Source organism: Monodon monoceros, unplaced genomic scaffold (assembly GCF_005190385.1).
Source record: "Monodon monoceros isolate NGI ecotype Baffin Bay Population unplaced genomic scaffold, NGI_Narwhal_1 Super_Scaffold_2, whole genome shotgun sequence".
NCBI classification, from domain to species: Eukaryota; Metazoa; Chordata; class Mammalia; order Artiodactyla; family Monodontidae; genus Monodon; species Monodon monoceros.
Window position 1 is genome coordinate 10289519 of NW_021703776.1, and position 72089 is coordinate 10361607.

General features: G+C 40.0%; 3 protein-coding genes across 5 annotated transcripts in view; 2 read left to right on the forward strand and 1 right to left on the reverse strand.

The window, feature by feature from the left end:
* Positions 1–30263: 30263 nt before the first annotated feature.
* Positions 30264–34526, reverse strand: MRPL32 (mitochondrial ribosomal protein L32). The gene is made up of 3 exons (XM_029232918.1): positions 34387–34526; positions 33134–33315; positions 30264–30716 (listed from the first exon to the last, which is right to left on the reverse strand). Exons 1-3 carry the CDS (start codon positions 34514–34516, stop codon positions 30462–30464), a joined length of 567 nt encoding a protein of 188 aa, XP_029088751.1. The 5' UTR covers positions 34517–34526; the 3' UTR covers positions 30264–30461.
* A 212-nt stretch (positions 34527–34738) lies between these two features.
* On the forward strand, positions 34739–45634 carry PSMA2 (proteasome subunit alpha 2). The gene is made up of 8 exons (XM_029234464.1): positions 34739–34796; positions 38406–38482; positions 39519–39651; positions 41081–41203; positions 41921–42002; positions 43506–43579; positions 44678–44735; positions 44823–45634. Exons 1-8 carry the CDS (start codon positions 34756–34758, stop codon positions 44937–44939), a joined length of 705 nt encoding a protein of 234 aa, XP_029090297.1. The 5' UTR covers positions 34739–34755; the 3' UTR covers positions 44940–45634.
* A 4384-nt stretch (positions 45635–50018) lies between these two features.
* Positions 50019–72089, forward strand: part of CUNH7orf25 (chromosome unknown C7orf25 homolog) — a 110752-nt gene continuing 88681 nt past the window's right edge. For 2 of the 3 annotated variants that reach the window (XR_003795103.1, XR_003795102.1), the window contains exons 1-2: positions 50019–50164; positions 64005–64078. Coding sequence is in view for 1 of the 3 variants with exons in the window: in XM_029232992.1 (XP_029088825.1) it covers positions 51109–52374 (1266 nt within the window). In the remaining 2 variants the exon portion in view is untranslated. Of the gene's footprint in view, positions 50165–51087; positions 52755–64004; positions 64079–72089 lie in introns of those variants that run through there. The other variant, XM_029232992.1, reaches the window with a different exon arrangement.

The following is a 72089-nucleotide window of genomic DNA, read 5'->3' on the forward strand; positions in this document are numbered from 1 at the left end:
TCTCAGGAAGAACTGCTAAAAGAATCGTAAGAGGGCATATCTTCCACACTGCCAAAATAATGAAATAACTTTTTAATCCAATAAAAGTTAAGAAAAGAGAGACAAGAGAATATGGAATAAGTAAGAAAAATAGACATTATAAGGGTTATATATAGAATTATATTCAAATGTAATATAATATACAAATGTAATATTTGTATGTTATACTCAATATAAAAGAATAATAGCTCAAATAAAAGACAAAGCTTATAAGTATGATTTTAAAAAGTCTATATGCAATTTAGGGGAGACATCTAAAACACAAGGATACAGAGAAATTGAAAATAGGAAAAATATTTCATGTAAACATAAACCAAAGTAGAATGAAATAGCAATATTAATATCAAAGTAGATTTCAAGGCAAAATCATATTGATATTACTAGATAGGAGGAGAGGCACTTCAAAATAATAAAATATCTAATTACATAGCATTACATGTATGTATCTAATAACATAGCATTACAATACATACAAGAAAAAGTGGGAGAATTACAAGGATAAATAGACAATTAGTGGTAAATGATAAAACAAATAGGGAAAATACCAGTAAAAATTTAGATTTGAATATATAATCAGCACATCAGATCTAAAGAACATCTATAGAGTACTGCATCCAACAACTGCAGAATGAGCATCATTTTCAAGGGCAAATGGACCACTTACAGATATTGATCATATATTGAGTCATAAAGCGACAAGCCTCTACAAATTACAAAAGATTAAAAGCATACAGTACCTTCTCTGACCACAAAGCAATTAAACTAGAAATAAAACATAAAATATAGTTAGGAAAACATCATGTGTTTAGAAATTAAGAAAAAGTTTATAAATAAAGGTAAAGAAAGAAATGCAGTAAGGAATTAAAATAAAGTTGAGATTAAAGAGAAAAGAATAATAAAAATCAGAAAATATTTCAAGATAAATGTTAATTAAATAGTCCATATCAAAACCTGTGAGAAAAAAGCTGTGCATAAAAGGAAGATTTTAACTCTAAATGCTAGAAAATAATAAGTAACTACATCAATAAATCAGAAAACAGCAAAACACACAAAAGAAAGTGGAAAAAGTGAGTAATAAAGAGCAAAAATTAACAAAATAGAAAATAAATATACAAATAATTCAACAAACCAAAAGTTGTTTTTCAAGTTGATGTTTTCTTTTTTTTTTTTTTTTTTTGCAGTACACGGGCCTCTCACTGTTGTGGCCTCTCCCGTTGCGGAGCACAGGCTCCAGATACGCAGACTCAGAGGCCATGGCTCACGGGCCTAGCCACTCCGCTGCACGTGGGATCTTCCCGGACCAGGGCACGAACCCGTGTCCCCTGCATCAGCAGGCAGACTCTCAACCACTGCGCCACCAGGGAAGCCCTCAAGTTGATTTTTATTGAAGAATATTACGCACACAGAAAAGTTCACATGTTATAAGTATACAGCTCAATGAACTTTCACAAAGTGAACATTCTCGTAATCAACACCCAAAGTCAAGAGAGTACTACCAGCATCTTTGATGCCTACCATACTACTCTCTCAAGAGAAACTACTAGCCTGACCTCTGACACCATAGATTAATTTAACCTGTTTTTTATTTATATTAATGGACAACAATTCATTTCTTTAAAATAAGTAAAATTGATATATCCCTGGAGGAGGCTTATTAAATTAAAAAAGAGAACAAGTACAAAAACAGCCAATGTCAAGGATGGGAAAGGCAAACATCATTATAAATCCCACAAAATAAATGTAATAAATGAATATTATTAAAATCTTAAATGTAATGGGAAATTATTTTTTAAGTTCCATCTTAAAAAAAACAGAAATGAGAAGAAATAGAAATCTGAATAATTCTGTAACTAATAATGAAATTAAAGATGTAACTTAAACCTTTCATGACAAATCACAAGGGCCATATGTATTCAAAGGGAATTCTTCAAACATTTATGGTTGGAATAATTCCAATCTTATGTAAACTCTTTCAGAATATAAGGAAAGAGGAAATAGTCTCCAATTCATTTTATAAAGCAAACATACCTATGTTACCAAAACTTGACCAGGATATTATGAGAAAGGAAAATTATAAACTAATATCACTCGTGTTCATCAGTGCAAAAACCCTAAATACAATATTAGCAAGCCAAAGTCAGTGAAATATAAAACATCAAAATTAACTTTATTTTTTCCAAGAATACCAAGATAGCTGAACATTAGAAAAAAGTCAATGTAATTTGCCACATTAACAAAATTGTGTAATAATCTCAATAAATAGGTATGGTAGACTGATTTATTGATCTCAATTCTGTACTCAGTTACTGTCAATGCCACATTGTGCAGTTGGCCTTCTGATTTACTTTGACCAATATGATATTAGTAGATGTGATACAAGAAAAGACTTAAAATGTGCTTGAACAGTTGGAATTGCCCTCCTGCATTTCTGCCGTCATCATGCTAAGAATATGCCCCCAAGAAGCCTGCTGTTTCCAGAATGAGAAACCTGAGGAACAGACTCGAGCCCAACTCATGGTCAGTTCTGAGACCAACCAAACCCAGCAAAGCCCAGTCTAGATCAGTTGTTCAGTTGTCACAAGTCACTGAGTTTTGCTGTGGTTTGCTAAACAGCATTATTATGACATTGGCTGCCTGATATTATACATGAAAAGGATTTGGTAAAATCCAACATTTTGTTATAATACAAACTCTTAGCACACTAAAAGTAAAAGAGAACTTCCTTAGTTTGATAAAGAATATCTACAAACTCGTAGAGCTAATATCATACTTAATGATATGGTTGAATATGTAGAAAATTCAGAATCATCTGTAGATAAATTATTAGAATCAATAATGGGTTTATACAGGTGGCCAATAAACACATGAAAAACTGCTCAACATCACTGATTATTAGAGAAATGCAAACCAAAACTACAATGAGGTATCACTTCACACCAGTCAGTATGGCCATCAGCAAAAAATCTACAAACAATAAATGCTGGAGAGGGTGTGGAGAAAAGGGAACCCTCTTACCCTGTTGGTGGGAATGTAAATGAATACAGCCACTATGGAGAACAGTATGGAGGTTTCTTAAAAAAGTAAAAAGAGAACTACCATATGACCCATATGACCCAGAAATCCCACTCCTGGGCATATACCCAGAGAAAACCATAATTCAAAAAGATACCTGCACCCCAATGTTCATTGCAGCACTATTCACAATAGCCAGAACCCGGAAGCAACCTAAATGTCCATCAGCAGAAGAATGGATAAAGATGTGGTACATATATATATACAATGGAATATTTCTCAGCCATAAAAAGGAACGAAGTTGTGCAATTTGCAGAGACGTGGATGGACCTAGAGACTGTCATACAGAGTGAAGTCAGAAAGAGAAAAACAAATAGCATATAATATCACTTATATGTGGAATCTAGAAAAATGATACAAATGAACTTATTTGCAAAGCAGAGACACAGACATAAAGAATGGACATATGGGTACCAGGGATGGGGGTGGGGGATGAATTGGGAGACTGGGATTGACAAATATACACTATTATGTATAAAATAGATAACTAATGAGAACCTACTGTACAGCACAGGGAACTCTACTCAGTGCTCTGTGGTGACCTAAATGAGAAGGAAGTACAAAAAAGAGGGGAGATATATATATATATGATTCACTTTGCTGTACAGCAGAAACTAACACAACATTGTAAAGCAACTACACTCTAATAAAAATTAATTTAAAAAAATAATGGATTTAGAAAGACTGCTGGACACAGGCCAACATACAAAAACTAATTGTAGGGCTTCCCTGGTGGCGCAGTGGTTGGGAGTCCGTCTGCCGATGCAGGGGACGCGGGTTCATGCCCCGGTCTGGGAGGATCCCACATGCTGCGGAGCGGCTGGGCCCGTGAGCCATGGCCGCTGAGCCTGCGCGTCCAGAGCCTGTGCTCCGCAACGGGAGAGGCCACAACAGTGAGAGGCCCGCATACCGCAAAAAAAAAAAACAAAACCAAACAACAACAACAAAAAACTAATTGTATTTCCTTATACTAGCAGCCCAGGTAGAAAATATATATAATAGCAAAACCATATACTAGCAACATTTTACAGAAAAATTAAGTTTTAATAAGATATTATATACAACAACATCAAAATAAAGTAATTATTAGGAATTAATTTTTTTAATAGTTTTGAAGAATTCTAAGCAAAAATTTAATAATACTGTGTTGAGAAAGAATTATAAAACTTAATTTATAATAGAGATATAGATTGTGTTCATGAGATGGAAGATTCACTATTGCAAATATCTCACCCAAATTGAGAGATTCAATGCAAACCCAATAAAAACACCAAAGTATTACTTCTGTGTGTGTGTGCATAGGTGAAACTTGACGAGCAGATTTCAAAACTGCTATGAAGGTGCAAGAAGAATTTGGGAATACTTGTTCTATTGAATATGAAGACATAATAAAGGTGTGGTGATTGAGATAGAGTGGAATTGCTGCATGGAAAGACAAACAGACAAATGCAACAGAATCAAAAGCCCAGAAACAGAAGCATGTATGCATGAACACTTGATTTATACTGTAATGAAAACTGTACTACAGAGCAGAAAACAAGGACAGATTTCAATGAATAGCTCTGGGATAATAGGATATCCTCATTTAAAAAAACTTGACCTTGCCCTCACACAATCTATAGTATCAATTTCTAGTGAATTTTAACTGAAACATGAACAAAAAGTAGTGAATCACAACATCATCTGTCATCAAGAATACATACATTAAAACCACAATAAATTACTATCTCACACTCCTAGAACGGTTAAATTTGGAAGCTGACAAGTCTAAGAGTTGGTGAGGAGCAACTGGAACTCTCACACTGTTGGGTGGAGTGGGAATTGGGAGAACATATTGGCAAACACTTTGATTTTCTTTACTAAAGTGAGGATGTGCTGACTCTATGACCCAGAAATCCCATTCCTAGGTATATGTCTAACATAAATATCTATCAATGGTAAAAAGGATTCATGCATTCTAGCATATTTATAGAATGCTGTAAAGACTAAAAATGAACTTACAAGCAGCATGGATGAATTTCTCAGACATAATGCTGAGCAAAAGACTATAAATAACATATATAGTATAATTCCAGTTACATAATGTTAAAAAAAGAAAGGCAAAACTTAGCTGTAGTTTTTAAGAATGCATGATGTGATGACTATTACTCTAAAGAAAGCAAGGAAATGGCCATTCCCAAGGTCACGACAGTGGTTACATTTAGGGAGTAAAAAGAGATTATATCTGGGGAGGAGTATGTATGAGCGTACTGGGGCAGCTGACAGTGTTCTATTTCTTACTTAGACTGGTAGGTATAGGGGGCTTATTTTATAATAATTCATTAAGGTGAACATTTATTATTTATACACTGATTCTCACGTGTTGCTTTACAATTCTTAATAAAGTTTAAAAAAAGGAAAAAAATCACAGAATAAAAACATGTCTTAGAAAATCAAAATATGATTTCAAAAAAAAAAAAAACTCTAGAATATAAAGTCCAGTATATTTCTTAGAAAGACAAAGAAATAGAAAACAGAAAATAAATAAGATAGAGGATCAACCTTGAAGGTGTGCGTTGAATGGTTACTAGATCTGAAAATAGAAAAGAGAGAAAGTGGTTGGGAACATATTCACAAAGAGACAATGAAATAGTTTTCCAGAATGGGAGGACATAGTTTTTTAGATAACAAGGGCCCCTTCAAAATAGCCCACACTAAGGCATATTACTGTGAAATTTCAGAACACAAGAGGTGAAGGGAAGATTACAAGTTTCCTGGAAACAAACAAACAAGATAAGCTTACGTAAAGGATCAGGGATCAGAATTCTGTTGTGCTTAACGACAGGGCTGGAAGCCTTCCAGTCTCTGGAACATCATTACCAACTTGTAGTTCTACCCCAACCATGTTGTCAATCAACTGCGAGGGTGGAACACAGAATTTTAGACCTGTGAAGTCTCAGTTTGCTTCCTTGTATTCTTTCTCAGAAACTGAACTAATGCTTCCTAAAATGAGTTAGTACAAAGTGATACGTCATCTGATGCAAAAGAGAGAGGATTCAAGGTGATAGAGCGAGAGCAATTTCAGGAAGAGGTTGAAGAGGAGAGCCAGGCTGCCATCAGTGCTGAGAGAGAAAAAGACAGATCTGACAGGAGGTGAACAAAGGGTCCTGGGAGTGTGTCGGAAAAGAAACCAGGAGCTGGTAGATTTCCTAACTGGTGACTGGTGAATGTATTGAAGAATTCTAGAGCTTTTAAAGCTTCGGGGCTTTGGCAAGATTTAACAATAGTATACAGAAAATTAAGCAGATGAAAAAACAAGGTAATGATTAAATCCAGGAAAACAAAACATGTATAAGAAAAGAAATGTAACAGTGAAAGAAAAATAATTAGTATAGATTCAACCAAATATTTTATGAAACTATTGAAAGATGGAAGGAGAGGGAGAGAGTGTGGGGTAGTGGGGAAGGGTTCGAGGGCTAGAAGGTCTAAATTGTAATATTCAATCATTAGGCAGTCGATCAATAAGGACTAAACTTGTAAAGTCAAGGAGTAGGATAGGCATGTTATTTAAACATAAAAGCTCTAGTATAAGACTTCCAAAAGAAAGCATAATAGAAAATCTTTGCAACTTTGAGCTAGGCAAAGAATTCTTGAACAGGACATATTTTTATATTATATGCATTACAGCACAAGCTATAAAAAATTGATAAATTTGACTACAATAAAATTGGCTAAATCTATACTGTCTTGATTACTGTAGCTTCATAATAATTCATGACGTCAAGGAATCTAAGTCCTCCAGTTTTGTTCTTTTTCAAGAATGCTTTGGATATTCTAGGTCCTTTACATTTCCAGAGTCATTTTATTTTATTTTATTTTTATTGACATATAGTTGACTTATAATATTGTGGTATACAGCAAAATGATTCTGTTATATATATATATATATATATAAATGTCATATTCTTTTCCACTGTGGTTTATTACAGGATATTGCATATAGTTCCCTGTGCTATACTGTGTGACATGGTTGTTTATCTGTTTTATATACAGTAGTTTGTACCTGCTAACCCCAAACTGCTAATTTATCCCTCCCTGCCTTTCCCCTTTGGTAACCATGTTTGTTTTCTATGTCTGTGAGCCTGTTTCTGTTTTGCAAATATGTTCATTTGTATCATTTTGAAAGATTCCACATGTAAGTGATATCATATGATATTTGTCTTACTCTTTTCCAAAGTCACTTTAGAATTAGCTTGTTAATCTCTACCAAAACAGCCTGCTGAGATTTTGACAATTTATTATACTAAAACTATATCAAAGTTCTTGACAATTAGTCAGAAAGCCCCCAAACCTCCATGTCTGAGTTCCGCTGTTAACTGAGTATTATATTTGTGAATTGGGGGTGTGGCTTAGTGGTCAGGATGTCAGTGCCATAGCTACATGGCTCAGGTCCAAATCCTGGCTCTGCCAGTTACTAGCTGTATGACACGCACATGGTACTGAATGCTCTACGTCTCTACTGCCTAATGTGTAGAAACCCTGTAATAATTGCACCTAGTCCATGAGGCAGTAGCAAGGTAGATGAGTTAATATGTAGAAAACTTAGGTCAGTGACTGGTATGTATCAAGTACTATGTAAATCTTTGCTCTTACAATTATATACTGTATATATATTTTCCTTACCTCATCCCAAAATGTATTTAAGGTGGCTTACAGTGGTACATAAAACATCAACATAGTTAAATTAAAAATCAGAACAAAAGCAAAGAAAAATAACTTGCACTAACTGATTCTGGATTTTTCCATATTTTCCAAGAGTTCTCATTAAAGTTTTTTTTCTCTCTCTCATGGGCATTATTTTTATGAGGAATTTTACATTTCTAATTTAGATACATGGATGTAAGAGAAAGTAGATCCAAAAGGAGCAAAACTGTGAGCAAAGCCTCAAGGGGACCTGTGGAAAAACAAAACCAGCAGAGCGTCCGGAGCAAACACGCACTGGGAGTAACAGGAAGGGAGAGGAGTTCCCACAGAGTCACTTTACAAACAGCGTGGAGCTCACGCTGAGGAATCCCATCGAGGGTAACAGGCTTTTGAGAAAGGAGTTTACATTATTTGACTGATGTTTCAAAATATTAATCTGAACTTGGTCCTTATTAATTTCATAATCAGATGTGTAAGAGTCATCGTGGTGAGATCCAAGTAAACTTTTAGTAAAGGGAAACAGAAATATAAAATAAAATGATGGTAAGGAAATCAAGCTCTTCTCTTCATAGGGTCGACCATGCATAGCACACTGGTGATCACTCGTTTTCAGAAATCTAGGTCTAAAATACATATGGCCTTTAGGTAACTTATACTGAGCATCAAAGGGAAATATTTTAAGGCCTCAGAGCTCCAGACTTTCTTATGTTTTTCGTATCATTTTCCATAGCGCAAAGACATTTAATAGAAAGAGGGAGAGCCAGTGTTCCTGAGAAATGACTTTCCTTTTTCACCCTTCTTTGCAGCCAAGGTTGAAGTAGGCTGGGAGACATTTACCCTGCAGGTTCCGGTGGCCTGGGACTCTCACTTGTCCAAGCTACTTCTAGGCAGCTGGTTAAGTTCACAACTTTGCTGTAATATCATACCCAGGACTGAAACAGAAAACCCCTGAAGGCAATGGACATTTACTACCCTGAGGGGTGATCTGCTCTTTCTCTAGTTTCCTGGGATAAACAGGGAGGTGATGGAAGATGAGCCCTCAGCACAGAGCGGTGATACTCCCTCTTTTTTTTCCTCAATTTTCCTTTCTATAAAACTTTTCCAGTAAGTCATAGAGTAATAGAAGGTTCAGGGGCTTGATTAAAGTAGAAAAAAACACATTCCAGATCACTAACATGAAACCAACAGTATTTTAAATGTAGGAAATATAAAATAGAACAGAAGGGAAAATGGCATAGGGTCCAGTTACAGTATCTATATTGCCAAACCTACAGAATAGGGGAAATCTAAATATAAAACTAAATAGATGTATTTGTTTATTTAAAGATAGAGGGAGGTCAAAGATAAATAAATAAGGTTGGCTAGGACACTATATCCCGCATTACAGGTGAATTTTAATTTGGACAGTAATAGTTGTATAAGCAGAGGACCATATGATCCAAACATTCCATAAACAATATTTCCTTGTTCCACAATGTCATTCTTTCTTTTGGGAGGAGAATAAATTTTTCTTCTGGAAACAGCCAATATGTCTGTTTTTAATAAAAATCAGTTGAATGCCTGAGCTGCATTCTGTGCTTCCTGAGTCAGAATCTCAAGGTGGAAGGAAGCATCCCTACATTCTTTTCATGCCAAAGGTGATTCACAGGGTTCTTTTCCAGCACTCTTCCACGTTTGGCTGAGAATTACCCAATGACCGTATTCGTTGCTCAGGCTCTAAAAGCCAGTTCTGTTTTTAGCCAATACTTTTCCTCCCTTCTAAATTACAAAAGAATCAGCTTTTCTCTCTCAAATTTCACCTGGATATTTTTCAAGAGCAAACGAATTCTGAAGCAGGAGAGGAAACCGAAAACGACAAGGTTCAGTGAACGGGTTTTATCAGCCTAGTTAACATTAAAGTAAATTCAAGGTAAGATTCAAGGGGAGAATAAAAACATTTCTTGTCATGCTAAAGTACTGTAAGCATTCATTTCATTATACATTCATTTTGCATCTTTTGGTGACATTTTTTAAAAAAAATAAAGGAATAAAGAAAAGGGAAGCTGTGTTAGTCATATATCAAATCTCGACTCAGTCTGCTGTACAATGAAAGGTTGAACGTGGGCGAAAGTGCCTTGAGGTTGGAAACCTATTACTAATTCAGGAGCAAATGCATTAGGAGGTGGTTCAGAGAAGTGGTCCCATCAGATACTATCAAAGAGCTGCACATGGAGACAGCCTCTTCATAATTCATAGGGCAATTCCACTTTCTTTCGGTGGAGGGGAGGTTTCTTACCAACAGAAATGTGTCCTTGTGAGTAAATTGTTAGGAATATCAATTATGTGCCTGAGTATTTAATTCTACAGATATTCTTAGTTGAGTCGTGAAAGCATGTAGCTGATCAAAATCGAATTTCAGCATCTTACAGTGTCATTCTTCGATAGCTCCAGTCTTGTTAAATGTGGGTTAATACAAAGTAAAGTTTATTAGGAATAATTTCTTTAATGTCCAGAATAGCTCTAAGGCTCCCCTTCTCCCAAATCACTGAAGTATCAATGCTCTAGCTGCCCCCTGCCCCTCAAAATACTCCTGACTTTGATGCAAGAAAAGTAACACTTACTTTTTATTCAGCGTTTAATGTTCTCTTCTTCTTGACTTACAATGAAAATGATTCCCAGCAAACACTACTGATGAAAGCAAGTGAATTCATTTACAATCAGTTGTCTATGTATTTTAAGATGTTAAAAAGGGACTTCCCTGGTGCGCAGTGCTTAAGACTCCGCCCTCCCAATGCAGGGGATCTGGGTTCAATCCCTGGTCAGGGAGCTAGATCCCACATGCATGCCACAACTAAGGAGCCCACGTGCCACAACTAAGGAGCCCTCAAGCTGCAACTAAGGGGCCCACCTGTTGCAACTAAGACCCAGCGCAACCAAATAAGTAAATAAATATTTTAAAAAGATGTTAAAAAGAGAAAAACTTGGTGGGGGGGTTAGATTGGGATTCCTTGCCTATATATATCTCTCTTAATGACTCTGTGTTTTTTAAAAAAATTATTTCCCATCTACTACTAAGAGTTACTGAGTTTTAAGTGTTCATTTGCTGGAATTCAGTCCAGTGCTGACAGCATTTAAGGGCATAGTCTCATATAACATTAGCTCATTTCACAACTAGACAGGGCAAAAAAAGTAAAAAGTTTAAATGGAAAACAATGAAAAGTCTACATCATCTCTGAGATTTACAAAAACCCTAAATATTAGATCTTTACCAATTATGACAGAAAGGGACTGATTCCTTTTCTCAATGTAAGAATAATCCTAGGAAGCCCAAAGGAGCTTTGAAAAGAAGATACTTAGGGAAAAGTACTCAGTCTTCCAAAAATTTATCGTGGGGAATATTTTACTGGAACATACCCAAATACCTTTGCCTTTTTATTTCCAAGAGTGTATATTTTAGAATTCTAAAAATAAAATTTTTGAAAAAGACATCAAAATCAATGAATGTAATATACAGTCACTGGAAAAATGAGGTCTCTAAGATTTATTTATACTGAGTACTGAAAAGTAGGCATGAGTACCGAAAAGTAGAGGGGAGTTCGGGCCATGGCTTTTTTTCTGGGGGTGCCCAGTGGTGTGACCTAGAAATGGCCAGAGCAAAGGGGATTTAGGGGAGAGAGAATTTCCCAAGTGGATGGAAACTAGCAGTGTCTCCCTTTCTACCATAAATGATAAAGGAGTCAAGATTCTGGTGTTATGCAAGAGGGTAGATGTGGCATCCAGGAAGAAACACCAGTTTTAGGAAGAGATTCTCAATGGTAGACATTGAGTGTGGTTTGCTGTCCAAGTCTAAAAAGCAGTGGGAAAAGCTGACCCAGATCAGGAGGGTGATTGGTCTGAACATGGGGCCGCAAAGGTAGAGCAGACCTTAGGTTAGGATGCTTTGGTGAGAGGACCAGAGATTCCAGAACTAGATTTGGGATATATTCGATATTAGGGGGAAGGAGGGTGGTAGGCCCTAGTGCCAGAGACAGGCTTCTCCATGGCTTTTAATTTAATGCACATTTAATTCTCAGTATAGAGATTTATTTAGAAAGTTGGGTTATTTTCTTGATATTGGGTAGGGAGAATTTCTAAGGGTTCATGTTAATCACTAAATTACTTTAGGCTTAAAAATAGCACGATGTTTCATACAGACTCCCACTGAGTGAGCACAGTGTAGTAACATTGTTCAGCCAGGCATGTTTTTTTAAACTGAAATACAGTTGATTTACAATGTTATATAAGTTTCAAGTGTAAGACATAGTGATTCACAATTTTGAGAGGTTATACTCCATTTATAGTTATTATAAAATATTGGCTATATTCCCTGTACTGTAGCTTATTTATCTTATACCTAGTAGTTTGTATCTCTTAATCCCCTACCCTTATCTTGCCCTTCCCCCCTTCCCTCTCCCTAATGGTAACCACTAGTTTGTTCTCTATTTCTGTGAGTCTGTTTCTTTTTTGTTATATTCACTAGTTTGTTTTACTTTTTAGATTCCACATTAAGTGATATGATAAAGTACTTGTCTTTCTCTGTCTGACTTATTTCACCAAGCATAATACCCTCCAAGTCCATCCACGCTGTTGCAGATGGCAAACTTTCATCTTTTTTTATCAGCCAGGTAGTTGTTTTCTCTCTTTTTATTTTATTTTTCCCCTTTACTTGCTACCACATCTAATACTGACCAGCAATTTCTTTGCAAGGCAAGGTTATTCTCTATTTCTTCATCTTCCGCACAGGTCTTGAGAAATGGAATTAACTTTTTAAATTGAAGCAGTCGAAAGATTGCTGACTTGATACAGTTTTGCATGTGTGAGTTGTAACAATATTGGTTCCTCCAAAAGACATTTTCTGCATCTGACTGAAGACAAGCTCTTGCCTCAGTTAATATTACCAGATTCTAACAGAATGCTTTCTTAAAATCTGAAGCACTCAAAAGACAATGATGATTTCAAATCACATCTTTAAGATTTAGTTATCACTCAAATCCCTAGTAAGGTGTTTACATTTTAGGCCTTATGCCCATATGGCCACAGCAGCCAATACAAAGGCAAATTTATGATATGGGGATGGAAGCCTAGCTTTCGTTCTATTGTACCTAGTACTTCTAGTTGCCTCTAACTACTGGAAGAGATTATTCTCTCTGAAGGGAAGGTGGTAGCAAGGCCACGTGGCCAGAGTGAGGTTGGGTCTCTCAGATTGTGGGTTGGGAGCAGGAAACTGTCACCTGGGAGAAAGGGAGAAATCAAGGAATAGAGTAGTTGGAGAATCCAGAGTTCATAAAGGAAATGTGAGGATCAAATGCTTGGGGGAGTAAAGGTGGAGCTGCATCAAGATGAAAGCGAAACTTGGAGTTTGGGAGGCAAGAGGATGTGAATAAGAGACCAGCCATAGGGGCCCCGAGTTGCTTTCTGGAAAACTACTTTCGGGAAGGCTTCTTTGATTTCTCTAGCTGGTGTCTCCTCCTTTAACTCCCTATTAGTATCTTTTTATGGTACAACTAGTAATGTGCGTTATGATCTTTTGAGGGTATATTCACCGTGCCAAGTCCACTGCACCCTTCATCCTGTGTCTTAGTAAAGGTAATAAGGAGATAAGAAAACAGGCATTTATGGAGCACCTGCTATGCAGTAGGTACATTTATGCATTATTTAATTAAACAGTTTATGTAATTGACAGACGAGGAAACCGAGGCTCATGATCGCTGAACTAACAAGCAAGGAAAGAGCCAGGACTGATTTCACGCCCTACCCCGTGGTCTGCTTCTCACAGCATCATCAGCCTGCTGGCCATGAAGGAGAGAGGGACCCCTGTTCCTGCTCCTGAAGCAGGAGGAGACCCACAAGCCACAGCTAGCTCCTGTTTGCTCCAAAGTGGACGCTCCAGCTTGTGCATTATTCAAGCCCTGGCTTCTTAATTTGCCTGTTCTCCTCTTACTTCATCTTTACTATGACCTCCACCCAGGGAAGCAAAGGCAGGACAAGGAAGGAGAACTCTGGTGTGGATTTTACTCTTCATTGGAAGCTCCGGAGAAATTTTGCAGATAGAAATCATTTGCTTAAGTTAGTTTTACGGAGTGACTTTCTGACTTCAGAGAAGCTTAAAATTTCCTTTTTTTTTTTTTTTTTTGCCACACAGCAGCCTGCGAGATCCTATTTCCCTGCCCAGGGATCGAACCTCTGCCCCCTGCAGTGGAAGTGCGGAGACCTAACCACTGGACCACCAGGGAAGTCCCAAATTTCCTATTTTGAAGACGTCGAAGGGATCATCTGTATTACGCGTTTGCCTCCTATTTCTCATGACAGATAAAAGTGACTTTATGCACACTCCGGAGATCTCTGGAGATAAAGGCCTATTGTTATCTATTGTAGAGAATATCTTTACTATTATTTTTTAAAATATCTCTATCATTTTAATAACAAAGGGGGAAAAGCTAAGTCTCCAGAATGCCTTCCCTTTTGACTGTAGAACCTCAGAAGGTAGATATTTAGCAAGGAATCTGCTAAGCTGGAGACTAATTCCCTCCAACTTTGGTTTAATTTCTGACCCCTCCAAAAGTAAAGTTGTTAGGAATGTTCATTCCTGTCTAGGAGCCGGATGTGAACCCCAGATAGTTGTGATTTTTTATTTTAATTTTTTAAAAAAAATATTTATGCTGCTCTGGGTCTCAGTTGCTGCATGCAGGATCTTTAGTTGCAGCATGCAGACTTCTTAGTTGCGGCATGCATGTGGGATCTAGCTCCCTGAGCAGGGATCAAACCCGGACCCCCTGCATTGGGAGCACAGGGTCTTACCCACTGGACCACCAGGGAAGTCCCAGATAGCTGTGTTTTAAGCACAAAGGTCCCGTGCACAAGATTTGCAGCATCATTGAGAACCCTTCTGAACACCTCTTTCTAAAAGATACTTTCTCTTTGTGGCTTCCATCATTATGATCTGATCCCAGGCTCCATCTCCTCTGTAACCTCTCAGACAAGTAAAAACTGCAGTTGTCTTTGAATGACAGGAAACAAAATGAAAAGTAATGAGGAGTTTCTGCCAGAGAGGTTTTGTTTTGATGCTTTCTCCCATCTTCCTTTACCTCCCCTGTGGGGAAAATTAGGGCGATGCATTCATCAGCTTTTATTATCTTGATTTATAACCTTAGGTCACAGTTGGGAGGTAAAACATAAAGGCATAGATTTAAATATTGCCAGTTGTGCCCTCTCCATTTTGTTCTGATCTCTCTTTTGCTAGAAATGAAATTCCTCATGCCCTGTAATTATGTATAGATCCGCCAGTGCAGAGAATGTGTCATTGCTCCCTTGTCTTTACTTAACACTACCCTTTTCTGCATTAACTCCAACCCACACGCTATACATTTGTGTCCTTTCATGTCTGGTTTGCACCCACTCAATTAGATGTACAACGTGCCTCCCCTAGTTTAATGAGTTGATTATGACAAGACTTGAGACGAACGACATTCAGTAGCTTCAACTGATCAGCCAGAAATTTTCATTGTCTGACATCGATCAGGGAAGTAAAAGAATAGCTAGTAAGCTGACCTATTGTGAGTCTTCATTCTCTTGCATCATTTCACATTCATTATGGTTCACAGTGCAAAACGATGACATTCAGTCATTCATTCAAACAAGGTTCATTAAGTTGCCTTCTATGTATCAGATACCAGTCGAGGTCCACGGGCAACAACAGGGAGGTGACAGGCAAAATCCTGGCTCTCAAGAGGCTAGCCAGCTAGGGGCAGGAAGGATCTCAGACCAATAAACAGTCTGTTTTTAATACATCCAGGGGGATGACAGTAGGCAAAGGGCTTGTGAGCCATGGAAGGGAACTGAGGTCCCAGGAGTCTGGAAGACCTCTCTTAGAGGTCTTAGGGAAGACCTCTGGGTAGCCTTCCAAGCAGAAGGAGCAGTGCACATCACGAAGCCCAGGACGGAGCAGGTTTGGCATGTGTGAGGAACAAAAAGGACACAAAATCTGGGGCACAGGGAGCAAAGGGAAAGTGGTTGAGAGAGTAGGTGGCTGATGGACAGACTTAGGTATGGCCTTGTGGGTCAAAATTAGCAGCTTAGGACTTCCCTGGTGGCGCAGTGGTTAAGAATCCACCTGCCAGTGCAGGGGACACAGGTTCGAGCCCTGGTCCAGGAAGATCCCACATGCTGCAGAGCAACTAAGCCCACGCGCCACAACTACTGAGCCTGTGCTCTAGAGCCCACGAGCCACAACTACTGAGCTCACAAGCCACAACTACTGAAGCCCATGCGCCTAGAGCCCGTGCTCCACAACAAGAGAAGCCACCGCAATGAGAAGCCCGTGCACCGCAATGAAGAGTAGCCCTTGCTTGCCACAGCTAGAGAAAGCCCGCATGCAGCAACTGACTCAAAGCAGCCATAAATAGATACATAAATTTATTTTTTTAAAAATAGCAGCTTACATTTCATTCTGATAAGGTGTGGATACCACAGGAGGGTTTTGAGCAGAGGGGGCATAATCTGACCTTTGTTTCAAAAGAGTCACTCCAACTGAGAATGGACTATAGGGGTAACAGTAGAAACCAGGAAGCCAGTTATGAGTTAATCACAGTAAGCCAGTGAAGGACCAGGATAGGAGTGGTGGAGGGGAGACAGGCAAGGTTAGGTTCATGCTGTACTTTGAAGGTGAAGCCAACAGGCTTTGCTGAAAGACTGGGCATGTGGTAGGAGAGAAAGGATAACTCCAAGAGCGGGGGACGTACTAGATGAATAATGCTAGTGTTTACTGAAAGAGGGAAGCCTGAAGGAAGAGAAGATCAGACAGAAGGAGAAAGAAATCAAGGATTCTCTTTCGGACATACTAGCTTAGAGAAGGTTGTTGGATCTGTAGGTGGAGATGAAGTTCACAGTTGAGGTTAGGTTGCAAATGTGAGCCCAGCCTCTTTTGACATCTATATATCAAGATAACCTTAGGTTTGAGTCTTTGTTTATGTCTGAAGTTTAGTTCCTTTTTTTCTCTTCCCTTATCCTCACATCCTTTTATTTCCCCTCAGGAGTACACCTTCTGATTTCCCCTGTCCCCAGCCCACAAACCAAGTATTCCCAGGGTGCTGCGTGTGAACTCAAGCACTTCTTCAGAAGAAAAGCAAATTCCTCCCCTCTAAAGTGTGTCTTGATTACTCTCTCATATGCCACTTACACAGTATGACCGAGAGCCTTCACATTTTGAGAAATGTGAAAGATTCTTTTGGGGAAAGTAGTTGCCTGTAGAATAAAGGCTGAACTTGTCAGGCTGGCATTTAAGTTTCTGAATAATCTCACCCTGTCTCACCTCTTCAAGGCTCCATGTGTTCAAATTCAAATCTCAGATCTGACCTCTGAACTTCAAGAGTTGGTCTAACCTTCAATCGGCGGGTACAGGCTGTTACTCCCAGACACTCAGGGAGAACAGGTGGTCACAGCATAAAAGGAAGATCCACATGAACAGAAGTTCAGTCCCAGAGGGAAAGACCCTTAATTCTGAGGACAGGAATGGCCCTGGAAAGGTGATCTCCTGTGTAGGGAGGAGCGATTCCACCACTGCTCAGCGCTTCCATGCTCTTTTGTGAACATCTAGTATCTTGTTCCTGCAAAGAGGGGTGCCCTAAATTGCAGAAGTAGTATTTGGATCATTGGAAACAGGGCTCCTATCACAATCATCACTAATTAATAAATTGTTGTCCTTCTTATAGACAGATTAGTCTCATTTGCTGCACAGAACTATGGTTGAGCATGGTCCCTGCTGCCTGTCTACCTGGACTTGGAACCTACCCATCCTGGGTCTGTGATGTGGAAGAAGTGACTTGACTTTTCTGTAACTCAGTTTCTTTTTTTTTAACTTGTTCTTTATTTTACTTATTTATTTTTAAAATATTTAATTTATGCATTTGGTTGTGTTGGGTCTTAGTTGTGGCATGTGGGCTCCTTAGTTGTGGCTCGCAGGCTCCTTAGTTGTGGCACGCAGACTCCTTAGTTGCAGCATGCAAACTCTTAGTGGTGGCATGCATGTGGGATTTAGCTCCCAGGCCAGGAATCAAACCCAGGCCCCCTGCATTGGGAACGAGGAGTCTTAACCACTGCGCCACCAGGGAAGCCTCTGTAACTGCATTTCCACATCTGCAAATCTACTTCAGAGGGTTAGGGTGAAGAGTAAGTGACTTCATACACATAAGGTGCTCAGAACCATGCTAAGCATGGAGTCACTGCTTAGTGAATGAGAGGTATTGTCATTACCATCCGTCCACCAGGACTGAGAATCTGATCATCTATGGGTTACGAAGAAAATGCAGTTGAAGGAATTGAGAAATGTTGACTTAGAAACTGGCTCGGCCATGGTGGCGTCCTTGAGTGGTTCTGCCAGTGAAGGGCCACCTCTCCACGGCCCTCTCCTCTCAGACCCAATCCTGGCCCCCATCCAGGCAGACCCACTGTCTTTCTTTGTTTCTCCCTGAAAAATACTTCTTCACTGGGGTAAAGTTAGCTATTGCTGAGTAAAAATTACTCCAAAACTTAGTGGCTTAAAACAATAAATATTGGGCTTCCCTGGTGGCGCAGTGGTTGAGAGTCCGCCTGCCGATGCAGGGGACACGGGTTCGTACCCCGGTCTGGGAAGATCCCACATGCCGCAGAGCGGCTAGGCCCGTGAGCCATGGCCGCTGAGCCTGCGCGTCCGGAGCCTGTGCTCCGCAACAGGAGAGGACACAACAGTGAGAGGCCCGCGTACCGCAAAAGGAAAAAAAAAAAAAAAAAAACCCAAAAAAACCCAATAAACATTGACTATCTTGCAGGATCCAGAACCCGGCTCAGGCACACAGCTGTTGGTAGGAGGCCTCAACTCCTTACCACAGAGACCCCTCTGCAGGGCCACCTCATGCAGTGGCAGCTGGCTTCCCCCAGGGTGGGTGATTCAGGACAGCAAGAGGGAGCCATGATGCCTTTTATGACTAGTTTCAGAAGTCACCTACTGTCACGTCTGCACATTCCATTTGCTAGAAGTAAATCTCTAAGTCCCACTCATGCCCGTGCAGTGAGGAACTGAGCTCCACCCTCTGAGGGGAAGATGGGCAAAGAATTGTAGACATCTTGTAAAACCGCAACAATCGGTGACTGAGACTCAGAGCTAGTGAGTTATAACATTTAGGACAATATAGACTCCCTCCTCTTTAAACCTCTAACTGGTTTATAAGACCTTGGGCCATCTACCCAGATATTCACTAAAAACTCTGAGAACCCCAATGCAGTGCTTTGTGGTCATAAAACTGAGCAGGGCACTGCAGGGTCCTCCTGGGTATGAAAGCCTTTCTGTGTCCCCCGTTTCTTGTCTGCAGGAAAAAGGCTTCAGCCTCCTAGACCATCCCTGATTTCCAAAGGGCAGATTCAAACAGTAATTAGGGAAGTGAGGGAATGTAGAAACAAGAGTGGATTTTGTTTGTTTGTTTGTTTGTTTCAAACCACTGAGATTTCAGTGCTGTTTTAATATAGGCAGACTCTAGCCTATCCCAATAGATACAATTGTTAAGCAGAAAAGGCAAGTGCTAAGAAAACTTTATTTCTTCTGTGTCCTTACATGAAAGAAGGGGGAGAAATAGGATAGATATAGGTATTTGCTTACATTTTCAGAAAAACAGTGAAAGAATAAAACAAGAACAAAATTTTAAAAAATTATTGATAATGAAAGAGAGGAAATAGAGTTAAGAGGATACGGATGGAAGGCTGACTTCTCTAATTATGTCTTAATATACAGTACTCATTTTTGAATCATGTAATTATCTTCCATATTTAAAATATAAATCAGGAGAGGGGTCCTTGTGGTGATGGAATTGTTCAGTATCTTGACTCTGATAAAATTATTTAGAGCTAAACACACACACACACACACACACACACAAGTACAAGTAAAACTGGAAGAATCTGAATAAGATCCATGGATTGTTTGAATGTTGATATTCTGGTTGTGATATTATACTACAGTTTTACAAACGTTACCATTGGGGGAAACTGAGTTAAAGTATATGTATGATCTCTCTATTATTTCTTACCATGTGAAAAACAGCATTTCATCACAAGAAAGTTTTAAATATTCAAAACACGAGAAGAAAACTTCAAAAACTCAATTGTCATGGAAAGCTTTAACTCATTACTCCTACACTATGACAAAAGATGAAAACATACTTAGATTTGACTAATTTTATTTTTATCTGTTCATCTATTTAGATAAATGGATATTTATGAAATAATAAAGGCAAAACTCTGATGAGTGAATTGAACAAGGAAAAGAGGGTAAAATTTATAAATAAGTACAGAAATTGCTTCTTTTGAAGAAAGGATCCTAAAATAGAAACACATCTGTAAAATGTATTCAGTGTTGGTGATGTCACAGTGAGATGGATTTTCACATGTAAGCCTGGGGAATTGTAAATTATCATTCATTTAACTAATATTGTCTTAAGTATAAAATACAGAGATGAGTAGAGGGTGTGTTAACCCCAGTATTTTGACACTAAGGAGACTTTGAAAATTGAGAGTGTTCAGAGTGAACTCCATCAAATCTGTTTTACTCCTTGATCAATTTTCTGTAGAGCAATGCTGTCCCACGGGCCTTTCTGAAATGATGGAAACGTTCTACATCTGCACCATTCAACATGGTAAACCTAGTGTTAGAAGGAAATCACCAGGTCTATTGTACTTACTACTCTTTGTATAAACTGGTATCATAACCATGGGAAAAGAAGTATTGTTCCCTCCAGAAGTTACAGTGAGAATGTCTCATCACCTCAATTTCTGATGACGTTTGGTATTTGTGTTATTAAAAGGATGAACATTTGCAAAGTCATGTATGGCCAGGGTCATGATCCAGGTAAACAGTTCTAGACCCACGTGGAACATGCATTAGCTTTGTGATCCTGGGTGAGTCTAGGCTTGAATGTCGTGAGCTCCAAGTGAAGCCATTGGACACATCATTTCCTTTCAAGCTTGAACAAATTCTACTATAAATATCCATATGCCACCTGGGAAGCTGGCCAACATTTGTTCTATAGAATTAAAAGGTGCAGCTTTAAGATGTGCACACACCAACTCTGTGGAGGCCGTGAGGAGGAACCCAAGCTGGCCTCAGATTCCACCTCCCCACTGTGAGCTCCGGGCTGTGGATAAATGTGTGTCATTTTTTTTTTTCTTTTTGCGGTACGCGGGCCTCTCACTGTTGTGGCCTCTCCCGTTGCGGAGCACAGGCTCCGGACGCGCAGGCTCAGTGGCCATGGCTCACTGGCCCAGCCGCTCCGCGGCATGTGGGATCTTCCCAGACCGGGGCACGAACCCGTGTCCCCTGCATCGGCAGGCGGACTCTCAACCACTGTGCCACCAGGGAAGCCCTCTATAATGTTATTTTAAAGATTATTTATAACGTATGTAAAATGTCTGGCATATAATAGATGTTCATTAAATGTCCCCCATCACAGTGAAGAAAATGGTTTTGAGTTTAATATAAAGACTGATAGTGTTTTCGAATGATGGCGTTAACTGGAAATAATAATTTTTTAAAAGACTTTGAGAATTTATCTTTCCTCTTGCTCATTTTTATCTCCCGTCAACCACATCCGATGCTAGCTCAAAGTATATACTTAGATGTCCCTGGCCTTCATATTCTGGAAGATTGTATCAGCAGAAATAACCATTAAGCCTCTGGAATGACACATGACACATAACACCGGCCATTAAATCATCAATATATTGACCAAATGGAATTATTTGCTTCATCTAAGTCTAATGGCAGGAAAATGGGAAAAGCAAAATTATAGATTGGGCTGTTGTGAGGGCAGATTCAGAGACTCAGACTTCTAGGTATGTTCCAGAAAAGTATGGAAATGAATCAGGCTTCTCAGATATCTTTTGGCTTCTTCGGCTACTCTGGTAAATAGGACGTGTCTGATGGAGGTGGAAGCTCCACTGGCTGACTAATAGGATACAGTCTCCTCTCCACTGCCAACATTTTGGGTCAAGGGCATTGAACTGACTCTTGCAATGAATGCATGGGATCTGTATGAGGAAAACCAGAGAATCTTAATTAAGGGTAGGAAATAAGATGAAATAAATATAGAAAATACCATGTTATGTAGAAAGACTAAATATGCCAAATTCATTAAATTTTAGGGTTAATATTATCCCAAGCAAAATCCCAATGAATATAATACTGGCCCAAATGATTCTAAAGTCTGTTCTGAAAAATAAATATAGAGCTAATTTTTTTTGAGACAATGAAGAGTAAGGAGGGGATACCTCCTTTACCATGCAGGAAAATGCACTATAACGTGGCAGTAATTAAAATGGCATTGTTGTGGTTCACGAACAGAAATGGGAAGGAAGAGCCTGAGACAGACCCTACCATATGTAAGAATTTATAATGGAAAAGTGTGTAAATGTTAAATAGTATTCATCTTTTGTGCATCAAAGGATGCCATTCATAGAGTGAAAAGGAAATCCACGAGAAGATATCTGTAAACCATATATTTGATAAGGGGTTAATATCCAGAATATATAAAGAACTCCCACAATTCAACAACAACAACAAAATCAAACAACCTGATTCAAAATGGGCTAAGGACTTGAATAGACATTTCTCTAAAGATGAAATCAGTGATGTACCCGAGGGTAAAAAACAATCATTTTAGATTCTGTCCATATATCACATATCAAAATTAATTCCAGATGTAGTAGAGCTTTGCATGTAAAAAGAAAAATCAAATCATAGGAAAGTTGAAGAAACGATTTTTGTTAATCTGACAACATGGAATAAGGTCATAAGCATAAAAATAAAACCTAAGAAAAGTTATCATACATGTGGCTACCAGCCTGGGGATTCAAAAGAGTTAGGCTGCAACTGTTGTTTCCTTTGCAAAACCAATTTTTAGTTTCTCCCCATAAATACTACAACTACTCTCTACTTATTTTTTAATTTTATATTGGAGTATAGTTGACTTACAATGTTGTGTTAGTTTCAGGAATACAGCGAAGTGATTCAGTCATATATATATATATATATATATATATATATATATATTCTTTTTCAGATTCTTTTCCCATGTAGGTTATTGCAGAGTATTGAGTAGAGTTCCCGTGCTATATAGTAGGTCCTTGTTGATTATCTATTTTTTATATAGTTCTACTCATTATTTTTAATGAGCAAAACCATTTCCTTGATACGAACTTGGTGCAACCTTGTCCCAGGTCTTCCTCCTGGTATAACCTTCAGATGTTAGGTTAGAGGGTGCATTCCTCTTTCTGAAGAGTGAGCCTTGGGCCCATTCTCTCACTTCATTAAAGACAGCTCCCTCTATCTGGCTGTTGGGCTGTCTTTCTTTCCATCATTTTGCCAACAGTCTCCTCTTTTACTGGATAATTCCCATGAGCATAAATACATGCTTGCTCTCTCAGTTTGCAAAACACACGCACACACACACACTCGCACGCACACACCGGCCCCTCCCTCCCCACCCCTCCTCCAGCTGTTGCCTCACTTCTCTACTCCCCTGCAGAGCATGACTGTTGGGAAGACCTGTCTAGGAACACAGCCTCCATATATCCTCAGTTCACCTGTCCTTCAGCCCACTCCTATCTGGCTTCTGCCACCAACACACAAATGAAATCGCTTTTGTCATGTCACAAACCAATTCCATTTGCTGCAATCGTTGGGCCCTTTTCAATCCTCATTCCAGGCACATTTGACAGAATGGATGGCTTCCTTTCCTCAACATGCTCTCCGCTCTTGGGATCTGTGGCAGGACAACATCTCCTGATTTCCCCCTCAGTTTATGGCTCTCTTCTCTGTCTTGAATACTCGCCCTGGATAATCCCATTCATTTCCATGGCTTTAAAAACATCCCATCTGAGGGAGTTCCCTGGTAGCCTTGTGGTTAGGATTCTGGGCTTTCACTGCCATGGCCCAGTTTCGATACCTGGTTGGGGAACTAAGATCCTGCAGAAAAATTCCATGTGCTGACTGTTTCCGACTTTACACACTCACATGTCCATCAGCTGCCCCTACATCTCAGCTTGGAGGTCCAACAGTATTTCAAAAAAAAACTTGTCAAAAATGGGCATCTTCAGTTTCCCCCATAACCTGCCTTCACCTCACACAGGCTTCCTAATCACATCTCCTGTGTTGCTCAGGCTAGGAACTTGGGAATCATCCTTGATTCGTAATCAGAGTCCCATCTATTCTGTTTCTGAAATACATCTCAACTTCCTCGCGTTCTCTCTATGTCCACTGCCACCATCCTGGTCTGTACTATATCATCTCTGACCTAGATTACTGCCCCAAGATGCATTCTTGCCCCTCCCTAATCATTCTCTTTGCATCCCTGCCTATGGCTCCAAACCAATTGCCTCAGGTCTCTGATATGTCATTGGGATAAAGTCAAGAGGAGTTGCTTTTGAATTGTATGTCCAATGAGAAGGGAAGAGAAAAGTCAAGAATGACTAGGGTTTTGCTTGAGCAACTTTGCACGAGGCAATGGCTGTTATCAAGGTGGGAAAGTTTTGGTCAGGTACAGGTTTGGCTGATGGGGATTGGTTGGAGGGGTGATCAATAGTTTTTCCATGTGCAAATCCTGAAATGTCATTTAGCCAAGCAGGAGTGTGCTATAGTCGCAAAGAAATATTAGACAGGATAGACGTTTGTTGAATGAATAAGTGAACCAAACTAGGCTACCAGAGAAGCAAATTCTGGGGGAAAGATTTGGAAGAGTTGGTAAGGCTGTGAGGTAACATTCTAATGGAAATCCCTGGTATTATTTGGATATATGGGCCTGGAGAGCAATAGGAAAATTAGACCTGGAGGCTTAGAACTGAGGGTTATCTTAAGAATTTAAAGTACGGAAAAGATAAGATGAAAGTGAAACTTCTAGAAAACTAAAATATTTTCTTTTCACATATTTTATTCAAAATAAAATTAGTTTTATTGAGTTTGATGGGGAAATGTTTAGTGTCATCCTTTTCTACCCAGTAGGAGCCAGTAGCTCTCCTCTCCCTCCACTCCAAGTGGTGACAACCAAAAATGTCACTAGACATTTCCCATCCCCGGGGTCGAGGAGAGAATCGCCCCATGTTGAGAACTACAGGATTACAGCAATGGCAATGAGAAAATCGGTACTTCTTTTTAGCCACTGAAATGTTAATATTAGAGAATACTGGAGCGATAACTACCAAGTAGTGGCATTCTGAGCTTTCACCCTGCAAAAAGCTCTTGGAAAGAATTTGATCATGAAGCAGGCTGCGTGCACTGCGAGGGCGTGGGGTCGGGAAAGAGGGTGGAGGAGCGCTCCCACGCAGGAGAGCATCGCTGAAGGCCAGGGCAGAGGAGAGCAGCCAGCACCTGGGCTCAGCGTTGCAGGCAGCGCTGTCTCCCCGTGAAGCAATCCTGGCTGCTCTCCACACGCGGATGGCTTTGGTGGAGATAGGCATGTCCCAGCATTGCCGAACCCGATGGGTGTTGATCTCATTGGAGATGACTCAGTACAGTTCACCTGCTGCCCCCTAGCGAGGCGGCTCGGGATGCCTGGTAAGTCGTGGTACCTCCCGAACTGCGTGTCCAGGCTGAATGCCAAGCTGGCTCTGAGCGTGAATAACAGGGGTGATGCTGTTTGCAGCAACCTGGATGGACCTGGGGATTGTCGTGCTGGGTGGGGTGGGTCGGACAGAGATCGAGGTGGTGTCGCTTACGTACGGAATCTAAAAGAAAGGTGACGGGGGTGAACTTATTTGCGAGGTGGAAACAGACTGAGAGAACGAGCTTGTGGTCGTGGGGGGCGGGGTGGGAGTGGGGGGAGGGAGAGTTAGGGAGGTTGGGATTGACATGTACCACTGCTGTATTTAAAATAGATGACCGGCGGGGACCTGCTGTGTAGCTTGGGGAACTCTGCTCAGTATTATGTGACGCCTAGATGGGAGGAGAATTTGAAAGAGAATAGATACACCTATATGTATGACTGGATCATTTTGCTGTGCACCTGAAGCTGACACGGCATTGCTAGTCAACTATGCGCCAATATAAAATAAAAAGTTTAAAAAAAAACCAACAAAAAACACACAAAAAACCAGGATCCAGGAGACCGGAACAGGTTGGCCTTCTAGCTAGCTTTCCTCCCGTCCTTGCTCCAAATAGCATCCTTAACAGTCACTAGCGACTTCCCAAACGTGGCGAAGGGGACAGCACAGGACGTCAATGGGACAGCGGGAGCGGGGTGGGGGGGGGCGTTGGTGGTGACGGAAAGGCTCGATCACTACAAGTGCTTCCCAGGCGAAAAGTAGCCCGGCGAAAAGTGGGCTGGGGCAGCCGCTAGGGCACCAGGAACATGCTCTCTCGGTCGCCCTCTGCTGTCGAGACGAGTGAGGACAGCTCCTGCAAGAGACACCTTTCTGTTCCGGAGGCACAAATTAAGATGCTAGGCACCGATATAGGCCACGGGATGACATTGCTTCTTACCAGCTGCAGTGAAGACAGATCATCTATTTCAGTGTGTGTGCCAGGAAAAGAAATGCTAATCATAGACCGTAGAGTCCCAAAGCACAGATTTAGAGATATTGAGGGACTAATCCTGTCCCTGAAACATAACAACTGCATATGGGAGGGTAGCAGTAGGGATAAGAATTAGTTCTCTGAGGAGAGTGTTAAAATGATCTCCATACCGGGGATGTATGCAAGGCCCCTACTCTTTGTACTTCTTTTGAGAGGAAATCTTGAGTTTAAGTCATACCACACGAATTATGAAAAAAATCATTCATATATTAACAAGATTTATCACAACTTCTTTAAATAGAGGTCATTCTAAATACCTAAAATATTTTTGATTTACCAAAACTTACAAGGAATTTGTATATATACATATGTTTGTGTGTGTTTGTGTTGATCACATAAAGAAAGCAAAAATCCTCATGTATGTATCTGCATGTTTCATCTGAGTTAAGGTTTTGAATAAAGGAATCTGAAGAGAGAGGAGACATGATTTGACCTGGTTTGAAAGGATTCTGGCTGCTGTGCTGAGAATAGACTATAGGAGATCAAGGTGGTGACAGGGAGACCAGTTAGTGGGGTACTTTGGTTTTCTAGGCAAGATGATGGGGGCTGTGATCAGGGCGGTAGTGGTGCAGGTGGTGATGAATGGTCAGAATCTAAGTATATTTTAAGTGTAGAACCAGTGGGATTTGTGGATGTGCTTACAGATTGGGTGAGAGAGAGAGACCGAGAGACATCAAAGTCAAGGTGACTGAGCAACTAGGAGAATGGACTTGCCATCAACCGAGACGGAGGAGACTGTGGTCGGGGTGGGAGGGCAGGGAATAGTAGGACCTGGAGAGAAAAGATTCTGAGTGTAGACACTGAGTGAAGGCATCTGTTAGACATTCGACTGGAAGGCCAAGCATAGTAAGTCTCCTACATACGAACGAGTTCTGAGAGCACATTGGTAAGTCCAATTTGTTCCTAAGTCCAACAAACATAGCCTAGGTACTCAGCTAACACAATTGGCTATATAGTAGTATACTGTAATAGGTTTATAATACTTTTCACACAAATAATACATAAAAAACAAACACAAAAAAATAAAGAAAACCTTTTTAATCTTACAATGCAGTACCTTGAAAAGTACAGCAGTGCAGTACAACAGCTGGCATCCAGGGGCTGGCATCAAGTGAACAGGCGAGAAGAGTTACTGACTGGAGGAGGGAGAGGAGGTGGGAGATGGTAGAGCTGAAGGATCGTCAGTAATAGGAGATGGAGGGCAAGCTGCGATTTCACTCACACCTGACGCTGATGGAACGCGCTGATGCATCTTTGAAAGTTCGAAACTTGAAGGTTCGTATGTAGGGGGCTTACTGTACACAGTTGAATATGAATCTGGAGTTCAGGGGAGAGGCCCTGAAATTTGGCCCATACCAAATTGGAAGGCGTCAAGATAGACAGAGTTGCCGTTTAAAGCCATAACAGTGTATGAGACCCCCAAGAATGGAGCCTTGGGCACTCTCAAGAGGTTAGGGGGAAGAGAAGGAATCAGTAAGGGGGTCTGAGAGGGAGACTCAGTGAGGTGGGACAGAGTGGGCCCAAGTGGGGATGGGGGGGTGATGCGTGCTGAGGAGGGCGTCACAAGCTCTGCTACACGTGGTTATGATTTCAACAAACTGAGGGGTGCGGTGTGTACCTCGCTGTGTTGGGAGGTGGGCACAAAGACTGGGACAGATCGTGAGGACACCAGAGAGGGGTTCATTAGGAGTCTGGTTTTGATCAGGGAGTGATACGATCAGAAGTGTTTCAGAAACCAGAGTGTGGCATTTAGAAGCATATACTCCATAGTGGTAGAGTAACAATTCTTCACTTTTCGCTTATATACTGTGCATTGCTTCATTAACTATAGCGATGTATTAATTTTGTAAGTGAAAAACTATTAAAATGAATGAGAAATACGAGAAGGCTGGAAACCAGTAATTGGAAAGTGCATTGTAACAGCTCGGAAAAGAGATGATTAGGGTTCAAAGGAGGACCCTGGCTAGGAGATGCAGTGAAGTCAGACGCTTAGACCTTCAGCATCTGGCAGCCTGCTAGGAACTGGCTAAAGGAGACAGGAAGATGAAGGGGACTGTCACCAAGCTCAGAGGGGACAGCACCTCCTGACCCACCTCTCCCAAACAAAACTTGGACTCCTCCTTCCAAAAGTAATGTCTCAACATCTTGACGACGCAGACAGGTAGGGATGAAGTTCATCTCTACTGTTCAGAACATGAACGAATCGGTTACGTAAATGATTTTATTCAAACTCATGTGTTTTCTTGTTCCTGAGAGTAAAAAACAATGGAGGTATTAAGTGATATAATCTGTTATAAAGATAACTTTGTGGGGACAACCTCTTCAAAAACAGTGATAGGCACTTTCCCTAATGACATGGCTTTCTGACATGAACCAGATATCTGGTTCTGCTAATTTGGGGATGCATTTGATGTTTACCTGCCCATGAGTAGCAAACAGAAAAGTGGACCTGCCCACACATTCTCATTAGGTTCATCTGTGTAGCTTTCTGCTAAATCAGTGGACAATATGTTACCCAGACATGCACTTTGCAACCTGTTGAGAGTCAAATGAGATGCTGAGTAGGCGGTGGAAGATTCAGGCGTGTACTTTTTAGCTTTAGCTTCCAAGTATACCTAGTTTGACACTAGGCATTTCTAAGGCTTGTCAGAGTGAAAAATCAGAATCTGCAGAGGATTGCCTTAATAAGAATACGCATACAACAATTCCTCCAGAATTTGGTTTTTTTTAATGTGTGGGTGGAGCTAAGTCTTAAAGAGCTATTTACTGGGACTCCGGTACTTTGGAAGATTTAAGGATTTGCTCTCACTGAATTGCACTCCGATATATCATCGATCTGTACTGTACCACATGACATTGGTCATTTTACTTCTAGGAATGTTAACATGGATGACCCCATCAGAGTCCTCGTGAAGTCCCAGGCGCAAAACTTACCTTAGGCCTCAATACCAGGATAGAGGTATACTTCTGGATTATGTCTTGTGGAGACTTATCAATGGACGTCCTTTTCAAGGCAAAGCAAGTTCAGGGTTGAATTCATTGCCTAATTCTTGTAAGTACTCAGGCTACTGTAGCATGCATTTTGTTTTGAATACATCCCTGGGCTTTATCTTATTTTGTCTATTAATCTTCCATTCAACTGTAATTCTCTTACTTTCTGTTTTAATACGCTACCTCACTTTTATTATTTTTTTCAGCGAGGCAGGAAACAGCAAACCTTGGACTCAGGGTAGACACAGGAACGGGCGAAGGAGACGGAAATATGAAATGAATTGCGTTAAGTTAAAAAGGCCATTTCTATAGAGAGAAATATGATGAAATGTGAAATAAACTAAAAGGTCATCCTAGAAGGAAAATGCAAGGGCAACCCCCTCAGCACATTTTCTGTGTGCTACTGAATTCACTCACATCTCCTTTAAAGGATCTCTCTCCCAGGACTACAAATTACAGATCTCATGAGCCATCTAATGAATTCTGAATGTCATCTTGATTTAATGCGAAATGTCAAGAACTACTTCTAAGTAAACGAACATATCTCCTATAAAGTGCCATACAGAGGCCATTTTAATTTGCTAAAACAAACAAACAAAAAAACCAAACAGAACAAACTTTTTCTTACTGCTACATCTACCATCTTAAAAAAGTGATACCCAGAATTTAAATAACCTATTTTCAGGTGTTACTTCAACAAAAGCATTTGTGTAAGTATTCTTGTAAGAAAAACCAGTGGCAAACAAACAAAACCAGAGCCCAGACGCATAATTCTGGCTACGAATTTTAAATTATGTTTTATTTTTCTGTCCTGAAAATTCTGTTCACTAAAACTTCATAGTATAATAGAAACAGACACATAAATCCATTGAGCCTCTGCATAAACAAACATTTTCAGACTTTACTCCTGATGCATTCTTCAAATTACCCGCAAAAAACTAACTGCTTATAAAGAATGTTTTAGGCTATGCTGATGATTTAAAAACAAGCAACCAACATAAAAACAAAGAATTTTCCTCTTTTTCAGGAGAAACGTCTTGTGTGAAGTTATCGTCTAGAAACATGTTTGCTGTCAATCCTGGGTGAACCAGGATGGCCGCTTCCGTTCTCGCTCGATGATCCTCTTGCCCTGGTCTTGCTTGGAGGGTGTCTCCCCCAAGTACAGCACCATGGTCTCCACGGTAGGAGCCTTGAAAGGGCCTCCCTCTTGTTTCCCTATCTGTCGTCTGATTTCCGCTGTCTCTTTACACACCTTCTCATAGCAATAGCCACAGAGGACGTGTTTCTGTTTCAGGTGACCGCATTCAGGACAAACGTCTATATTGTTCTTAAAAAAAACCCAACCAAACAAAAACATTTTAACAAGAGGCAATATAACGCACACATCACTGACAGGAATGAGGCTTATATGTAAACTTTCTTGGAATGTCCATGCCGCACAAGGTCACAGGACCACCCAGTTCAACCTCATTTTAATAGGGAAACTGAGGACACACATTGATTTGAATTAGTAGAAAAATTGGGACTAGAATTCAGGTCTACCGACTTTGAATCTGGTACATTTATACTTAAATACAACAGTCTTATTATGTGAAACGGTACTCCATTCCCCCATCCTCAAAAACTAAACATCTGATAAGGAGCCCATCAACACATTGGGGTGAACCACACAGCCAGCATCTTAAATAAGACACCAAGGTAAAGGGAATTCACTTTTTCTTTCAGTCTATCCTGGGAAGAACAAGGTGATAAACACATCACAAGTTGGCTTCCCCTGGTCATCAGAGTGTAATTCAAATTCCTGTATGGAGTATAGCTGGTATGTGGTGTGAGTTTTCTTCCTATAAATTAACACTGATTATTCCTTAATGTAAAACTCCCTATATATTACAATTTGAGGGTTTCATGAGTTTTATATGTCTACCCAACTTTAATAAGACAATTCTAACCTCTAAAGAAGTCCTTTCATTGTGTTCTAAAGGTAGGTTTGAAATATAAAGAAAAATAGTAAACGGAAACATCAAAGAAACTCTGAGCACTTCCGAAGATTAATCTACAAACATCTGTGAGGCAGACGACAAAAAGAATTCCATTTTCTGAAAGAAACAAAAAACCTTGCAAATCATTTGCCTCACCGACTTCTCATCTTAATCCAATACCTGGAAAACTGGATCGCACATCCATCTTCGAGGTATGGAAAAAATACCCACCGTCACTTGGTGCCCTTTTCCTAACAAATCCCTCAGCATAACACACTATATGTAGCAGAAAACAATTCACCAAAGGAAATGAATGCACAAGACGAGAGCTATTCTTTTCCCTCAGAAAAAACAAAGTCAGGGAAGTCATGTAACAGATCGCATTCCTAAACTCTTAAATTCTCTCAACCAAACTGTATGAATTATTGGTGCCTCAATTAATGAAGTATTTTTCAGTTGCACATTTTAAATCTGGTCCCAACTGTGACTCAATAATACTTTAGAGCTTAAGTTCTAAGGGTTTGGTTTAATACTGAACGTGGAGGCTCATGAAAGTCCATTTTCTGTCCTTGAGTTCCATCTGTACTGCCCCATTGCTGGGGAATGCCGTGGAGTAAACAGGAACTCAAATCACGGCTATTAAAGCCATAAATTAACAGATCAAAGGTAAGAAATGCTGGGCTTCCCTGGTGGCGCAGTGGTTAAGAATCCGCCTGGCAATGCAGGCGACATGGGCTCGAGCCCTGGTCCGGGAAGATCCCACGTGCCGTGGAGCAACTAAGCCCGTGTGCCACAACTACTGAAGCCCGTGTGCCTAGAGCCTGTGCTCCACTACAAGAGAAGCCACCGCAATGAGAAGCCCGAGCACCACAACGAAGACAACAGCAACTAGAGAAAAGTCCACGCGCAGCAACAAAGACCCAACACAGCCAAAAATAAATAAAACTTTTTAAAAAAAGGTAAGAAATGCTAAAATTTTTGTTACTAGATCAATGAAGAAAGTGTACCCATGGGACATGGTGGGGGGTGAGGAAGAAGAGCACTGAGGTCGAGAACTGTCTGAGGATAGGAACACACACAAAGTTTCAAGAGAAGAATGTGACTTCAATAGGAGATTGCTAGGGTTCAAATCCTGCTTCACCTTTTAAGTCTGAGACCACGGGCAAATTCTTTTTGCCTCAGTTTCTTCATCCTAAAACTTAGCAAGACAATATTTACTCTGGAGGGTTGTTGTGAGGATATGATGAGAAAATTCATGGAAAGCGCTTAGATACATCATTAGCACTTAATAGAGATTAGCTATTTTTATTACTTATCTAAGGATTTTCCTTCACAGTACCTTACTGGATACGGTGAAGAACAGAATAAATCTGTAAGGGCTAGTAAAACCCCATAATTGAATAGATCTACGCTTCTGACTTTAATTTTAGGGTCTGCCATAGTTAAAATGTTTATTCACATATGGTTCAAAATCACACAGCTTAGGACTGGCACAGCTCACAATACAAAAGTCACATAGACTCTTAACAACCCAGTCCTCTGTCCAGGCTCTAAACTCCCTCCTTGACTATGTTCCTAAGACTTAGGCTACAAGACAGTAGATACACACACATACATAACGAGAATATTGTATTTAATTTAGGCCAGAGGAAGGTAGATATGTAAGATCTGAAAATAATTCACTCATGGGTTATGTGAATAAACCAAGAGAATATGCGGTGGTGGACATGAGAAAAAGCACACCAACAAAAAATCACCATCTTACCTTAACTTTAATAAGCTTATGAGGGTTTCTTCTCCTACACCGGTTAACTTCAATGCTGCGTCTGTTTTTGGGAGCTGCCATCCAAAAGATGTTCTCCAAAAAGCTGGAAATCTCCTTACTTCCATTGGTATCATTTGCTGGTTCTGTAAACATAGCTGGACCTTGGACCGCTAATGCTGGTCCTACAAAACAAACATGGAGATACAGAATCAGTTTCTAACTTCTAAATGACCATTTACAGGTATCATTCTCCTTAACAATCAACAATGGTATATCAAAAGGCACATACAAAATATTACACTCAACAGGCATTTAACAGGAAACCTTAGTAGCTACTGAAATATAGTAAAGCTCACACATAAAGTAATTTTAAAGAACACAGAATTTTTCTTAGTGGCACCTGCTTAAATGAATCGGTTAAATTCTACCAAGAGTTTCTCATAATACAGAACTCAGGGGTTTAGTGGTAAACATGAATAAATCTAAGCTTGAGATTTCCAAAATCCACTTCCTACTGGCACTGAGATAACTGTTGATTGCCCTTTTATATTACATTCAAATTGGGTTAGCTCCTCAGTCATATCCTGGTAGGCCCTTTAAGTCACTTCGTTCTTCATAATATTTAATCTCAATCCCCGTCAGTTCTCTAAGGAAAATAACTAGCTCATCACTCTTTGTAGAATATTAATTTATTTATGTGAGCATCAACATTTCACTTTTGTTTTTAAAATTGTTTATAAAATCAGAGAGATTCCTTTACCGTCTCTTTGCAATATTCCTCAGACTTGCAACAGTTCTTTTGACTTTAGGAACGCTTAAAAATATACAAAGCTGTCTAACACTTAACAACTTGTATTCCTTGTCAATATATCTAAAAGTATTGCTATGCATAGCCTGATGTAATAGCGCAGGCTCTGGAAGGTCTGTGTGACCTTGAGACCTTTCTGTACTTCTTCAGTTGAAAAGTGGAGACACCTAATGGGATTGTTGTGGAGATTATCTCAGGAAGCACATGTAGGCTTTGACATATAGGGGGCTCACGGTTCAGACTGCCTGGGTATTATCATTATTACGTTCGGGATACCTTGGAAATCGAGTGGAATGTAAATGTCAAAGCAATGACAATTTTAACAACCAAGACACTTCCCTTTAAAAACGCGTGGCCGAAGATCAGGACGCGGAAGCAGGGCAGAGCACGAGCGGTGCCCACCACTCTGCCTGGGGTCCCCTCCCCACCACCCCTCTCCACGTACCCCATTGAGGACTGGGAAAGCCTGGCCGGCTCTGCCGAAGTTTCCGCTGCAGTTGCTCCCAAAAGTTCCGGAGGAGTCCCTGGGCTGCGGGCCACAGCAGAACCTTCTGCATCAGCATGGCGGGCGCCATGTTGCTCGCCCGTAAACCACTCCCACCGAACCGCTGGGTCCCGCCCCTACCTCGAGCATGCGCACACACGCAGAGTCGGGCAAACGCGCACCTAGAACTACAACTCCCAGCATGCCCCTGAAGCGTCTCTGACTTTCCTCCAATCAGAGAGAGGGAAAGGAAGGCGCGGGGAGGGGAAATGAAAAGAAACGGGCCGCAGTGCGCATGTGTGCGGAAGTGCGCTGGGTCTTCGGGTAAAGATGGCGGAGCGTGGTTACAGCTTTTCGCTGACTACATTCAGGTATGGAAGGGGCCCCGGACGTCCTCCTCGTAACCGAGGTTGCAGGAACTCTGCTGACCCGGTTTTTACCGTCCTGGTCTCTGGCTTGGTGCTTCCGGAGGGCCCAGTAGGGAATGGGGGTGGAAATGCCACTTTGCAAAGTCATTTGCAGGGCTCTCCCGCGGCCTGGGGAGCAGTAGTGCCTGGGGTTCGTGGGAACGCGAGTCGGGGGGTCCGGGGCGACCTTGACGCTGCTGGAGGTTGAGGCCGTCACCCAGGGATTTTCTTTAGCTTTGGAGGTTAGGGAAGAAAGTAGCTTTGCATTAGCTGTCTCCGGGTGTCCCGTTCAGAATTCAGGATTTCCTTCCTGACCGAAGTAGGCCTGATTCGGGAGTTTCTGGAGCTCGGAATCTTGGTCAGATCTATGGGGGCCCTTTTTCTCGGAAAGCCCTAACTTTACAGTTTGGTCCGAGTCTTAGTCTCCATTTGGCACTAATGTCTCTCGAAACCTCTTCCCGCTTTCCTTTTCTTTGGTGCCCCTACTGGAAGCTTAAGGACTGAAAGTGAAAGCGTTATTTATCTTTCTATTCTCTAGTCTTTGTAGGCGCCAAACTACTAGGCTACATTTGCGTTTTGGCTATTATTTTGGGAAGGGGATGTATTTATTTAAAAAAAAGATTGTAGGCTTTTTTATTTTAGAACAGGTAGATAAGTATATTTTTCAAAGTAAACTTGAGTTAAACTATCATCATTCCCAATGTAAGAAAACTGTCCCCAAAGGATTTAATAAATCGACTGGAGAAGGATTCAATTTGGCCTTTTTCCTACAGACCAGTGATGCCCCGTTTAATTAAAATGTTTTCTTATCTGACTGCTGAAGGCGGGTCGCATCTGACTTGTTGAGGACTTTCTGTGTGGGTGGAGCTTAGTCCATCTCTTTGGGCTACCATCTGTGTTAAATGTTATCTCAACACCTTGCAGATGAGCTAACCACAGCTCAGGCAAATTAAATAACTCGTCCCTGGTCATAGGTGAGTAGCTGAGTTAACATTCAGACTGGGTTCTTTCTGACGACAAATTTAATACACTTTCCATTACTGTGCGACGTCTTCTTAAAATGCTAAAATACCTTTCTTTTAATAAAAGGTCTCATCGTATACAACAATAGGGAGCAATGTTTGCCAAGTAGTCACTGTTCATATTCGTGAACAAAGCAAACCTGGACCTTTATCTTTAAGAGAGTGTAATCCTAGTGGAGCTGAGACATAAAACAACCATATGTTAGCAGGGACTGAATCTTTCTATAATAAATTTCCTTATTAAAACACAGTCTTTTGTTTTTTAACATGATAGTGCATTTCTGTTTTAGATTAAAAATCTGTTTCCAGCCTGTTGGAGTACTCAGAGTTAAACTACTAAAGGTGGAATGACAAGAGACTATACTATAGGAGGTGTTCTTGTGGATTACATTTAGTTGGGGATATTGACAATAAGTGGATAAACAAATCGGTGCCTACTAATGCATTCTGAAGAATGTTTTTCCTTTACTCAGGAATTTTTATCAAGAGAGGGAGAAAGAAGGAACAAAACTTTAGATTGGGTAGTCAGGAAAGACCAGTGTTCTGGGGGACTGAAAGATGAAAGGGAGCCAACTGTTTGAAGATTTAGGGGTAGAGAGAGTTGCAGACAGAGGGAAGAGCATGTATGAAAGTGCCAAAGTTGAGAAGGACCGAACTGATAAGAAGGCCAGTGTGTTAGAGTATAATGAGCAGAGACTTAGCATGGGTCAGGCCAATTTTGCAGGGCCCTGTAGGCCAGAGTAAGGAGCTTTTATTGTAAGTGAACCAAGAAGTTATTATAGGATTTAAATGGGGAATGACATGGTACAAAAGTAACTCCGGGTGGGGGAAGGGAAGTAAGAGTGGAAAAGGTGAAAACTAGTTAGACGGCTATTTCAGTTATCCCCGGTAGAGATGCTGCTGCTTTGGAATTGGGTAGTGGCATGATTGAATACAAAGACGGTTGATAGTTCGGTGAGCTCCCAGGTTCGTGAGCTTTCATACGGAAAGATGCAATGACAGAAGTGTACATGTGTGATTATGGCAGCAGAAGAAAAGCTAACTTTTAAGTTTACCTAATCCTTTAAAATGTCCCCAGAGGTATTTGAACTAGGTATTGAAGAATGATTGAAAGCTGGATGGACCCAGAAAGTCATGATATGATTATCGAAATAGGGACCATTAAAGGAAAACACGTACAGCCTAATTTAAAAAATGTAAATGCTTATTGCTGTTATTCTGCTCAAGTCAGCTAATTTTGTCATTTAACAGTCTTTAAACTGCTGCCCCTAGGCTTATTCCTTAAATAGGTCTAGATGTGTGTCTGTCAGTCAAATGAACCTGGTCATAGGCTGTGTGTTGGAGTACTGACTGAACAGAGCTTACACTTTGTAAATGTTGAAAAAATAATTCAAGTGTGATGAATCTTAGCCAAAGAGGAAGCATAGGACAGTATAGGTATGAGTGTGTGGGATTCAACCTAGTCTGGGTGGTCAGGGCAGCTTCCCTGAGGACATGACATTTCTACTAAGGATCGGAGGATGACTTGGAAGGAGTTCACCAGACAGTGGTGAAGTGCATTGCAGGCAGAGGGATTAGCTTGTCAGAGGGGTTTTTGAATGTTAAGAGTAGTTGTGTGTCTGGAGCAAGATGGGATGGTGTGAGTTGAGACTTGAGTGACAAAGAGAGTATAATTTTGTGAAGATAAAACAGATGACCTTCTGAAACCGAAGATTATATTTTCAGTAGTAGACTGGAGATGTGGACCTAGCTGTGTGTCACTTTGGACAAATTACTTTTCATTCAAGGACTTTGTCAATAAAATAGAAAGGTTGGTGACATTTATAGTAATTGTTCTAACTCAACAGCTAGGTTGAAATAAAATGTGACCTAAAAAGCCAGTTTGGGCCTAGCTAGTAGCATTTGGCTGCCAAACTCATGGAACCAGAAATATTAAGTATAACCAGCTCATGGCATCTCGAAATAGTTTTGTATTATATAGCAGATACCTTGTTGTGACTGATATCTAGGTTTTATGCCTTAGGCCATGTCTGCTTTATAAAATGTTTAACACCACCCACATGGATTATTTGCTGTTATTTGGTATTTAACAGACACATACATGTTCTTAATAATATTACTATTTGGTATTTGCTTGCTGCTAATTTTGTGCCAGGAACAAAAGGCATCACTTCATTTAATCTTCACAACAACCTTTGAAATATTCATAGGTAACTACTATACTCCTATTATCCCCTTTACAGTTGAGAAAACTGAGACACAGAGAGGTTAAGTAATTTGCCCAAAGTCACAAGGTTGGTAAGTGGTGAAAGGCAACAGTAATGATGCTGCTTTAAGGGGCAGACAAGAAAAAACAACCTAAGGAAAGAGATTAGTGTTACACTATGAATAAACTTAGTTTCCGTACAACTTCATGATAAATTTTCAAAGCCCAGCTATTCCTTAATGCTTGATTAATGGATTTGGCCTACTTACCTGCCCTTTCTCAGAGGTGTTCCTCTAATAAGTATTTGAGAATGTGAATTTAGCAATACCTTTGTTTCTCTTTAAGCCCATCTGGTAAACTTGTCCAGATTGAATATGCTTTGGCTGCTGTAGCTGGAGGAGCCCCTTCAGTGGGAATTAAAGGTAATTAAATGCTTCATTCATTTCAGATTCCTGTTATTAGTTGTCATAATGTGTTCTTTTGGAATTAATAGGTAATTAATGTAAAAGTAAATAGCTGTGGCAGCATAATTTTTTGACAGTTCTTTTTGGGTTTTTTTGTTTTATAAATTTATTTATTTATTTATTTTTGGCTGCGTTGGGTCTTTGTTGCTGTGCGCAGGCTTTCTCTAGTTGCAACGAGCGGGGGCTACTCTTTGTTACGGTGTGCAGGCTTCTCACTGCGGTGGCTTCTCTTTGTTGCAGAGCACAGGCTCGGGCTCTAGGCTCATGGGCTCAGTACTTGTGGCTCGCGGGCTCTAGAGCGCAGGGTCAGTAGTTGTGGCGCACGGGCTTAGTTGCTCCGTGGCATGTGGGATCTTCCCAGACCAGGGCTTGAACCCGTGTCCTGAGTTGGTAGGCGGATTCTTAACCACTGCGCCACCAGGGAAGTCCCAACAGTTCTTTTTGTTAATCTACAGTATTTTGATGTTTAAAGAAAGTAATAAGCCAAAGAAGATGAATATTTTTTTTCAAAATAAATATAACACCTTTATCTATTGTGATAACCCACAAATAGTCTTTCCTATTCAGAAAGCTGAGTATTCTTTTGTTTTTTCCACTGATTATGTATCACTGTTCTCTGGCAGTTTTTATTCTTTCCATAACTTAGAAAAGGTTAATCATAAGATAACTTACAAAAAACATATCATTGGTTGTAAAATTTCAGATTATAAGAACAGTAGGCCAAGTAGGCAGAATTCCATTATTTTGAAACATACGGACTCTTTCTTAAGAAAAGTTGTGTAATACCTTTAGCTGAGGGACTTCTTAGTGCAATCCAGATGACCATTGAGGGAAAGTTGATTTACCTTTCCTTGGGTAATTTTAATATAGAAATCCAGAAGAAAAGGTTTTATAAATAAGAAGAAATAAAGGAGTTTGGCTGAAATGCTTCCGCAACTAGAAAACTGTTGAAGCAGAGTCTTTAAATAACATTTAAGTCTTCTTTTTTTTAAAGCTGCAAATGGTGTGGTCTTGGCAACTGAGAAGAAACAGAAATCCATTTTGTATGACGAGCGAAGTGTCCACAAAGTGGAACCAATCACCAAGCATATAGGTTTGGTGTATAGCGGCATGGGCCCAGATTACAGGTACCTTGTACCCTTTATTCTTTTTCTCACCATCTCATGAATTCCTTGTAATCTATACTTTGAGGAGAAAAATCAAAGGATGTTTTTCCTTTAATCTCCCAACTTCTCATCGTTGGCAGCTGAACTTAGTTTGCTAGTATGAGACAGACTGGGGCTTATTTGAAGGAGAAGAGCTCAGTGCCACTCAGTCGTAAAAGAGGAGATGGACACTTACCCCTCTCATCTCTGTTCAGTGGTTTTCCCTTCTGATCATAATACCTCTTCTACTATCCAAGGGCTCAGCAAGGGCTTTGCTGTTCTCTAAATGTATTTTAAAAACGACAAAAGCAATACATGTTATAATAAACTGTATATTTTTTAAGTTGTCAGACAGCAAAAGAAAGCATACCATCCAGACTTAACCTCATTTTATTTACTTCTGTTTTTAGCAAAGGGACAGGATTCTCAAAAGGCCACTGAAAGTTGTGGAGTATGACAGCCAGTGTGGATCCAGATGTTTATATAATCACTCCTTTGATATTTCACAGGAAGAGAGTAATCCTGTTACATCAGGGTGCCAGCAGGTTTAAAGAGATTGGCAGCTTTCTGTTTGTCATTTAAGAAGCAAAAGGAATATTATTACTTCATTCTTGATTTTGTGGAGTAAGATGGGTAGAGCCAAAATTTCATGAGTTAGAAAAAGCACCAGTGTCACTGGCATGTGATCAGGCTTCACTACAGTGGATCCTGTTACCACTGCACGGAAGGGAGACTGCAGTGTACTAGCACTCACAGAATAAACTGACACCACAGGAGTATTGTTCAGAGGGATAATGTGCAGAGCTCAGATTAGTACGCGAGCAGGTAAAGGTAAATCCTGCTTCTCTTGCTAGTATATTTAATTGTTATACTTTTGACAAATTTTACATTTTTTTAAGTTATAATTAGTTTCACGCTGTTCATTCATCTCTGGGAGGTACCCTTTGAATTCCAATCTGTGGAACAAGATTGAGGCAGAATGAGAAACATACGCCTGAACACGTGTGTGTGTGCGTATTAGCCTGTTGCCTGGAGTGAAATATAAAAAGGCAAGGTGCCTGCCCTTGGGATAAGGGGCGCACAATCTTGAAGACGCTGTGGCGAGATATAAAGTTCTTGCATACGCTAGAGCCATGGCTGCTAAGCTAATGGGTGTCCCCCAGTCCATAGTTTCCTTCCTTTTGCCTTGTTCTTGTTCATCTATGGTTTGTCTCCTCGGTGATGCTCTGCTATTTTCTTGTAAATTAACCATAATCAGATTTAAGGACAAGACTGGCTTAGAGCGAAGAGCTACTATTAGAGATACGTGTCACACTTGTGCTATAGGTATATGCCTACAGAAGGAGAATGAGTCTTTAGATAGTAAAGCATCTGAATTTTAATTAAATCTTATTTCTTTTCTGTTTGTCAGAGTGCTTGTGCACAGAGCTCGAAAACTAGCTCAACAGTACTATCTCGTTTACCAAGAGCCCATTCCCACAGCTCAGCTGGTACAGAGAGTAGCTTCCGTGATGCAAGAATACACCCAGTCAGGGTAGGTTGATTTTATTACTTTAAATGTGTCATGAATTAGAAAAAAAATCATTTTATGAGTAGACGTATTTTTTAAAAAAAAGAGGGCTTAGTATTCCTATATTTCCTTAATCAGTGGAGAAAATCACTATGATGAACATTTCTGATCTTAACTGGACCCGAAATATTTTTTTAAAGAGAAAATGGGAATGTTTTCTTGCTGTTCGTATAGTAGCAGAAACCAACTGCGAGATAAAGTCCTTTTGCTAGTAATTAAAAACATTTCTGTATGGGCAGACAGTCATTGCTGCTTTCAAATTTCTCTTCTAACCAGAAATGATTATAAGCACGTGATGAAAGCAGTAACTCTTTGACGCACCGTATTTATTTAATTCCAGTGTTCTTCAGCTTGGGCGTGCTGATTTGTAAAGCCAGTGGAAAAGCTGCGTTTGTTGAAATGTGTCATTTTGTTAGGACACTGTTACTCCACACTTATTAACCCTGATGTTTGTATCACTCCATTTACCAAAATGATTTGACTGTCTTTTCTCAGTACCATAAAGAAAATTCATTTTGAATTGATTTGTTTAGAATGGTGTTAAATACTTTTTAAGGAGCTTAGAAGTCTAATTCGGTTTACCTGATCACTTACTTTACTTGAGGGTATTAATAAATTCTTAGCTTGGGTTGACTTTAACACCATGAAGATGGCAAGTAATTTTCATTTCTCTCTCTTCAGTGGTGTTCGTCCATTTGGAGTTTCTTTACTTATTTGTGGTTGGAATGAGGGGCGACCATATTTATTTCAGTCAGATCCATCTGTAAGTATCATTAGATGTATTTGAGGGATTTGTCGAAGGGCTCTTTGAATATCTAGTAAAAGTAGAAGCCATAAAAAGCTTAAAAATTAGAGTATTTTCTCTTTTTGTTTTTCATTTGGGCTTTAGAAGTAGTATATATTCACTTGCACGTTTAAAATGTTGGTAATTCAGTCTTCTGATAAGGAAGCCACTTTAGTTCTGCCCCCCGTGTTCTTCTGGTATGTTGCTTGACTTCACATACCTTGAATGATTAGTTGAAATAGTTGTTATCAAGTCTCTTTAAATCTGTGGAATTCTTTTACTTTTAAAAAATTATAATTAAAGGTAAGGGTCTGGGTGGGGGCGGTGCCCTTCGCAGTCAGTTTAATCTTGGGGCTGACTTCAGTGTGACTCTTTCTGTACAAATATTGATGTCCATCTTGAATTCGATGTTTTGCAAAATGGGTGAGTTGTCTGCTCTAAAGCAGAAGGTTGGTGTTCAGGTTAGCAGGTGTCTGTAGAGGGTACCACTCCTCCACGTGTCTCACATCTGTCACTCATGTTTGCTGTGAGGAGACCTGAAAGAAAAAACCCGTGATTAGAAACTGATCTTTCATAGTTTATAGATCACTAGATAATGGCAAGTTCACTCAATTCAAACTAGCTTTGTAACCTGAAAAGGCAAAAAAAAAAAAAAATTTTGGTTGGTACTTAAATCAGAAAAATTAAGTATTTAGGGAACTTTGACAGTGTCTGCTACCCCATATCCGAGCTTCTGAAGCTAAGTGGCATGCCCTCTTACCTCCCTTTCGTGGGGGTAGCAGAGCCAGCATCACTGGCATCCAGCTTTCACCTTTTGCCCTTTTCCCCCTGTTGTGTCTAAAAGGCAGTTGGTTCTTTTAAAATAGGTTTCATCTGTTTCTTTCAGTGTCTGTGTGTATGTGTGTGTATGTATTTTTTCAATAGATGAGTCATGTTATATAGGACATACTGCTGCTGCTTTCATTCAACATTAGATTACAAAATATCAACACCTTTGAAAAATTTTAATGCAAAGCTGTGTCTTTTTAATTTATTTGCTGCTGCTGTGAAGAACTGGTCACCATTTTTCAGATATATATGACAGATTTCTAGAGCCCTTCAGTCCTAGTAAGCTACAATATTATTTGTGATTATTTGCTCTGAGTTAACCTCAGTTTCTTTTTTTTTTACATAAATTTTGTACAATAAGTTGCACATATTTAAAGTGTACAGTTTGTGGGGTTTTTGATGTATGTAAATGCCTGAGAAAACCATCACTACAATGAAGATGCTGGACTTCTCCATAACCTCCAAAAGTTTCTTCATGCCTTTCTGTTATTTATCTCACTAACGTATTTTATGGCGTATTCCGTTGCATTCCAGTAAATATTTTGTGACCTTAGAAGTTAGAGACGAATTATTGAAGTGAGACATAAATGTCAGCATCCTAAGTAATTAGGTTAATGATTTAAAATGTTCTTTTCCTCTTCCCTTCCTGACTAGGGAGCTTACTTTGCCTGGAAAGCCACAGCAATGGGAAAGAACTATGTGAATGGGAAAACTTTCCTTGAGAAAAGGTGGGCTTATAAAACTAGATTCATTAGCAAACTTACTTTACAGTTTTCAGCTCTCTTTAAATAATACCATGAATCTAAACAAATTTGTTGTATGACTGTGTATTCAAGCCTATTTACCTGATAGAACAAACAAACTTTTCTCTACTCTGGCTCCCCAGCCTTCAATATATTAAGTGGTAATATTCATTTCTTACGAACGTCTCTTTCTGCATTCTCATGCTTTTTTTCCTAAATATTATTTTTTTACTTCATTTTTCCTACTATCTCAAAAAAAAAAAGACCATTGGATTTGGAGTAAAAAAATTGGGGAGGAAAATTTTTAAATGATGTAAGTGATAACAGCTTACATTTTGACGATTACAAAAAAAAGAAATTGTGAAGCGAAACCCGGTGTTGATGGTGGATTAAAGTTGTGATGTATGTACTTGATAAAAAGCAGAGCGATGTGTAAAAATCTGTCCTGCCAGCACAGCAGACTGCTCTCCCTTACTTCCAGCTGTATTCTAGACTCAGCATTATTGTAGCCCACCAAAAAATGTCCTACATTTTGAATGGGACGAGTTCGCAATTGATTTTAACCACCAAATGAACCTTCTCAGTACATTTTCATGTAATATTCATGTTAAGATTATTTAAAAATCTTAGACTCGGGATTAATTGGTAAATTTAAATAAGCTTCGGATTTTAAAGCAATTTTTTTTCCTTCTACATATTAGTGAGTCTTCCAAACATAAAAAACATAAGAAATTTTAGCAGAAGTCTGATTTCTCTGCTTTATTTTTATAAATTGTTATAATATTGCCACCACACTCTGATTGTATTAAAATGTTTATACTTAAGGAAGTTTCCTAAAATAAACTCACGTTAGGGTTACACTCTTCATGATGTCGGGAATGCACACCAAATAATTGTCAATTTCTTATCTGGGGGCAGCTAGCTCAGTGAGGTGACAAAAAGAATTAATCTGTAACTTAATATTTTTAAGAGTGTTTTAGATGTTTTAGAAATCTTACGCTGTTGCTATCATTGTGTTTACATAGTCATAAATAATGTTAATAGTGCCGTAAATCATTGGGTTTTTTTCAAAAAATTCTTCAGATATAATGAAGATCTGGAACTTGAAGATGCCATTCATACAGCCATATTAACCCTAAAGGTTAGTTCAATATCTAACAGTTGGATTTGTAGTGATTGTGTAATTAACTGCTTAGAAAATTGAAATTTTTCCCTCCCTCTTGATCAGGAAAGCTTTGAAGGGCAGATGACAGAAGATAACATAGAAGTTGGAATCTGCAATGAAGCCGGATTTAGGAGGCTGACTCCAACTGAAGTTAAGGATTACTTGGCTGCCATTGCATAACAATGAAGTGACTGAAAATCTGGAATTTCAGATAACCTCTCTACTTAAACATGTTTAAAGTATGTTTTTGTTTTGCAGACTTTTTGCATACTTATTTCTACATGGTTTGATGGACTGATGTTTTTAAAATGAGACTTATAAATCATAATAAACCGTTAAATTCAACTTCCTGCTTTTTAGGAATTAGTAAAATTTTAACATAGTTATATCCTGCTTTTCATCACAGTTGATTTCTGGAAACTACATTGCAAAGCAGAATGGTGAAACTGTCTTTAGTCCTCATGCAGTTTGGGTTAAGTCAAATCTTGTTACTCTCTTTGCTGTCAGATGTCTGCTTCAGTAAAGCAAAATGCTGATTTCGGTAAACATCACTGCTTTTAGAGCTGGGAGAATCTGCAGACTTTCGTGGATTCTGAGACAAGGTGGAAGCATAGATGTTTTTCAGGCACCATTCAGTGTGTGTCAGTGAAACCCTAGCATGCTCTGTGACATTGCACTGGAGCTGCCAAGAGTGCTAAGCCAAACAGTCTCCTATAGGAGATATGTACATACATAAAAAATGGTGTGCTAGTTCCTGTTGGTTTTTCCATCGCAAGTAGGTAAATGTATTTAAAAAGAGCCCCCTAGAATCTACTAAATCTTTTTAACTCAAGGATGAGTGCTGGAAATAAAATACTAATACTTAAATGTCAAAATTATGGCTTAAGTCTCTCCCTCGTTCACGTAATCTCAGTGTAATAAGAACCTTCACTGCAAATTAAGGCTCATAGAGGCAGGCAGATGAGGGGGTACCTGAAGCCTGTTTTCATTACATGTGGGGGCATAGCACCTAGTTTTCTCTTTTTGTTTTTAAGGCATCGTAGGATAAGAGAGATCATGTCATTAGTCTTGCTTACAGAGCCTAGAGTTTATGAATGTCGCTGTTCTGACCAACAGAGATCGTGGGCATTTCTGTGATTTAAATGTGGGCTCTAAAGATCTTGATTATGATCTAGGCAAGTTTAGGCTCTTTAGGCAGGAGCCTTATCTTGGAGCGTTTTTGTCAGGATTCCCAGTTCTACCCACTGTCACTGTAACACCCCTGTAAGTGGCTGAAGCGTTATGATGGGAGATGGGAGATACCAACTTGACCTATTTCTAGACATTTGTCTTGAACGCCTCAGTTAACATAACAGTCTCTCCTCGTCGGCTCTTGGTACATTGTGAATCCAGCACGCTAGAAGGTGAACCTAGTGTTAAAAAGGAATGGTTTTTGGAGTTAGGTCTCAACTCTCCCACTTAACTGGCCAAGTGACTGCACAAAGTAATTATCTCAGAGTGTTTTCTCAGGACTAAACTTGATTATGCAAGTGAAGGGCCTGGCAAGGTTAATGGTTAAGTACCCCATAAGTTTTAGCTCCTTTGAATTTGCTTAGGCTCTCTCTAATGTCTCATATTAAGAAACCAGAGGAATGCCAAAATTCTACAAATCAAAGAAGGGAGGAGTAAAGGCATTTTTATTTAGGACAAAAAGAAAGCAACGTGGAGGTTCTTATTGGGTGCTAACACAGTAAGTCCTATGGAATAAAGAGAGGAAGAATTAGCTGAAGCAGATCTGTGTCCAGGTTCTGTTCTTTGCCTCTTTGCCCCATTAAGTACAAAGGCTAGTTCAGCTGAAGCTGCCTAGAACTCCCTTGGTTCTCAGTTTGTTCTTTCATTGACCTTAATTTTCACTTGTCCCCTTTTGTTCCAGTTCTTGGGAAACTCAAGTTTTTGGTCTGACAACCCATTATGCATCCCTGAATGTTCTCCAACTCTTCTGTCATTTCTAGCCGGTGGATTCTAGCTTCTTTTAATCTTATTTAAGTATCATAATGCTCCTAATATACAGTCCCCTCTCCATTTTTGGTCCAATTTTTTTGTATCTTCTCTTAAAAAATTTGCCTCCACTTGTTTTTCTCTTCCAGTTCCTCAACTGAACCGTGAATCCAAGTTTGCAAAACAATTATTAGCAGTGAAACGTGGAAATGTTTAAAATTCACACATGGGGGGAAGAGGGAGTTGAAAAGGAAAGGGAAATAAGGAAGAAAAGTAATATTGATCTTTATAATTATCCAGTGCTGGCTTATTGGGTACTGATTAGGTGAGAAGGGTGATCAAAGGATTTTTCATCTATTACTCGACTATGTTCATGGACTGAAACCGCCAGCTCTAAGCCTTAACTTCACCTCTTTATCACGCGTCTCCTTGCTGATGTAGGCAAGCTCTGAGCCCCTGTTGTAAAGAAACACAAGCTGATACTCAATGAAGTGCCTGAGAACATGTAAGAGTTGGTAACTCCTTTGGTTTAGAATCCTAATTTCCTGAAACCCAGTCCAGTGGTCCTGTATTAATGTCACGTTGCCTCACACGGTTCCTTCAGTTCAGACTCCTCCCTTGACCCTACTCTCAAGGACCTTATTATCGAACCAGCAATACCTGCCTGCCCAGTAAGTGATAGCTTCCTAAGCATGAGCCTATTTTAAAAGTTAGATAACTTTTAACACTTGATCAAAGGCCCTGTCCCTGAGTTTCATCACTTTTCCCATTTTAAGTATTCCATCAGGTACTCCCGTATTTCAAAACAGTAGGCTTATTATGGTTATTTCTGGATTCCTGAAGGTCAGCCATCATATAAACATTTTATTCTGCAAGATGAGAATTTAGAACTCTTATACCACCCTCACTTCCCTTCTGCTTTAATTAGATCACAATGTTTAGCATAAAAGATTTTTATTAGGGGTATGTAAGTATACTGTGATTGCTTTTCCTCACTTTTTTGCTTTGTTTTCTCTGTAGCTGTCACTAATTCTTGCCAGTTCCCCTCTAACGGGATTGCAAAACCCTCTGCACAGTTTTCCTCACTGTCAGATACAAGGTAATCTGACAGTTCTCACCCAACCCTTCGCAGCCCCTCTCCCCCAGCACCATTCCAAGAAGTTTCTTGAAACCCTCTCTTTCTGCTCTAATCCAAGCTGGTTGCGTCTTTGAAACTCTTTCTTCTCCTCTTGTCTCTTGATTGGCTGGGTTTAAAAATTCTGGGTTAGAAAGAAATGTCTCCACATTTAAACTCCTATTAATTGGATACTGGAGCCTTTTGCTTTTGCTATATTTTTCACCTATTTTTTTTTTTTTTTTTTTGCGGTACGCGGGCCTCTCACTGTTGTGGCCTCTCCCGTTGCGGAGCACAGGCTCCGGACGCGCAGGCTCAGCGGCCATGGCTCACGGGCCCAGCCGCTCCGTGGCATGTGGGATCTTCCCGGACCGGGGCACGAACCCATGTCCCCTGCATCGGCAGGCGGACTCTCAACCACTGCGCCACCAGGGAAGCCCTCACCTATTTTTTTAATTCTACTTTTTAGTAGGTTTTTACACTCTTCTTACTTTTCTGTTTCTAAGATTTGGGATATTTTTAATTTTGAAGAACTCTTTCCTATACTCCATTATCTCCCCTTTAAAAACAAAATTCTTCTTTGATTTATGGCTGAAATATCTTCTATCTGAGGAGGCTAGTTAAAGATATTAAAAAATATATATTTTTTTTGTTCTGCTTTCAGTTTCCTTTAGATTCCAAACAGAAAAATGTTTGGAAGTGCTGTGTTTGAGAATCCCAAACCTACCTACTGGAGGATGCCGAATATCAGCACCTATAAGCCATTTCTCTGTGGTCTTTCATTTGCTCTGTTTCTCCAGAGAAAAAGGGTTTGAGGGAGAGGGTGATGAGAGGAGTGGGACAGGAGTGCCAGCGTTCCGTGAGGGGCAGAGAAGGGGCCGACAGCATTTTACTGTTCAGGAGGAAAACTTAAACTCTTTTCATAATGTGTCTGGAACCCCTCTGATTCCCTGTCTTCAACATCATAAACTCGACTTCCGCCTGGGAAAGGATGGGTAACTGTCCCAGCTCCACAGGACGGGAGAGAGGACTTGGTGTCTGTTCCTTATACAACATGTAAGCAATGCCCATTTTCAGCCCTTCCTCACTGCCTCCCTTCCTTCCAGGCATCTGTAGTTCAGCGCCTTCCTGGGGTCCTGCTTTGTGAATCACTTGATGCAGTTTCTCTCTGCTAACTACTTCCGCAGAGAGGCTTCCTGGCTTCAAATAACCTCTCTCTGGCGGACTTAACTCTAAACCATATCTTTTAGGTTCAGAGGATTGAATAAGTATGTTGAAAAGCACTTGGAACAATGCCTGCCACATAATAAGCATTGAATAAGTGTCATTATTGCTCTTTGTCTTGAAAAATGTATCGACATATCTCATGTGCAATCATCTCTTGTTCTTTTTAGTCTTGTGGGTTTATTCCTTTCCTGTCATTTAAGTAAGGTTTAGGAAAGGAGCAGGCATACGATTAATTTTAAAGTCCTCTTAAAATTTTAAAGTTAGCCTTACTTTATGGGTGACTCTGGACACTCTACTAAAGCTAATATCAATTTCCCAGCCCTTCAGAAGCCAGCCACCAATCGTTTGTCCTCTTCAGAAAGGCAGCGCGTCTCTAATATGACACTTTCTAATGGAGAGCCCGTGGTGGCGCAGTGGCAAGTGCTTTGGGATGGGGTCAGAAATCCCAGCTACAGCACTTAACAGCTGTGAAAGCTTTGACAGACCTCTCCAGCCAGTTTTCTGTTAAAATGAGCCAAACTTTTTCTAAGACGACAACCACTGTCTGGCAGTCGTAGGGGTTTCAGCTTGATGGCAAAACGGTGTACTTGACCCGCGGAGAGGAGGTGGGCGCGATCGGGAGGTTTTCTCCACCAAAATGCACCGACTGCCGCCCCAGGCAAAGTCTAACCATGATTAGATGCTAGGATACGGGTTCAGCCTGCCTGGCACGCTGGGGATCGAGCGGCTGGTGCCCCAGTGGGAGATCATCTTTCCTGGGGCCAGGCGGTCGCGCGCTCCGCGCTCGCCTCGCGGCGGGAGTGGAAGAAGCCTCTTCCCTCAACAAACATGGCCGCCGCGCTAGCGTCAGCCCCGCTCTGGAGGCCGCGCTGCCGCCTGGGAATAGCGGGCTCGGCGTCACCCGGCGCGGGGCCACGTGACGCGGGAAAAACCCGAGGCGGCGGGGCTGGCGCAGGCGGAGCTCGCGCCAGCGGAGCAGCAGTTGAGGCCCGAGTGGGGTAGGGGCTGCCCAGTGAGGTTACTCGGCGGGTCCCGGTCTCGCGCGCACGTGCCCGCCTGCTCGCGCTCGCAGTCTTGGGCGCTGACGGTGAGGAGTCGGGGAACGGGCGAGGGGGTGGGGGAGCCGGGCGCCTCTTCCGAGGCCGGGAGGGGGTTGGGCCGGGTCGGCGGGTCGGGTGGCGGGCGCCGAGCCGCCGAGCGCTCTCCGCCCGCGCCTCCGTCCCGGCGCTGGCCGTGGGGCCTCTTGGAGCCCGAGCCTGCCCGACGGGGCCAGCGGTGCAGGTGGACCGAGCAGGGCCGGATGCCCGCCCGGAAGGCCCCGCCGACCTCAGGCCCGCCCGCCCGGGCCGCCGCGGGCTGCTCCGTGGAGTTTTATCTTCGGGCGTTTTCCTCGGAGTGGGTGCGGGAGCCGAGTTGGTGGGCGCCTTCGGTCTTTAGAAATGGGCTGGGTTGACGTCACATGCAGGTACGAGGCGGTCTGGATTCCTGGGCGTGTGTACCGTGTGCCCCTGGGAAATCACGAGGCAGCAGGTTGAAGGAGACCCACTCATGGAAGGTTAGCGTGGTCAATTGAGGAGAGAGTCTCCTGTTTTGGACAGTTTGTTCACCAGCTAGTCTGTGTGGATGCTTTTATTTTAATCATTTTTATCTTGACCCTTCCATTAAAATTTCTCGACAACTGAACAGTAAGGCTGCTTATAAGGGAATTCCTTATGTAGTAGGTTGCCAGCCCCCTGCGTTTTATCCTAACCCGGGATATACTGTGGATCCCATGACCTTCAAGCTGAAGAAATGAAGGCGCAAAGAGTGTTAGAACCCAGCGGACGTAAGGAGCAGTTCAGAAGTCTAGCTATCATCCTTTCCTTAGCTCTCAGAGGAGGGAGTCACTCCAGAATCAGACACACAGAATCCCAGGTTCATAGACCCGGCCTCCATAATCTTTGTGGTCCGAATGAAGTCTTAGAATCCTGAGTGAAGAATTGCTTGCGGTTGATTTGTTTCTTTTCATAGGAAAGACATAATGCTGTCAGCATGTCTGCACACTCCATGCTTTGTGAACGGATCGCCATAGCCAAGGAACTGATGAAGAGAGCAGAGTCACTCTCCAGGTCAAGAAAAGGTGGCATCGAAGGTAGTGCCAAGCTGTGCAGCAAACTGAAGGCAGAATTAAAATTCCTACAGAAGGTAGAAGCTGGGAAAGTAGCCATTAAGGAGTCCCATTTACAGAGCACTAACCTGACACACCTAAGAGCCATCGTGGAATCGGCAGAAAACCTGGAAGATGTGGTCAGCGTTCTCCATGTATTTGGTTACACAGACACCTTGGGCGAAAAGCAGACCCTTGTGGTGGATGTCGTTGCCAATGGTGGTCATACTTGGGTGAAAGCCATTGGCCGGAAGGCTGAAGCTCTGCATAACATTTGGCTGGGCCGGGGCCAGTATGGCGACAAAAGCATCGTTGAGCAGGCTGAAGACTTCCTCCAGGCCAGTCACCAGCAGCCGGTGCAGTACAGCAACCCTCACATCGTCTTCGCATTTTACAACAGTGTCTCCAGCCCCATGGCTGAGAAGCTGAAAGAAATGGGTGTATCTGTGAGGGGAGACATAGTAGCCGTGAACTCTCTGTTAGAGCCCCGTGAAGAGCTCCAGGCCAGCGAGAGCGAATCGGACGATGATGGCCCCGAACTTTTGCGGGTGACCAGAGTAGACCGAGAAAACATCCTAGCCAGTGTCGCATTTCCAACGGAGATCAAGGTTGACGTGTGCACAAGAGCCAACCTGGACATTACTACTTTAATCACATATGTATCCGCCCTCAGCTACGGAGGCTGCCGCTTTATCTTCAGAGAAAAAGTGCTCACCGAACAAGCAGAGCAAGAGAGGAAAGAGCAGGTTCTGCCACAGCTGGAGGCATTTATGAAGGACAAGGAGTTGTTTGCCTGCGAATCTGCTGTCAAGGACTTTCAGTCTATCCTAGATACCTTAGGAGGACCCGGGGAGAGAGAGCGGGCTGCTATGCTAATTAAGCGAATTAACGTGGTCCCAGACCAGCCTTCTGAGCGTGCCTTGAAACTAGTGTCCAGTTCAAAAATCAACAGCCGCTCATTAACGATTTTTGGGACAGGAGACACCCTAAAAGCCATCACAATGACTGCCAATAGTGGTTTTGTCAGAGCTGCCAACAACCAGGGTGTTAAGTTCAGTGTGTTTATTCATCAGCCCAGAGCACTCACTGAGAGCAAAGAGGCCCTAGCTACCCCCTTACCAAAAGACTGCACAACTGACAACCAACACTGATGATATCCTTTAAATACTGTCATGGGAGTAAGTTATTTATACCAAAGGCTGTGTCTTTCCATTCTTAATTGGAAAAAAAAAATGGTCTATAGTAAAAATAATGCTCTTTAATACTCTTTAGAGCTCTTAAACCAGTCAAGTTGACTGTCTAACTCATCTATAAGGTATATAACCTAAAGTAGGAAAAAAGCACATGAGGCAACCTTATTTATCAAACTGGCTACATTATAATTAGAACAGAAATACATCTATATAAGGCTTGTAGCTGTATCACAGGATTTTGATTTGTTTCATTCAGTAGGGCTACCACTCCCCTAATGGTAACCGCATCTCTTGGACTGTGGCTACGTGGCATCTTGCATTAAATATCTGGAGAAACCTCTGAAGCTTGTTTTTCATTGTATTGATTTAGCAATCGATATGGGTTGAGGCTGGGAGGTAGTAGTTTTCAATGAATTTTAGATTCCAAAGTTATGGCTGTTACTGAAAAGACACTTATTTGATTGCTATCTGTCAGGTGCAGTCTGGTGGTTACGTTTACAAAGAGGACATTAATATAGAAGGAAATAAAGGGAATTCTGATCATGGGAGTCCCATGAATCTCTTGATACACCATCGTGATAAGATAGACAACAGTCACACTACTACAAACCTAAGGTGTTTAAGGTTAAATATTTGTTTGAATATATTGAAAAAGAATTATATAAAATAATAGGCTTTACTTTTAAATATAAATGGCCCCCACATTAGCAGTATTTGGATTATGAATACTACTTTTCCCATTCCTTTTGCAAGTGGGAAGGGACAGCTGCATTATTACGTCTCTCTCGTGAAACAGTGGCACGAGATTCCATGCCTGTTTCATGACACAGTTGTAATTAAAAAGAAATTTTTATGTCCGTATTGTGCTAGGTGTTTCATGAATGTGCAGTGAGGACAAATTAGCAAAGTAGGTACGTATTCACATTTAAAAAATTGGGAATTGAGTCTTAAAGCTGAAGTATTAACTTGTGCTAAGTGTAGGAGCCATTATTAGAACGTGATTTTGTGTTCTCACAGCCTGGCCTTTCCACTGAGCCAGCCCCTCTTCTGTGAGTAGGGAAACTTCAATTTCCAGCCACAATGTTGAGAAGGTGGAACTTGATTGTCGGGGCCCATGAAATGAAATGCAAAATTAAGTGTATGGGGGGGGGCGTTTCTCCTGGGAGAGATTCTATTACTAACTCAACACATTTCCTAGGGGAAAAGGCTGTGATTGGGGCTCCAAGTTAGTGTGGAGAGGTAGATTTAACTTTCACTGGAGCAGAAATTGTCAAGTGTTAGAAATTGGGCTTAGGCCTTTTCAAGCACCTATTAAAGTACTAATTACTTGGTACTATTATGTACCAAGCATTATAACAGTTATTGGTATAAAAGATGACTAATTGCTCGTTGGTCTAAGGGATTCGTCGTCTGAAATGGAAGGAAACAATTGAAGTATAATTAATTTATTAAATTTTCTAAGAGTTACGTTTAAAAGACTGGGAACAGAGTAAGGGAGTAATTCGTGCTATGGGGACAGGAAGTCAGAGAGGCAGTGATCTCTGAGGGTTTGGGTGTGAGACTCAACAGGAAGTGTACAGGGAGTGGATTGGAAAGGTACAGAAGTGTGACTATGAGGGCCTGTTCAGAGACAGGGCTCATGTGGACAGTTTATAAAACTGGAAGTGAAGTAGAAAAGCAGGCAAAGTTCTCTGAAGAGTTTGGCATTAGAGAGCCATTGGCCATTTTTAAGAAAGGATGGGTCATGATCAAATCTCTTAGTAAAACAAAGACCTGTAGTATGGAGGAAGAATTAATGGAAGGAAAGATAGGATTATAATGATAGCTAGTACAATATGGTGGAAGGTAGTATATGCTGGGTGTGTTCAAGGCAGAATTGATGTGATACTCATTCATTTAATAAACATTTATCAAGTTCCTGTCATGTCAAACACAGTTTGCCATAGAGCAATATAGTTGCAGGTATCAAACAGGAAATATTACTGATACTAAAAGTGAAACCAAGCTGAATCACTTCCAAATGAGGGGCAAGGGTGGAGAATACATGTGGTCCATATAAGAGAAGACAAGTCAAAAGAATTCTCAAGGGAAGCATAAAAACCAGAAAGTACAACATAAGAGAGCTGTAAGACCAAGAAAGATATAAAACAGCTTTGGAGAAGCTATAATTTCCCTAATTATAGGGAAATATACAATAGCTAGATACTATTTTGATAAGTTTAGACATCTCAGTGAAACAGATGATATCCTTAGGAAATATGAGTTAAAACTGAGGAAGAACTAGAAAACCTATTTAACCCATAGTCCTTGAGAAGATTGTTCAAGTAGTTAATTAACGACCTCCAAAAAATGTCCAGGTCCAATTAACTTCTTTAGGTAAGTTTTTGCTTACGTTTAAATATCAAATAATCTCCTTGCTCTAAAAAATAAATAATGTGGGCAAACTGAATCTGACACATAAGTATCATGCCAATTCTGCCCTAAACAACTTCGGGTGATGAAAATGTTTTGGAACTATATGATAGAGATGGTAGTTACACAACATTACGAATGTACTAAAGCCACTGAATTTTTCGCTTTAAGTCAGTTAATTTTATGTTTTGTGGATTTCACCTCAGTTAAAAAAAAACAGTACCCCTAAGTGCGGTGGAAATAGTTAGCATGGTAAGATGTGATGTTCCATTTACTCGCCCTCCCCTCCCCCCAAATGAGAACTTGGGCTGCTCCTGCTTGAGGACAGGGTCCTGTGAAGGTGTGCAGCCTGGGAGCTGTATCTTAATTTGTGTAATTGCAAGCTGGTTGTCTCAGATCATTACTGTATTGGGAATTCATTTTGTGGAATATAAGCATGATTCTGATACTAAAACAAGATATCCTAAAAAAGAAAGCTGCCTGAAAATTTCAATCCCAGGCAAAGAACACCTCACCCTGTGGGAATCTTGTTTGCCAGAGGATAAAAGACAGAGACGATCCCCCCAACTTAAATATTAGGGACTTGGGGATTAATCTCCATGCTGCAATAAAATTGGAGGCAGGAGGCTTACTTTGAGGTAAATAGGTAACCCCAAGACTCCTCACTGCATGAAACCGGAATCTTGGAAAGGCTGGAGTCCCTGAGAAAAAGGATCTTGTAAACACTGCCCAGGGTGACAGCAAGGAAATGTGACTCCAGTGGCTCTGAGTGGAAGAAAAGGAGCCTGAGGGATGTCAAGTCCGGACTGTGCTCTGCTAGGAGCGTCATGGGGAAGGCCCAGGTGTGTGAAATTAGTATAAAAATGGATCCCAGGTAAGTACTATCGTTCAGATACCTCACAGAAACACTCATGGCATCATTCGTGACTTGTGGGACACTGCAGTTTCCCAAGCTTCACAGAGTCCAATGGAAATGAAGCTTTGCTTGGATGGGCTTTCAGTGAGACATTGTGAAATCATGTGAGGAAATCTTCCGCCGCCAGTGAGTCAGCAGCACAAAGTTCCTCAACAACTTAAGATCATAGTGAAATAATCTGATAAATAATATAAAGTAAATATGGAGGGTTTGACGTGTTCCCCACATATATTATTAAAAAAAAAAAAAAGAGGAATGAGTCAAAGAGGCAGATAGAGGCTAAAGTACCATCTGTGACAAAACACTGCGTGTAGCTAAGATGGAGGATGTGGTTTATATCTGCAGAAAGTGGGCTAAACCCCAGAATTCGGCAGATGCTACCCACCCAGGCACAAGTAGTGCTGGGCGTGTGATGGGAGAGCATGTCTGGTGCAGAGGACACCTCACTTGTGGGAAGCTTGTTCCCAAGAGGAAAAGGGCAGAGCTGAGCAGAGCATCCCAGGTGGTCCAATAAATGACTCTGTGTCCCCAGAAGGGGAGAAGGGCCAGGAGTGCACTGTGGGGAAGACCTCCCCCGACCTGGCATCGTGGAATCAGAAATCCGTCTCCATATAAATAAAAAATGTTTTAAGAAGGTAAAGTATAGAAACCATAAGGAGAGAATACAGGCAATAGGGAGTTCTAGTAATAGAAAAAGCCTCACTAAAATGAGAAGTTCAGAAAAAAACTTCAAAAACGTCAATCAGACAAAACTAAAGAAAAGATTCTGAACTGAAACATAGCTCTTAATAAATTTCCCAGAATGCAGCAAAGAAATAAAAGGATGGGAAATCCGAGAGGCTGAGACCTGGAGGACAAATAGTGAGGTCCACAAAGGTCACAGCAGACAGCAGGAGCCAGCACACTGCACCTGGTCCAAGTTCTCCCTGCCTTTGCCTGCCTGTCCTGTAGGGGCTGGAAGCAGCCACATCCTTGCTCTCTTAGCCTGAAATCCTTGCCAGTGAGACCCGGGGCAAGTCTGTTAGTTCTGCCTCCTCTTCCTTCCATCTTTTTCCTGATTTGACGTGGGCAATGGCCAGGCTTGCCCCGAGGAGGAATGCTAGCTAGTGCGCCAAGGAAACAGTAGAGTCGGGGAAATCACCATTTTGTGACAGAATAAATGATTTTATAAGGATGAGAGGAAGGCCGAGGGAACGTCACAGACTCTGGTGCTGACGTCAGCTTCCCTCAGGACTTCTTGCTGAGAGAAAATATAAAACCCCGATTTATTTAAGCCACTGGAGTTGGCTTTTCCTTTCGTGTATTAGGAAATATTTCTAACTGCCATTATGGTTTTTTGTCCCCAAAAGGAAGAATAGACAAAATGGGAGAGAAGCAATAAATACAGTTTTCAAATGTACAGAAAAACAATTAGAGTATGAGCATTCATATACCCATCACCTCAGTTAAACAGGCGTTATTATTTTGCCCTATTTAAGTTTTTCTTTTGCTGAAATATTTTAAAATAAATTACAGACACCATGATGTTTTTACCTATACCTCCCTCAGTATTCAGTTCCAGAAAGAACATTTTTTTGCACAACCATGATTCCATGAGCACACCTAAGAAAATTAGCAATAATTCTGAACATCACCTAATGCCCAGTTCATATTCTGATGTCAGGGGTTCTGTCTAACCAGGATCCAGTTAAACACTAGGCATTACTTTTGGCTTTAATATTTCATAATTCTATTTTGCTTTAACACATAATCTAACTCTTTCATGACTTTGGCTTTTGAAGATACCAGGACTGTTGTCTTACAGGATATCCTATATTCTTGATTTATCTAATTGTTTCTGGTGGTAAATTTTATTTCCTGTAAACTGGAAATGAGATCTAAAAGCTGGATTAAATATTTTATAGGTGATACTGTATTCTTCATTTGCATTACACCAGGGGTCATATCATATCTGGTTGTTCCACTGTTAGTAATGTTAAGTATTGTCCCTTTGAATAAAGTGGTGACAGCCAGAACTTTCCATTGTAAAGTGATGTTTTTCCCCTTGGGACTAGTAAATTAACTATGAAATAATACTTTTGCACTGTGTGAATATTCAGTTCCCCATTGTCCTTTCACCTAATGATTTTAGCATGTATTAATCATTATAACCTTGAATCAGTTATTTCGTTCAGAGTGACAAAATGGTGATTTTCCCACTTCTACCATTTCCTTTACACTTATTAGGTATCATTCTTCTATAAGGGTCCCGAAAATCTTTCCCTATGAGCTGGGGCCATTTGGTTGCTCTGAAATATAGTTTCTTCTTGAATGTCAGGGTATCCTTAATTCCTTTTCTCTAATTAATGGTTTTCAGAGTATGGGATTGGTATAATAGTCACCTTCAATAACAGCAATGAAATTTTTGGAGGGAGATTCTATTTTGTGAGTACCATATTGGACTCATGAATTATTATATATTTAAATGTGCCCAAATCAATTACACTTCTTTTTTGTTATAATAATTTATTTCATTTTATTTTATTTTTTACTAATGATACCGAAAATTGGCCTCTGTATGCCAGCACCAAATTGAATCTCGGAGACAGAGTTTGGATGAAGTAGAAAGGAATAACTTTATTGCTTTTCCAGGCAAAGGCGGGCTAATGCCCTCAAAACAGTGTGTCCCAAGCCAGGGGGGTTTGTGGGGAGTATTATAGTCAAGGAGCAGGGCTGCTGATAAGGATCAGGGTGCTTGCAAGGCCTGCATTCCTTCAATCCAGAGGTCATCTGGCTTCAGGTGGTTTTGTGATGGGCTTCTGTGACCTTCTCTCTGGAATGAAGAATGCTTCATTAAGTAGGTAACATCTTCCATTTGGTGGGGGGTTTAGTTCTGCAGAAGAGCTCAAAGATAGTGTTAGGTATCCATGAGGTAGTGTTAGGTATTCCTTGAGGAGGAACCAGGACCCTGTCCCAAAGGTATCCTTGAGGTAATGTTAGGTATCCCTTGAGGAGGAACCAGGACCCTGTCCCAAAAGTATCCTTGAGGTAGTGTTAGGTATCCCTTGAGGAGGAACCAGGACCCTGTCCCAAAGGTATCCTTGAGGTAGTGTTAGGTATCCCTTGAGGAGGAACCAGGACCCTGTCCCAAAGGTATTCTTGAGGTAGTGTTAGGTATCCCTTGACGAGGAACCAGGACCCTGCCCCAAGGCTGCACTCTTGTTTCTTGACTGCTCCTCCCTTGTCTCCTCAACCCCTCACTACTCTGATTGACAACTATTTGAACCTGCCCTTTGGAACTCAGGGAAGGTCATGAAGGCTGAGGGAAGCCTACTTCATACAAATAAGAAACAGGGGACGTGGAAAGACTTGTGCAGGGGATATGGAAAGACTTTTGTGCCCAGGAGCCCCACAGGCTCCTGATCAGTTTCACTAAGACTTTATGTTTTTTTAGAGAAATTTTAGGTTCACAGCAAAATTGAGAGGGTAAAGATACAGAGATCAATAAAGTACAGAGATTTCCCATAGCTGGCTGACCCTTGAACAATGCAGGGGTTTGGGTGCTGAGCCCCAAGCAATCAAAAATCCACGTATAACTTTATAGTCAGCACTCTGTATAGGCAGTTCCACATCCAAGGATTCAAGCGATTGCAGATCGTGTAGTACTTCAGTTCCTATTTATTGAAAAAAATCTGCATATAAGTGGACCCGTGCAGTTCAAACCTGTGTTGTTCAAGGATTAACATACTCTCTGACCTCCATATGCACAGCCCCCCCATTATCATCCCCCACCAGTGTGGTACATCTGCTACAATTAATGAACCTACAGTGACGTGTCATAATCGCCCAAAGTCCATAGTTCATGTTACTGTTCACTCTTGGTGTTGCACACTTTATGGGTTTGGACAAATGTATCATGACATGTATTCATCATTATGGTATCAAAGAGTGTTTTCAGTGCCCTAAAAATCCTCTGTGCCTCACCTATTCATTCCTCCTTCCAACCTCCCCCAAACTCTTGGCAACCATTGATCTTTTTACTGCTTACATAGCTTTGCCTTTTCCAGAATGTTATATAATTGGAATCATCCAGGCTTTTCAGACTGGCTCCTTTCACATAGTATTAGGCATATAAGGTTCCTCCCTGTCTTTTCATGAGTTGATAGCGGGTTTCTTTTCAGTGCTGAATAATATTCCATTGTCTGGATATACCACAGTTTATCCATTCATCTAGAGGAGGCCCTCTTCATTGCTTACCACTTTTGGCAATTATGAACTGAGCTGCTATAAACATCCATGTGTGGGTTTTTGTATGGACATAAATTTTCAACTCTTTTTGGCAAATACCAAAGAGTGTGATTGGTTCTCCCTTCAGGTCCATTAATATTTGCTTTGTATGTTTAGGTGACCCTATGTTGGGTGCATAAATATTTGCAAATGTCATATCCTCTTGATATAATTATCATTATATAATGATTTTCTTTGTGTCTTTTTACAGTCTTTGGCTTAAAGTTTATTTTGTCTTTTATGAGTATAGCTACCCTTGCTTTCTTTCATTTCCATTGGCATGGAATATATTTTTCCATGTCTTTACTTTCATTCTCTGTGTGTACTTAAAGCTGAACTGTGTCTCCTGTAGACAGCAAATAGTTTGGTCTCGATTTTCTGTTTGTTTGCTTTTATCCATTCAGCCACTGTATATATTTTAATTGGAGAATTTAGTACATTTATATTTAAAGTAATTATTATTAGGTATGGACTTAACTATTTCCATTTTGTTAATTTTTCTGACTGTAATTCCTTTTTCCTTCTTTCTTTGCTCTCTTCCTTTGTGATTGGTTGATTTTCTGTAGTAGTGTGCTTAGATTCCTTTCTCTTTATCATTTGTGTATCTAGTCTAGGTTTTTGCTTTGTGAATACTACACTGTTTTGATCACTGTAGCTTTTTTTTTTTTTGCAGTACGTGGGCCTCTCACTGTTGTGGCCTCTCCCATTGCGGAGCACAGGCTCCAGATGCGCAGGCTCAGCAGCCATGGCTCACGGGCCTAGCCACTCCACGGCATGTGGGATCTTCCTGACCCGGGTCACGAACCTGTGTCCCCTGCATCGGCAGGCAAACTCTCAACCACTGCGCCACCAGGGAAGCCCTACTGTAGCTTTATAATAAGTGTTGAAGTCAGGTAGTTTCAGTCCTCCAACTTTATTCTTCTTTAATATTTTGTTGTCTATTCTAGATCTTTTGCCTCTCTATATAAACTTTAGAATTGATTGTTGATATATGCAAAATAACTTGCTGGAATTTTGAATGAGATTGCATTAAATCTATAGATCAAGTTGAGATAAACTGATACCTTGACAATATTGAGTCTTCCTATCTATAAATATGGAACATCCCTCCATTTATTTAGATCTTTGATTTCATTCGTCAGTTTTGTAGTTTTCCTCATATAGATCTTATGCATATTTTGTTAGATTTATACCTGAGTATTTAATTTTGGTGGGTGCTAATGTAAATGGTATTGTTTTTAATTTCAAATTCTACTTGTTCATTGATGATATATAAGAAAGTGAATGACTTTTGTATATTAAAGTGTATCCTGACGTCTTGCTATAATCATTTATTATTTCCAGGAGATTTTTTTTTTTTTTTTTTTTGCTAATCCTTTCAAATATTCTACATAGATGATCATGTCATCTGAGAAACAGGACAGTTTTATTTCTTCCTTCCCAGTCTGTATACCTTTTATTACCTTTTCTTATTTTATTGCATGAGCTAGGACTTCCAGTATGACATTGAAAAGAAGAGGATATATCCTTGGCTTGTTCCTGATCTTAGTGGGAACATTTTGAGTTTCTCATTATTAACTATGATGTTTGCTGTGGGAGTTTTTGGCTATTCTTTATCAAGTTGAGAAAGCTTCCCTCTGTTCCTAGTTTACTGAGAGTTTTTATCATAAATGGGTGTTAGATTTTGTTAAATGCTTTTTCTGCACTTATTGATATAACCATGTGATTTTTCTTTTTTAGTGTATTTATAGATTATATTAATTGATTTTTGAATGGTGAACAAGCCTTGCACACCTGGGATAAATCCCACTTGGTCATTGTGTGTAATTCTTTTTAGATGTTGTTGGACTCAATTTGCTAATTTTTTTGAGGATATTTGCATTTGTGTTCATGAGAAATATTGGTTTGCGGTTTTCCTTATAATGTCTTTGTCTTTGTTTGGTATTAGGATAAAGGTGGCCTCATATAATGAGTTAGGAATTGTTCCATCTGCTTCTATCCTCTGAAAGACTGTAGAGAATTAGCATAATTTCTTCTGTCAGTGTTTGATAGAATTCACCAGTAAACCCATCTGGGGTGGGTGTTTTCTGTTTTGGAAGGTTATTAATTCTTGAAGCAATTTATTTTATATACATATGCCTATACATGTTATCTGTTCTTCTTGTGAGAATTTTGACAGATTGTATCTTTCAAGGAATACTCTATTTCATTTAGGTTATCACATTTGTGCCATAGAGTTGTTCACTGTGTTTATTTCTTACCTTTATGTCCATGGGTTCTGTAGTAATGTCTCCTCTTTCATCTCTGATATTAATTTGTGAACTCCTCCATTTTTTCTTAGTTAACCTGGCTAGAGGGATTGATTTTGTTGACCTTTTCAAAGAATCAGATTTTGGTTTTACTGATTTTTCTCTGTTGATTTCCTGTTTTCACTGTCATTGATTTCTGCTCTATTCTTATTTTTATTATTCTTTTTTAAATAGAAATTTAAATTTTGAGATCATTATAGATTCATGTGCTGTTGTAAGAAATAATACAGACAGAATCCATGTACCCTTTACACAGTTCCCCCAATACTGTGGTAACATCTTGCAAAACTATAGTACAATAGCATAGTAAAATATAGAACATATTCATCACCACAGGATTTCTCATGATGCCCTCTTATTATGCTTTTTGATGCTTAAGTTGTTCAAACTTTGGCCAGTAGGAACCCTTTTGACTTCCCTGTGTCTTTTTGATGTAATTACATTATCTTCATTTTCTTGCTTTCTGGCAAAACGAGATGTCTCAAAATTACCTGTACTATTTTACCAGAGACCTGGAATCAGCTGTTTCTTCAAGGAACCTTTAATAACCAATGGCATTTCAAAACAATATTCTGATGGCCAGGGCATCATTTATCCTGGGCACTTTCAAAGCATAAAGATGAAAATGTTTACATATTTCAAAGTAATTATATTGATGTCATCAAATTAAATCAACATTATAAGATTTTACTTAATATTAATTTCAAACTCTTTTCTCCTGCTCTGAAGATCTTTTCTTCCTAACAAGATTGCGTATTTGACTTATGCTACAATATACATTAAAAATTTCAAAATTCTATTATTACTGATTATAATAAAGTCACTAAATAAATGTGAATATTTCTTTGTAGTTCTTGTCCTTATAGCCTATTAAAGAGATATGGTTAAAGTACTGTTGTAAAGTCATGTAACTATTTTTTTTCCTTGCAGTGTTATGTTACTAATTACATATCTAGTTAGGTTCACTAGTATCAGTTTACTATTGATTTTAGAGTTTTAAAAATTAATTTTATTCTTTAAAATATGTAAACTTATGTGGTTCAAAAGTGAAAACTATATAAATGTGTCATCAGAAAAATATTGTTTCTATCTCTTTCTCTCACATCATTTCCCTCCACCCCAATAGAAACCCATTTTTATTCATTTCATGTTTTTTTCCTTCCTTCATTCCTTCCTCCTCTTCTTCCTTGTCTCCCCTGTCCTCTCCCCTCAGTTCTCCTCCCCTTCCCCTCCCCTCCTTTCCATCCTTTCTCCCCTCTCTCCCTCCTTCTGCTATTTGCCTCTTGTTATTTTATTTTTTTAGCTTGAAATGATATAATCTGTTTCCCAACACTTATTTACAAGTAAATCAAGGAACTAATCATACTTTTTCCTTTCTTTTTTTCTCCTTTTTAAGTTGTGCCGTTTTTACTTTGTCAGATGGTTTAATGTCTACATACTGTTCTTTCACCCTTATTCTCACCTTTGTTTTAGTCTTAGATCTTCAGTTAAATATATTTAATGCTCACTACTAATTTCCTTTTACCAGTTTTTCCAAGTATGAGCTTCCTCAAAAGGAGCTCATGGGTCATATCCCCTGAGTTTTTGCATGTTCAAAACTATTTTTCTGTAGCTTTGATATGTGAAGGAAGGTTGCTTGGATATAAAAGCCTCATTTCACACTTTCTTTTCTTGTTTTATTGTAGGTGTTTCTCCATTATATTCCTGCGGTAAATGTTACTGTCAAGAAACCTGATGCCAACTTGATTTTCTTCCTTTGGTAAGTGATTTGGTCATTTTCCCTGGAGGTTCAGAAGATTTTTTTCTATAAATTATAATAATTTCTTTGGTTATGACTTGGAGTCTGTTTTCATATATGTGCTATACCTTTTTAATATGTAGATTCGGTACTTCTATTTTTCAGGAAAGCTTTCTTAAATTATAGTTTTACGTATTCTAGTTCTTGTATTTCATTTTTCTTCTTCAGGTATTCTACTTATATTTGTGTTAGATTTGATTTGCATTCTTTTATCTCTGCTGTTTTCTTGGCTTTTCTCATTCCTACTTGTGATTTCTATTTGTGATGTCCCTTATGACATTTTTTTGGTCATCCTATTCTCCCTTAGGCACCTAGTAATTTAATCTTTATTTCTGAGATGTTTTGTCTTTTATCTCAAATTCTTAACCGAATTAGGTCAGTTCTTATTTTCATCTTATTCTTTATCTGTTTTCTGAGATGTTGTTTAATACCTCCAATTGCTTATTTAATTATTCTTTCCAATCAGAAACATTACCCTTAGAAGTAACCATTATTCTGACCTGGATAGGTCTTATTTGTTTTGCATTCTATATAATGGAGTAATACATTATGTAGTCTTCTGTTTCTGCCTCTGTTACTCAATATTTTCTCCTCAGGATTCACTAATATTGTTGCGTGTAGTAGTAGTTATCTTTCATTTCTCTAGGGCTCTATTGTATGGACACAAGACTTACTTTCATTGTAATACTGATGAAAATTTGTTGTTTCTAGCCTTTAGTTATTATGCATAAAGTTGCTATGAATGTTGTTTTATGTGTATTTTATAGGACATATGCACTCATTTCTATTAGGTATATACCTAGAAGAGGAATTGCTGGGTTGCAGAGCATATGCATGTTTAGTTTTGCAAAGTACCATCAAGCATTTTTCCAAAGTGGTTATACACATTGACACTATTAGAAACAATGTAAGTGTCTTAATTATACCACATTACTATCAAGCACCCAGTATTTTCAGTCTTTTTGTCTTAGCCATTCTACTGAATGGAAAGTGTTAGCTCATTGGACTTTTAATTTGTAATTCTTCTTACTGATGACATTGAGCGACTTTTGTGCTTAATTTTGGCCACTTTAATATTCTTCTATGGTAAAGTTCAAGTGTTTTGCCTATCATTTAATTGGCTTGTCTGTGTCTCCTTATTAATTTGTAGGAATTCTTTATATATTCTGAATATGAGTCTGTTGTTAAAGCATGTATTGCACATATCAACCCTCATTCTGTGGTTTTCTTTTTCACTGTCTTGTGGTGGTGTTTCATGAATGCATGTTCTGTTAATGATGTCCAATTTAATTATATTTTATTTTTTATTAGTAGTTTTTGTTGCATGCTTAAGAAATATTTGCCTACTCTTATGACGATGTTCTCCTGTATTATTCTCCTATATTTATTTTATAAGTTGCCTCAACTTTTATATTTAGGTTGGTATAAGGTAGGGGGTCAAGGTTTGTTTGTTTTTTCTGTATAGCTGTCCAACTGACCCAGCCCCATGTACCTTTTCCCACTGAATTGCAGTGGAGTTTTTCCCTCACAAATGAGATGCAGGAGACTTGTGCATCTGTTCTGAACTCTTATTTCTATTATATTGGTCTCTTTGTGTATTATAGTAACAGTACTGCATTGTCTTAGTATCTGTGGTTTTTTAGTATGTTTTATATCTAGTGGATTAAATGCACTAGCTTTGTTCTACTTCTTCCGTATTTCCTTGGGCATTTTAGGTCCTTTGCACTTCCATATAAATCTTAGATTCAGCTTATCCATTTCTACCCAGCTCCCCAACAAAAAAGAAAAACGATTAGGATTTTATTGGAATTGCCCTGAATTTATAAATAAATTTTCGGAGAACCGATGTCTTAACAACATTGAACTTTCCAGTCAATGATTAGGGTACACCCTTCTATTTACTTAAGTCTATTAAAAAAATTCCCATTAATGCTTTGCAGTTTTCAGTGTAGACATTTTATACATCTTTCATGAGATTATTTAGAGATATGTATGTTTTGATGCTATGGTAAATGGTAATTCTAAATTTTATTTTCTGCTTGTTTGTCACTCTCATATAGAAATACAACTGATTTTTGTATAGTGACCCAGGACCCTTGATAAATTTCTTAATTATCAATAGTCTGTTTGTAGGTTTATTTGAATTTTGCTCATTTGTCTCATTTATTGATTTTTCTCATTTATTTTGTTAATGTCATTAATTACATTGGCTTTCATATGTTAAACTAGTCCTTTATTTCTGGAATAACCCCCTTTTGGTCAAGATGTATTTTTTTTTTTTTTTTGCGGCACACGGGCTCAGTAGTTGTGGCTCATGGGCTCTAGAGTGCAGGCTCAGTAGTTGTGGTGCAGGGGCTTAGTTGCTCGCGGCATGTGTGATCGTCCTGGGCTCGAACCTGTGACCCCTGCATTGGCAGGTGGATTCTTAACCACTGTGCCACCAGGGAAGTCCCCCCACCCCAAATTTTTGTAAGTAATTTTTTCTCAAAACTGTATACACTAAGGAAAATAATTGTCCATAATCTAAAGATTAAGGATGGAATTCCTGAATGAGTTGTGTGTGTGTGTGTGTGTGTGTGTGTGTGTGTGTGTGTGTGTGTGGAGTGGGGACTAAAAGAGGGCAGAGGGCTGTGGTTCCTAAATCTCCAGCTCAGAAAAAAAAGGCAAGAGCCTCTGACACTTCTTATCCTGGGATATTTCACAGTGAATAAAGAAGGAAGAATTCTCAGCCAGTAGGACCCTTAGAAAATGAAAATGATGACAATAGTAATGATAATACTGGTAATACCAATATCGATATAACAAAAATGTCGTCTCTGGGCCTAATTTAATCACTTATGAAACAAAGAGAGTGAACTCAATAAATTATCTTTAACTTCAATTCTAGCTCCATTAGCTCCATTTTTTCCCCAGTTTTTCTTTCCTTTTTCCAAAAAAGACAAGTGTGGAGGTGGCTTAATGGTCTTACATAGGTCCCTGAGGATGTGCTAGTCGTTTCTGAGACCCTCTGGTGTGAAAGACAACTGTTCCCAGTGCCGAGAATGCAAAGGTGACACAAATTAGGCATAATGTGTAATTTATAAATTCCGGGCTGAATAAATCGGCATCAATTTGGTCATGAAGTCAGGATACTTAAGAATCGATTTGATACGTGGACATATTTTTGCAAATCTGGTGCAATGAAGAATGCTGGATAAAAAATGGACTTTGGAGATCATTTTTGCCCAACCCATCTCATCTCATAGGTAGAAACAGTTTTAGAGAAATGAAGGGAGGAACAGCTAGAATTCATGTTTGGTAATTACCAGCTCTTGCCACTGGGAGGCAGCACAAGGTAATGGTCAGACCTCACCTGGGAGGCAGGCAGGCCCTGATTTGATTCCTCATTTTGCTACTCTTGGCGTGAACCCTGAGCAAGTGACTTAACCTCACCAAGCTTTAGTTTCCTTATCTACAAAATAAGAATAGTATCTATTTTACAGGGTTGTTATGAGGATTAAAATGAAATAAGACACTGTATGGACAGCATTTAAAGCAGAATCTGACACATAATAAGGCCTAGTAACCAACAGTTCTTGCTAGTTGTCATACTTTTTGTATATTTTACATATGATTGCTTTGAATTTTCATGCTGATTATTTCTTTTTGGAATAATTTATACATTTATATTATATATACTACATATGCTACACACACACGTGTGTGTGCATGCACACACCCAAACTTTTGTAACCCTTTCTTTTGCATCATTCAACCCTTTATTACTTTGCACCTCAACTACGTTTCATTTTGAGAATTCCAATTCCTTCTGATTTTTGTTTGAATCCTAAAATAATTACTCCCCTTTCCTTAACTCCTGGTCATAATTCTGGCAATAATTCAGACATGGCAAGTAGAGGACCTTGGGAATGGCACTGCATGACCGCACAGCTTCCAGAACAGGGTAGGTATTGTTAGGGGATCCTAACAATTTTAATGAGGGTCATTTTCAGTGTCTGTGTTGAAGAGTACACGGACTTGGGATACCTTTCCTGTATGTCTGTGGGTCTTTGGGGGTGGGGAGCGTGGAGTCGGGGGGAAGTTGGGACTTTTGTGGCAGGAAAGTTGTATGTGGGTCAGGGGAGTTACAATGCTGATGGCGAACAATTCAAAGATGTACAACTGGATCTTGGTCTCCAGATTCAAGACTGTTCATCTACACGTGTGCAGCTTGCCATCTGCTAACTAAATTCTGAGTTTTACCTCTGCCCAACCACAGGGGAGTGCGTGGGTTAGATGGTGGTGGGAGAGGAGAGATGCCACACACATTAGAGTCACCCAGGTGGGGCAAGGGGAACTACACGGCATTCATTCCTAGAGATCTACTTCAGTTCTGATTGTAGGTAAAGTTCTGGCCTTTGTTTACCCTTTTTCCTTCTCACCTTAAATCCTTTTTTGAATCAAAGTGGTGATGCAAGTAAAATAAGCTCCTATTAAATGTCCTGTGATTTTAATAACCATCAATTTATTATTTAAAGTCATGTATGACAAAAAGGAGTGAACCATACAATGTCACTAGCAGAGCATTTTTGGACGTGACGCGTGATTCTGTGTTCCGTATTTTACCACGGAAAATGTGGAAGAAATGAAGCTATTTGGCAAGAGGCAGAATTTGGGAGGGGGGAGCCATCTCACAGTATTTATATTCTTTGTGTCATTTTCAGACTTGATGTCTCTGTCATCAGTTCTAGTTTGTTCCATTATTAATGCCACCATCTGGTGAGATTCTAGCCCTCTTGGCATTTCTTCTGTTGAAGATTCTCGTGATCCTAGTCTATAAAAGAAAAACAAATGGGCATAGTGTGAGTAAGGCCCAGAAAGTCAATTTACTTCTGCCCCCTAAAAGGGTGCCCATGCATTCTGTGTCCCTTTCTCTTTCAGTTTTGCACAATGTGTATTGGAGATAGGGAACATATATTCTGCCTGCATGATTTCTAGAACGTAGAACATTGTTTCAAAAGACAAAAATGTGACAGTAGAGCAAGGTTACAGCTCTAAAGAAAATTCTGCAGGAAGAAAATCAAACGGGAGAGGCTAATAAACCCTACTGATTTTTGAATTTCTGAGAACCGAGTGAGGTGATGGCTGGACCACAGCAGAGTGGTTGTTTTGTTTCCATATTTATCAAGGATGGTAGGGTGGGAGCCAAGCAGACTGGTGGATTGTAAAAGGTACATGAATGAAGAGGGAAAAACCGACACAAATAGGGTGATCAAAACAAATCTGGAATGTCAACCAGGAGTCCCTACCTAAAGTCAGGGAGCAGTGTGCTTAGAGGCAATGGAACTCCCAGGTGGGTCTGTTGGTGTTTCCTCAGTGGCACCGCTGGTCTCTGGGCAGCCATCATGTCATCCAGGTCGGTGACATTGCTGACGTCTGGTTCCTGGGCTGACGGGTCTCCTGGGGGAGAGGGCAGATGGTCCACCCGTGGTTGCTTCGTTTTCAGCTGGCTGCATCACCACAGTGTAATCACCTCTTGAGCCTTGGCTGGATGGAATAGTGCGTTCTCCCGTAAGCATGGGACTTAGGTCTCAGGTGGCAAAGTGCGAGATAACGCTGAAAAAGAACAATGACAACAGCAAGTGAAACATGACTCTCTGTTAGATTACTTTCTTCATTCAGTTGCATTTATCCCGTTCCTAAATCAAGGAAATTAAGTCAGAGAAAAGGGACAATGACAAGCTATTTTAGGAGAAGTCTGCTTTCACTAAAAATCACGCCTGACATAAAAAGATGCTCAACATTGCTAATTATTAGAGAAATGCAAATCAGAACTACAGCTTCAGCTCAAACCTGTCAGAATGGCTATCGTCTACAAATCATAAGTGCTGGAGAAGGTGTGGAGAAAAGGGGAGTCCTCCTGCACTGTTGGCGGGAATGTAATTGGTACAGCCACTATGGAGGATAGTATGGAGGTTCCTTAAAAAACTAACAATAAAGTTGCCATGTGATCCTGCAATCCCACTCCTGGGCATATACCTGGAAAAGATGAAAACTGTAATTCAAAAAGACACATGCACCTCAGTGGTCACTGCAGCTCTATTTACAATAGCCAAGAGACAGAAGCAACCTAAGCGTCCATCGACAGACGAATGGATGAAGAAGATGTATATACATAATGGAATATTTCTCAGCCAGAAAAAAAATGAAATATTGCCATGGGTGGACCTAGAGATTTATCATACTAAGTAAGTCAGACAGAGACAGACAAATATTACATGATTATCACTTATATGTGGAATCTAAAAAAAATGCAAATGAACCTATTTACAGAACAGAAACAGACTCACAGACATAGAAAACAAACTTATGTTTACCAAAGGGGAAAGGGAGGAGGGATAAATTAGGAGTATGGGATTAACAGACACACACTACTATATATAAATAGATAACGAACAAGGACCTACTGTATAGCACAGGGAACTATATTCAATATCTTGTAATAACCTGTAATGGAAAAGAATCTGAATATATATATAACTGAATCACTTTGCTGTACACTTGAAACTAACACAATATTGTAAATCAACTATAGTTCAATAATAAAAAAATAATCATGCTTGCATCACATGGTCCAGTTAATGCAAGCCCTCCTCCATTTCCTTTTATAAGAATTGCTCTTGGCCTCTAAATGTTGATACAAGTGATCAGATAACCAGGTCTGGAAAATAATAAATTTACAAAATTTGTACATTGTAAGGTATTTGTTATGTTAAATCAAGACAATGTCTTTCCATAAATACGGCACTTGTATTTGAATGTGTCCTGAGAGGGGAAATAATCTTTCCTATAACTAGAAATCAACAGAAATTCATGATAGTCAACCCAACATATTTAAATTTCAAGAAATTTCTTTTACCATGCTTGCTATTCCTTGCTCACATCTCTCCAAACAGTGGTTTAGATGACTGACGTGTTCTTTGCTTAGCCAGGGATGGGACAGTTGCAAGCCAGCAACACAGAGAATAAACTTTTCATTCAAGAAGAATCTTTTCATTAAGGAAGAAACAAAGTCATACTGAACAGATTTTCTTATCGATGAACTCCTAAGTCGGAAAGTATAGAAAAACATTTTTCAACTTCAGAATCATCATAGCAAAATACATGCTAAGATGTCTGGCTGCCAAAAGTCACCTACAGTATGAAAGCAACTGTGTTTTTAAGAACTCGAACGTGAATTCATTCGCTCTGAAAACGTCAGCTTCTCCAAAGGGTTTGCGGTGACTGGGAAAGAGAAAACTCAAATTCAAATTGGAAAGCAGCTCAATTCAGGTGCTGAGCTAGAAATAATATAGACATCAGGTGCGGGCTGGAGGGGTTGCTGCCCTGAGCTCTCCTGCTCCAGCATGATAATTAGTATTGTGTTTCATTCATAATGCCTGTGACTTCAGCCAGCTGCCGGCTGCAAACTGTCAGTTGCCATCTGCCTCTGAAAGGACTAAGCCACACACCGCTGCAGCTGCTGACCTTCAACACCCCCTGAAAGGGGCTCAGGGTGGAGCTCAGGAAGGAGGCACCCTGTGCTCCGGGAAAAACCGGCAGAACAGGCCTTTAGATAGTTAGATATTTTCAGGAGAGGAATTTTTTTGGGGGGTGGGGGGAGGTGTGAATCTTTTTTTAAAAAAATTTTTTATTGGAGTAGAGTTGATTTACAGTGTTGTGTTACTTGCTGCTGTACAGCGCGGTGAATCAGCTGTACTTGTACATATAGCCACTCTGTTTTAGATTCTTTTCCCATATAGGTTATCACAGAGCAGGAGAGGATTTTATGAGCCCAATTCTTGCATCTTCTCATATCTAGAAAAGCACTAAAATCATTCGCGGTGAATCTGTTCCTCGCGACCAGCAGCAAGCCTCTGTGAAAGCATGTGTGCGCGCCCCCCTTCACTAAGACCGTATATAACACTGACCTTCCCCCCTACCCCTTTGGAGC

Bases quoted from the DNA above. Each gene is read 5' to 3' on its own strand.
- PSMA2 (XM_029234464.1), top strand. From the start codon at position 34,756: ATGGCGGAGCGTGGTTACAGCTTTTCGCTGACTACATTCAG. The intron at 42,003-43,505 runs GTAAGTATCATT...CTTCCTGACTAG, and splicing joins TATTTCAGTCAGATCCATCT to GGAGCTTACTTTGCCTGGAA. The intron at 43,580-44,677 runs GTGGGCTTATAA...AAAATTCTTCAG, and splicing joins AAAACTTTCCTTGAGAAAAG to ATATAATGAAGATCTGGAAC.
- MRPL32 (XM_029232918.1), bottom strand. From the start codon at position 34,516: ATGGCGCCCGCCATGCTGATGCAGAAGGTTCTGCTGTGGCCCGCAGCC. The intron at 33,316-34,386 runs GTACGTGGAGAG...TTTGTTTTGTAG, and splicing joins CTTTCCCAGTCCTCAATGGG to GACCAGCATTAGCGGTCCAA. The intron at 30,717-33,133 runs GTAAGATGGTGA...GTTTTTTTTAAG, and splicing joins ATAAGCTTATTAAAGTTAAG to AACAATATAGACGTTTGTCC.